The 71,096-nt window shown below is 32.2% G+C and overlaps 2 protein-coding genes and 2 long non-coding RNA genes across 5 annotated transcripts; 2 read left to right on the forward strand and 2 right to left on the reverse strand.

Moving 5' to 3' along the window:
* Positions 1-6,896: 6,896 nt before the first annotated feature.
* On the forward strand, positions 6,897-27,025 carry LOC126735000 (guanine nucleotide-binding protein G(f) subunit alpha). Its single transcript, XM_050438870.1, has 7 exons — positions 6,897-7,173; positions 12,417-12,591; positions 12,649-12,746; positions 12,904-13,079; positions 13,131-13,284; positions 13,907-14,099; positions 26,747-27,025. The coding sequence occupies exons 1-7, from the start codon at positions 6,989-6,991 to the stop codon at positions 26,939-26,941; spliced, it is 1,176 nt and encodes a 391-aa protein (XP_050294827.1). The 5' UTR covers positions 6,897-6,988; the 3' UTR covers positions 26,942-27,025.
* A 127-nt stretch (positions 27,026-27,152) lies between these two features.
* LOC126735002 (coatomer subunit zeta-1) lies at positions 27,153-43,344 on the reverse strand. Of its 2 annotated transcripts, none has more exons than XM_050438873.1 (5): positions 43,195-43,344; positions 42,884-43,129; positions 31,367-31,500; positions 27,334-27,488; positions 27,153-27,275 (listed from the first exon to the last, which is right to left on the reverse strand). In XM_050438873.1, the coding sequence occupies exons 1-4, from the start codon at positions 43,210-43,212 to the stop codon at positions 27,365-27,367; spliced, it is 522 nt and encodes a 173-aa protein (XP_050294830.1). In that variant the 5' UTR covers positions 43,213-43,344; the 3' UTR covers positions 27,153-27,275; positions 27,334-27,364. The 2 variants fall into 2 exon arrangements, with proteins under 2 accessions (XP_050294830.1, XP_050294829.1); XM_050438872.1 differs by having other exon boundaries at positions 27,398-27,488; positions 43,195-43,342.
* On the forward strand, positions 28,247-30,766 carry LOC126735004 (uncharacterized). The gene is made up of 3 exons (XR_007660249.1): positions 28,247-28,395; positions 28,775-29,104; positions 29,156-30,766. It is a non-coding gene; the product is annotated as an uncharacterized LOC126735004 (long non-coding RNA).
* Positions 43,345-43,921: 577 nt separating the features above from the next.
* Positions 43,922-47,038, reverse strand: LOC126735006 (uncharacterized). The gene is made up of 3 exons (XR_007660250.1): positions 46,921-47,038; positions 44,600-44,699; positions 43,922-44,541 (listed from the first exon to the last, which is right to left on the reverse strand). It is a non-coding gene; the product is annotated as an uncharacterized LOC126735006 (long non-coding RNA).
* Positions 47,039-71,096: the final 24,058 nt, after the last annotated feature.

A 71,096-nucleotide genomic window follows, 5' to 3' on the forward strand; every position in this document is an offset into this window, starting at 1 on the left:
TTCACGATTTTCAAAGCAGTTTCAATTTTTTCTGTAGCGTTGTATTTTCCGTGGACTAGTGTCACCAAGTCATCTGCATATCCGAAAGGTCTAAAGCTTTTTTCCCTTAGTTTTAATAGCAGCCCTTTCATCACCATATACCACAGGATAGGCGACAGAACACCCTTGAGTTATGTATAATATTATACATTAGTTATTATACAATGGCTTCCGGAGTTACTGTCCTGCTTTTGAGCATGCAGTCTATAAGTCAATACTTAAAAATGATCTGTAGTCGAATAATGACTACTTTGATTTTTTTTTATTAGACTGCCTTTTTACTTATTGTGACGCTATATTTTTCTGAAATCACAACATAGTTTTATAAAGCTATGTGATGTAATGAAGCTAACTTAGAACATTGAAAGGCCTTTCAATGTTCTAAGGAAGCTAACATATTCAAGAAAAGATTAAAACTGAACTAAAACTACTTACATGTGACTTTATAAGAAAAAATGTATCTAGCGAAATATGATAATAGAGCGAAAAATTTATTGAAACATGACTGAACAAAGTTAAACCTTTATTCCTATTAAAAATGGTTTGTTAATTTTACATTAAAATAGTTTTAATAAAGTTAGCGGCGTTTTAACAAATGTTGATAAATACCGCCATTAACCTCTAAATAAATTCTAAAAATCCTCGGTCCTTGTTGCTTTTTCAAGTGATTCATGTCTTTTTTTGACAAACACTGTCCCATTTCTAATGCATTGAATTAGAACGTCCCGAGTGTCGACTTCAGTTTGTGCACCTAATTTTTAAACCAGCGGCACAAATAATAATCCAGTGATGTGAGGTCTGGAGGGTCTTTGAGGCCAACTTATATAACCACCGCGACTAATCCATAATCCTGCAAACTGTTCGTTTAAATATTGCTTAATCTGACGAGCGAAATGTGCGGGAGATCGTGCTGATATTATCTTTGCACTCTGATGTTTAGAGAAATTCATGTAATAATGTTTTTAACTCATTACGCAAAAAAATTGTTTTGTGCTGTGATACGATTGTCTAAAATTTGTGGATCAATTAAATAAATAACTATCGACCACACCACACCATACGTTTACCGAAAATTTCTGGTGATAATTATTAGTTTCGCCTGAAGCTTGTGGAAAATCCACACGCTGACCGTAAATGAGAGTTGTGACTATTATTGATGCCATAACGGGTAAATGTTGCTTCATGGGTAAAAAGTATGCGCGATACAACAGGACAATTTTTATTTATTTATTCAACCACAAAATTACATATACCTAGCATCATAATCTTCCTAGTAGGTGCTGTAACGAGCTGTACATGGAATGAATATAGGCCTTGCTCGTGTAGCGTGTTGATTGATGATAATAGGTGCAATCAACATAGATCCAAATTTACTGCTGATCTGACAAAAGCATTCTGTTTCCTTAAGAGGCGTTTGGACCGATCCGCGTTTACACATTTCGTGATGTTCTGATGTACGACTGTTCTGGGGAGTGGGCACAGCACAGAACACAAATATAGAGAAATACGTGTTGCCTAATGAACAGACAGAAATTCTGTTGACAGCTTTATTGACATTGTTGACAAAGACGGGGGCAACCATCTTGGGTGGCGTATGGCGGGAAATTTAAGCCTGATATATTGCGCGATATTTAAATTTGAAGTAATTTGCAGAATTACAGAAGTTGATGCGTTAACTGACGAGTGATGAGAGATATATTTAAATAGAATTTTATTATTAGGACATTTAAGATATTTAGATATAGATACTTACCAAGAATTATAAATTGGCACGATAGGTATGGGAGAAAATTTGAAATAAAAAAAACAAAACGAGATTCTTTTATAAATATTTTATTTTAAGATGAATTAAAATAAATTTAACGAAGGGTTTTAAAACGCATAAAAATAGTTACAATATATTCTAAATTAACTACTGTAAACTGTAAGTATGGTATTAACAAGACCTCTTATGTAAAAAATAGAATTGTTGCAGGTATAAAGCATATTTTAACTGAAAATCCTAATAATTTCTTAAGCAAAAATTACCTGTTTACAATTTACAATTACCATGTATACAATTGTAACAAAATCTAAACTTTAATAACAACAAGAACTGAACCTATTTCTTGAAATAAATCTGGCTTCTCATTGTGAATAAATTAATTAATAATGACTATAATTTTTTATATAATTTTTTTTATAGATATAACACAAAGAATAAAATATAAATAATTAGGAAGATTATATATATTAGAAGATGATATACATTACATATATTATATAATTGTTAAACATTTATAAGTTTATAACATTGTTAACTTTGTATACTATTGCTAAAAAAATAAAAAATAAAATAAATAAATAAATACATATGTACAACTTAAAATGCTTATTTTGTCTTTTTTCTTTTAAATAAGAAAGAAGAAAAACAAAATAAAATAAATTAACTAAAATTAATTAAATAAATTAAATAAAAACAAAATACGAAAAATATGTCATTATTATTAGTAAGTATTGATTATCACAGTAGTTATGATCACAATTAAGGTTCTAAATAATACTTTAAAGGGGTTTATATTAGTCTATAATTTTACTTAGCAAATAACATGATTTTAGTTATGGGTAACTGTAACTAGTAAGTCACAGTAAATAAAATAGGACTGTAAAAAGCAACATAATTTAACTTAGGTATTTTACAAATATTTAAGCGATAATTAAAATAATTCAAATTCAGAGATTTTCAAAAAGGTAATCGACTTTTTAAAAATAAGATATTATCTAGCTCTATCTATCTAATATCTATCGGTATCTATTAGCTGAAAAAACAAAATGATTCTGATTGTGTATCATGAGTGTTAAATAAGGATATTCAAAATTTTTAATTTTTTGAAAACATTTTAGTTTGTCGAAACTTTTTCTGTTTTTTTAAATGGCCAATACTTGTACCAAAGATTGTTGTCGTGGTTTTGAAATTGGCTTTTGATTTCAATCCTTTAAATATTTATAAATTATTAAGCTAGTGTTATCTTGAACAATTTGTTTTACAATGTCATGCTAGCCACAAAAGAGTCTTAAAAAAAATTTGATAAACCAACCAAAACTTTTTCTCTAAATGACCATGGTTATTCAAAAATGTGTATAACTTAAGGTGGATTAACTCGATTAGGGAAATCAGTTTTTGAGAAGGATGTGTCAATCTGGTTGTCATCATTTTCTTTAAACTGAACAAATAGGTGTTTTGTTTCTACTCCATCTGAATATCATTTCTACTCCAGTATTCTATCTAAGTCACACAGGACTGTCAGGGTTGTTAAAATCAGAACCGGAAAAGTGTTTGGAGCAAATTCGATAATTGGTGACCTTTTTAGTCAGACTTACATGACAGATCTTCCTCCAATATTTTTGTAAGGATGGATTCAATGGAAATTTAAAAAAAAACTATGATTTCTGTGACTGTCTGGGCAATTCGTAATATACAAACTAGTGCATAAAGAATATTTGCACGAATATCTTAATCTAGATGAACACAAGGAAAAGAAAATACTAGAGATTTTCCCAGTGGAGGTCCAAGAATTAAAACTGAATTGTAAAAAAAATGTTAAATTGAGAACAGTGATATAGATATGTCCAAAATAGTATTGAATCTATAATTATACCCTGGAAAATGATAACACATCCAAGATACACCTCAACATTATTAGAAAACACTTAGGTATGTCATAATTGAAATTTACCTGTCTCCTACTCTATGTAGTTGCACGATGATTCTATGTTGGCACGTTTGTAAAATAATTTATCAACCCATGACTCAAAAAAACTACAAAAAGCTATAAAATTACTTAAAAACTTTAAATTGAAAGAAAATAATGAGGCTTGACTTGTTCTCCACCCAAAGAGAACCTTAAAAAGGCAATCGTCAAATACAGCAGTTAAAATGTCACTATTTGATGTACGTCAAAAATTAGTCAATCAATCAATCAATCGGCCATCTTGGGTGGTAGGCTATTCCGCCCCGCCCACGAACTTAATAAATATACGAGGACTGCCAATTGAATGAAAAGTAAATGACCACTACTAGGGGGCCGCCATTTTGTGTGATTGTATCCTTTCGATGTTGGTCACTCTGACAAATTTTAGTTGTGCCAATTGTAGGGAAACAGTTAAAGTTTTTGAGAGGTTATGTTTACAAAAATACAAAATAAAAAGTTACATTTAGTTAAGAATCTAAGATAATTGCGTTAGATCTGTGATTTTTCTTGTACTTCTTTAAGAATTTTGTTAAAATTTATGAAAAAAAGTCATCCTCACCTAAAATGAGACAAAGCTTCAATTAACATGGGATTGCATGCACTTTAAAATATTTGTTTTAATATTCTGATAATCTTGAATCTAATAAATCTACACTTAAACTTGAATCTTATAAATCCTAATACCATGAAAATCTATATTTCAATTTTTGCTTGTATTTACTTAACGAATTAGGTTTAAAATACTTTTATTTTTCTATTTTTACTATTACGCCTTTTACTTTCCTATGTAGAGTGTTTCCACATTAATAGGTACAGGCATCTATAAAAATCACAATATAGGTGAATTTATGAGGTTTTGTAACTAGCAATAAGGGTTTATATAGTAAAAATAAACAACTGTATATATTATTCTATCATAAACAACACTGACAGATAATAAGTTGGTTTTGAGAAATTGTGAACCAAATTCGTTTAAATAAGGATGGTGATACATTATCCACGTGTTAAATAAGGAGGAAGCTACATCGCCTGTTGCAGACGATATATCCAAGCTTCGTTTACAAATCTAGGTTTTAAAACTAGGTCTATATATATACAGGGTGCCTCCGATTAAGTCGGCACTATTGGTATCTTTGTTAATATTTAAGATACAGGGTCGGTTAAATTAGCTAACTAGTAGGATTTTTTCTGTTGATTAAAATGGTGAAAACAGAAAAAAAATTGAACATCGCGTTTTCGAGAAAATGTGAAAAATGTACTTTTGTTAAATGGAATCCCCTGTATATTTTTACATAAATCAAAAGATAATAATTTTCTTAATAAAAAAGTTTATTTACACTAATAGCCTAAACCTAAAAATAACAAAGTTATAGCGATATTAATAATTTTGTCAAATTTAGGCAAGTTGGCCTTGAAGTTTTTGAGAGCACCTGTTTTATAACACACCTTATCTCAAAACTCAACTGTTTCCGAAATATTTACATTTAAATAACAAGAAAACAAATAAGTACGTCTATTTACAAATTAAGGTAAAATCGAGGATAAAAATAATTATAGACATTGCCAATTGTTTCTATTTCCATGGTTCACTGTCAGTTCCAAAATTATTAGTTTTTATCAGAATAAATTATGGCTAATTTAACGGAAACCCAACGAATTGAAATGTTGGTGATGCTAGGGTACGGAGATCGAGTGCGCACGCAAAAAGAAGTAAGTGAACTGTTTAATGCCAAATACCCAAACCATCCTATTTCTCAGTTAACAGTTAGTAGAATAGAGCATAAATTCATAACTTCAGGTCATGTTAGGGATTTGCCAATATCAGGTCGTCCAAAAGTTTCTGAAGAAACAAAGTTAAACGCTGTGCTCTCCGTCGAAGAACGTCCTGATGATGATGAGGACGATCCTGATCGAAGAAACCAATTTTGCGAGCAAATGATGAATATTTGCAATAATAACCGTCAGTTTGTGTTACGAGTTTTGTTTTCGGATGAATCAACTTTTTGTTTAAACGGTGTTGTAAATCGGCAAAATTGTCGGTACTGGTCAGTTTCAAATCCACATCACGGGCAACGAGGCTCATACACAGTACCGTAAATCTATTAATGTTTGTGCTGGTATCGTGGAAAATAAAGTAATAGGGCCATACTTTTTCAAATTAAACTTAACAGGACAACGCTATTTCAATTTTCTACAAGAAGTCCTTATCCCTGCTTTGGATGCTCTATACCGAGACGAACAAGACCCTGCTGTCCGACAGATAATTTGTGGTTTCAGCAAGACGGATAGGACGAAGAGAGCCAATAGAGTGGCCGGTCAGGTCACCAGATCTAAATCCCTGCGACTATTTTCTATGGGGGTACCTGAAAAATAAAGTTTATATTGAGAAGCCAAACAGCGTAGAAGATTTGAAAAATAGAATTAGATATGAAATTAGACGTATATCACCCGAAATAATTGATAGTGTTTTACATGAGTTTGTAAACCGTCTTGCTTTCTACCAAGGAGTAAATGGGGATCAGTTTGAACACTTGATACATTAATAGGAGTTTTCACAATTTATAACATTTTATCCTCTATTTTATCTTAATTTGTTATCAGACGTACTTACTTGCTTTCTTGTTGATTAAATGTAAATATTTCTGAAACAGTTGAGTTTTGAGATTAGGTGTGTTATACGAAACTTGCTTGGAATTTCGCCTATATTTCATAAATGCAATAAAAAATATAGCATTCTATTTAAAAAATGACCGATGACGTCATATCTTTTTTTTTGTTCCACCCTGTATACAAAAATTTACGTGAAATAATGCGAAACTTAAAATAAAAATCGACGGGTCCGAGCGTTTTCTCAAAAAATCTCCAATTTTTATCGAATTTATGCGTAACTTTAGGCGGTCACTATATATATATATACACATATTACAACATTTTGGTAATCAGACCTATGTTGACAGTAAATATGTAGATCTAATATATTTATATAGTCACAATCGCTAAGGACACCCTGTATTGTATATTGGATAAATTATCTAAATCTAAAATACAATCCTTTTTAAAAAGAAAATTAAAAGAGATACGTGTCTAATCAAAGATAAGATTATGATAATATAGTGGCCCACATTTAATCTTATAATCCAGAAGTCGTTCAGTAATCAGAAATAGTAATTCAATAAATCATTGCTTAGTGCATTTTAATTAAAGTAAAATTTACTATCATGGCTGGTATATTGTGTTGTAAACGGGATCAAAATATTATATATGAAGATGAAGAGGATACCAGAAAATATACCCAAATATTCCAAGACACTAAAAAAATACTTTTATTAGGGACAGGAGAATCTGGAAAGACTACGATCATCAAGCAGATGAAAATACTGCATATTAACGGATTTTCTGAGGAGTAAGATATAAATATACTAATTATTCAAAACATTATTTAAATATTTTATATATTATATTAAATATACTAATAATTTAGAATATACTATATTATAGGATATATGTAAAGTTTTTTTCATTATATTGTTTTTGAAATCCACACATAAAGTTAATTAAAAAAACTTTCATTACAAAAATAGCTTTGCACGATTTTATTTCATAAAATATAAAAGAAAAATAGATAACAATTGAAAGATAAAGATTTTATTCTATATTTTGAAAATGAGTCAAGCCTAAGAACTTCCATCGGTACATTTACGTCTTTAAGTTTTAGATGAGTTAGCTAGGTTTACCATCAATAATCGATGGTTGATAGATCGATTCCATAAATTTTTAACGGCGTTTTGTTTCTTTTTGAGTAACTATAAGGAGATAGGAAAACTATTAATTAATGTGAAATTTGGCATTTATAAGAGAAATTTATTCAGAAGAGTTGCACTTCATATTTTTTTTTATTATTAAAATTTCGCATTAGTATATCGAATGAAATGATGTTGAACCTTTTCCTTTCCAGATGGTACATATGTTAATTCTTGATAGTACCAAAAGTGATGGCAAAGTTTACGGAATAAAATACTTTATTCATTCATTCTTTATTTATTTGTAATTTTTCACCGCCATTTGCAAACCATCGCAAATGGCGGTGCTCTCAATCCAAATGTTGATCTGTTGATGATTACGTACGTTGTATATCATTTCTCAAGTAAATAAATTTGGAAATGCATAACATACTATAGGTTTGAGATAACATTGAAAACTTGATTCGTTATTCCGATCTTTTTTCTTTTCTTTCAATGAACTTTTTTGCAGTTATAAGTCTATGTTCAGGCACAAGATATATGCTGAGAGAGGTTTTCCTGTTTTCAAATCCATCTCAAATAAATTGGACAGCTCCAACAAAATTTAATTATTTGCCGTAAATTCCTAATAACATGATTTGTTTCTTCGATTAAAACGCGCTTAGAATTGTCTCTTCTTCGTGGTCTTTTCCTGGTTAAATAGTAATCATTTATTCCGAAATCAGTTTACTCGCTTCTTCAAAAAATCTTTCAGCATATTTTTGACGAAAGGCTTCTAAAATCATCAGTTCAAGGCGTATCAATTAAGCGTTGGATGGAGCACTTTCTTCGATTTTTTAAATGACGTGTACAGAAACGAAATTTGTTCGAAACATTTTTTGAACGACTGGATATTTTTTACTGTGTTTATAATTACTATTCCCAATCGGTAATCAAAACAGTGCATATACGGGATTGTTTTATTGTTAAGAATCAACGGATATTTTTGCACCTATTATAAGTGGGAAATTACGTTGATATTTCAACTTTCATTTTTAGTAAATTGGAATCATTAGAATTCTTCAATTCGTTAGTTCCAATTACATTCAGTTCTTTTTGGCGTATTATCATCTTGTTTGAATATTTTGTAAACAAGTTAATTTAATTTTTAATATAAAATCAGTATAGTATCGACTACAGCCTTTACTGATACATCTTATTATTATCATCAAAATCTACCTTCGTCTGGTTCATTGATATTTAAACTTGTATTTACTGATGGTAATAGAGAAAAATTGTAATTACTACTTAAGTACGGAACTGCCTCTCCTTCTCACAGAAGAACCATTGTTTCATATTTTTTAACTCCAAAAAATTTCGCAAGTTTTTTAACATCTCGAAACAATAATTTTCCATTACCGAATTTTAAACGTTATGCGACACTTAGACTTTTTAAAAAGTAATTTATTTAAAAAGTACAACTGACAGAGTGACAGCTCATAAATCTTGTACCATACAATAATTTAATAGTTCACAATAATCTTATATGATCTTAAGTAAGGGGATAAAAGTAAGGATTTATATCTTAGAACATTGAAAGGCTAGAATTAGTAAACAACAACTTTGTTTGAGTTCAACATGTGCACAGGAGTAAGGGGGATGTTTTTTTGACAAACATATTCATCGATTCTCTGTTGTCAAGTTTACACGCATTTTCTAAAGACAAAATTTTCAGCTATATATCAACACATAATGTTAATTTAACTTCTTGATGTTAGATTTTGGATTAAAAATAAAAAGTAGAAATAGATGTATGTTATTCTAAGGACAAAGATAACATCTTCAAAGCAAAAAAAAATATTAACATTCTTATTCTTAAAACCGCTTTTAAAAAATTTAAAATGGCAACACTGCAGGCAAAAGCTGATGTCATCTTGACAACCGGATTTGTGTTTACATTCGGTATTTGTAAAGTTTTGTGTTTTTTTAGTTTTTGTTTGAAAAAGGAAAAAGGTAGAGACGTTTTGCCATTTGTGCTGCACCATGGGAAAAAGGCGATTTAAGCCAATTTTTTCACAAATAATTATCGATATTGTCATAACATCATATCAAGGGACAACCGTCGTCATAAACGTAGAATAATAAAAACTTCTTAAGAAATCTATATTAAATATAAAACATTTAGTTTCCATAAAAATGCTTTTTATTAGATATGTACCTTTCTCTACTCTAATGAAGTACGTTAAAAAAACGCCTAAAGACTTAATAAACGGTAATATTTTTATAATTTAAAGCACAATCTATAAATAATAGATATTGATCATGTAAATATTTTTTGACATCACTGGTAAAGATTACTTGTGTCGGTGGAATCAACAATGCGATCGAGCGGCGTTGCGGTGTTGTTGCCTTTTTCTCTAATATACGTTATCTACATCAATGTAATGTTAGCTGCTTTATAGAGTATCTTATCATATTTTGTGACAAAAAATGCTTCATATTTTATTGAAGAGGAATAATATTGTTTTGCGCCTGTCAAAATAACTGACAAATATTTTTTATGATATTATTAAGTGTGTTTTTTTTTGCCATTTCTACATAAGCATTTGGCATCATTGCATCAGAGATGTTGCAAGCAAACAAACTGCCCATAGTTCCATGGCAATGATAATTCTAGCCTTTCAATGTTCTAAGGTTTATATAGATAAAATATTCTAATGTAGCAAACCACGTTGTGGAGATTCAGCAGTTCTCACGATGATCATTTGGTTAACTACGCCATTGGAAAAGTCTATGGTGAAGAGTCAGCCCTTCTCATGGATATAACTCCTCCCTCCTTAAGAGGCAAACAATGGAATTTGTTTGCTCCATTTCTGGCTCTTCATGTCTTGACTCATGAAAAGGTATTGCAGTAGTTCCAGGTTTTAGCTTCTGGCATCTTGGGATCATCTTTTTCTTCTGGATAACCACTAATATTAATACAATGATAATAGCAATAATTAAAATATTGTTGATTATTGCTGATTAGGTGAGGTTTCTTCGATTGGATGTCATTGATTTGCAAGGCTCCTTAACTCGTATAAGTTTTGGTATTTGAAATTCATATTCCTGAATTTCTGGCAGAATCAAAGATTTTCCTCTAATTAATTGGACATTATTGGAATACGTCTTGTCATTTAGTTTGATTTGACAATTTGTAGGAATTTGGACTAGATTTGGTTCTTCCAGTTTTACGTATTGATCAGTATTTTTGGTCGGTAAAATCAAAAATCATTCATTAGCAATTTGTTCAATGATGAGTTGAACTAACTGAGTTTGTATCGGCATGCAGCTTGTCGGTGTTCGTTGGTTGAACAGCTTTGTAGTACAACTGTCTTGCGGATGGAAGTTCTCAAGGCAATAGAAAGTCTTTTCGATTTCAGGACATATGTTGTCTTCGAACTGTCATCTTATTTTTGTGCCAAATAAGGATATTTTCGGATAATGATGGAATGATTTTGTATAATAGGAAGTAAATGATGAAAGGTAGACTGTTTAAGTTTTCATGTAGGGACATGTATAGCAAACATTATTTTATGATCAAAAAAACTTACTTGTGTTCCAAGAAATTGATAGTATGACAGAATATTCTTAAAATTTGGTAATGCATTAGAGTCATAAATGAGTCTGAGACCTTTGATCATTTCTTTAATTTTATTTACAGATTTTATAGAATTATGGACAGGATGCAAAAGATAGTGACATTTGTAATCAAGTAATACTTTTAATAGACCAAATAACTTTACTTATTTTAAAGCAAAAACGTTATTGTCCATCAACTATAGTAATGTTTGATGACTTCCAGAGGTTCGGGAAACATTCTTGTTTTAGAGCCAGATTAAAGAGAACTGTTAACGGTTTAGCAAAAATACAAGCACAATCATATAAGAGAAAAGCTGGTATTTTATCAGAGCCAACTATTGATTTTGGCTTAATAGTCTTTAAGGCCAGTAAAACATCATTTTCAGTGAAATCAGACAAAATTATGGACTGTACATAAGGCTTTTGAGTTATATCAACATTATTTTGCGGCGATTCACCAGTAGTGTAAGAACTCTGGAAGTAATCGGCAAATGCATTGGCAATACCCTGAGGGCTACTTAACAGCTCTCTTCTCTGATCAAACATAGATTGTGGTAACGAGCTATTTTCTTTTGAGTTCTGAATTAACTTCCAAAAATTATGAGGTTTTAATTTTAACTCATCTTCAAGCCCTCTACAATATTGCTTATAAGACAGATCAATATCTCTTTTAATCTTAGAACGTAATTCTTTAATTAATTATAAGAGATAAATAACTCAATCAACGCACAATATTCAAATGAATTCACCCGTCGTATTGCACCGGCCTATTTACGCATAATGCATGAATGTGGAATTGCGAAAAGACAATAAAATAATAAAAATCAAATTAAAATACCTAGAATTACCTAAATAGGTCAGCCAAGACTCTTTTTTCAGCAAGTTCTTTTTTCATTACATAAAAAATAGTTAATTTTTTTGAAAAAGCGTTCAAATAAAATGTTCTTATAACTGTAGAATATTGAAAAGTTCGTATTTTTTTCATCTAACAAATAGGTAGGAGTTTTTTTCAAAAAATTTAAAAATTCAAACTTCTAAAAAATATTGACTTTTTAATATTTTTAAGATACTTTAAAAGAATTTTTATTACTGACATATAGACTTTTTTTCAATAATAAGCCTTTCAAATAAAAACGTGTTTAGTGGGTGTCCGCAGGCCTCTTAAGTTTAATATCTTACGTTAATCAATATTTTCATAAACTTATTACTTCATTAACTTGTAGAATTATTAAATGAAATATAGGAAATGTATAAAATAAATTATATTAATTTGATTAATTTTTTTATTTGTTCTATTAACTTCTAGAGAACGTAAAGCTAAAATACAAAACATAAAGCAAAATGTTCACGAATCCATCTATGACATCGTAGATAATATGGACAAGATAAGTCCTCCTGTGAAGCCGGCAAACGCAGAAACTAAATTTTCTATAGATTATATTTTAAGTTTGGGACGAGAGGAGCCACAAGAATACTCTGAAGTAAGTATCAAGTTTATATTAAGGAACGATCGAAGCATGAAAATTATTGGTTTTTAGGAATATTACAATCATTTAGTAAAACTCTGGACGGATGAAGGAGTTCAAGAAACTTTCAGACGTTCAAATGAGTATCAACTGATTGATAGCGCTGAATAGTAGGTCATAATAATTATGATATTATAAATTATAATATTATTATTATTAATATTATATATAATTATATTAAAATAATAATTATAAATTATTTATAGCTGTTCTTTTATTGCAATTAGTACTAGAATTAGCAAATTAGGATCAATCTCACATTTTCAGTTTCTTGAATCGAATAGATGAAATAAGAAAGCCAAACTACATTCCAGATACTCAAGACATTCTTTTTTGTCGAATCGAGACTCGTAGTATATCAAAAATCGAATTTGAAATTCCGCTTAGTAAATTTGAAGGTGGAAAGGCAAAGTTTTGGATGTACGACGTCGGGGGACAAAGAGGTATTCATTTACCTACAAAATTAGTGTACCAAATTATATTACAATTTCTAGGACACAGAAAAAGATGGATCCGGGTATTCGACGGCATTCAAGCCATTTTATTTTTAATAAGTGCTAGCGATTTTGATCAAACGCTAAGAGAAGAATCTAGCAAAAATCGATTGCTGGAAGCGTTTGATTTATTGAGAGATATTCATAAATGCAAGTAAATATCAAAATATTTTTTTTTCGAAATACTCCTAAATAAAATGATATAGGTTAAAAATATATGCATATTTCACATTGATATTGCGTCAAAAATAAGTTAGATATTTGTTTAAAGGATATACAGGGTGTCTTTAAAAAATCTAGATTACGAAATCCTCGCACATATTCTTTAGACCAAAATTAGCCTAGTTAAGCAAATTATCAAAGTTATAATAATATTATAATATTGTTAAAAGTGCTAAGTAGTAAAATGCAAATATCTCTACAATAAAATATAAAAATCCGTTACAAAGATCGAGTTTTATAAGAGACCTTTTTTGTAGCAAATGAAATGGTTGATCTAAATTTTTTGTTCCATTAACGTAGAAATCTGAAATAAGCAATTATTGAATAACAATCATATTTATGAGTTAACATTTTAAGTTTTTTTCGGTAGTATATTCTAAACTGATGGTATAAGTTGCACTATAAAATTACAGAAAAAAAAGACATCAGAAGCTGATTTAAAAATTTGTACCTTATATATTGCTACTTGATTCTAACTTGTGGTTCATCTGTCATTTTTCTCATCTGACTGATGAATTTTAAATAGTCATATTGTTTTTTTTTATCTGTTTTAGGTTTGTCAGAGATGCAGGGTTAATTGTATTTTTAAACAAGCAAGACCTTCTTAAAAGAAAAATAGTAGATCAAGGCAGGCGCATAGAAGAATATTTTCCAGAGTACAAAGAGTACATTCCCAACAAAAAAGATGGGTGGGACGGTATAGATCAATATACAAAGGCTAAATTGTTTATGAAACATAAAGTTATGGTAAGAGACTGGTATTAATATTTATAATGGACCCTCAATTTTATTTATTTTGTACATTTGACATAAATAGTCAGTAATTCGAATATTTAGATTTAAGAATAGAAACCTGCAGTTTTCTTTTTAAATAGCCGACGTTTCGCACCATTTGGTTACTTTTTCAGGTCACTGAAATATTAGGTAAAATTTAAGGTTAATTATATACACCTATTATTTGCGTATGCCATTGTTGAGGTTTGAGGTGATCCATTTGGTGATAATCCGTTTTCTTTTAAAATGATATAGAAAACGTTAAAATTTAAAAATGTATGTTGAACCAGCGTACTCGGATTTCTTGCACTAATTGTTTTTAATGCAAAGTTTTTTCATCATTTCTATATTCCCTAAATGACAAGGAATGCGATGAGATAAAATCAATAGCAACAAGTATGTTTTAAATTTGGAAAATAGACTTAAAATAAAACAAAGATAATATTGATATACCTTAAAAGCAGATAAGGGCAATACAAGCGTAATTTTGACTAGAAAATTACAATAAAGCTAACGACATCCTTGGTGACACGTGAACGTATGAGCTTTTACGTAAGAGCCCCACAATATACCCCATTAATTTTCTTTAAAAAGAAAAGATTTCTGAATCCATGCTAAAAAATTAAATATTTCCAATGAACTATGTGACCCAGAACAGATTTACAATTTTTTATTGTCGACTTTTCAAGCTCATAACTCTGTCAGATGACAAAATGTTTTTCTATTGTTCAAATGTCCATCCCAATGTTTATGTCGAATTAAATTTTACCCTTATAGACGAGAGTTCCCTGTTAAAGATTCTGAATAGTATGATATCATATCCACTGGGGCTATTAAAAAAGGCCGCCCCCCCTTAATAAAGAGAATAAATTTTTGTATTCTAGAAAGTTATGTTCCATGTTAGAATCCTGAACAAAAGGATCTAAGACGTATCAGTATTATTTCGGTAGTTTCTAAAATTCTTAATAAAACATTAATGAACGATTATACGGCTTTCTAAACACATCAAATTTTATCCCATCACGTCAGTCAGGATTCCGATAAGGTTAAAGAAGATTAACCAAGCACTTCGACGTACTTGGTTCATTTAAAATAATTTAAATGATGTTCGTCACAGTGAAGTTAAAAACTGATATCTTGCCTGGCATTACTTGACTTCAGCAAAGCATTCGATACGATTAGCCATAATATGCTGTTAGCCAAGCTTCATTACTATAGACTTTCTGATAATTCTGTAAAATTTTTCGAACAATATTAATTAGATAGATCTTTTTGTGTGGAAATTATGATAAATTTTCGGTCTGAATTTGTACCAACAGGTGTGCCTGAAGGCTCAATTTTGAACCCTTTGTTGTTTTCTATATATGTTGCAATTGTATTGATATAAGCAATTGTATTAACAACTCAAAACAAAAAACACTTCTTTTTCTTTATGGAATGTGTGCAAACGTTAAGAAATTTAACACAGATATAAATAATTTAAAAAGATTCTCCTATTATCATAATTTATCACTGAAGCCCTCCAAATCTTGTATGCTATTTTTTAATGCTAAAAATTAGATTGAGAGAATTAAACAATTATTTTTTTCACAAATAGATAATACGGCTTTAGCCTCAATTTCCTACTATATGCTTTTTGATCATTTCACATACATGATAAATTAAAAATTTCTTATAGTTAATATAGATTAAAATAGCTTAACTATTTAAAAAAATGGCTTTCATTCAAATAAAGTATTGTTTATGTGAAAGTTTAATATTATCCTTATTCGACTACGGTGATGTTATCTATGGTTCATCTTTGACAATGCCATTAGCACACCAAATACAAAAAATATATAATAGCTGTATGCGTTTTTCTTACAATATTTCATTTAGAGAATGTATTACACCTTATTTAAATAATAAAAATATCCTTAATATGACTTATCGATGAAAACTTTTTTTATATTTTTTTTTACATAAAGTCTTAAAAACCGGACAACCCTTTTACCGTGTAGCATTATTAAATCCATTTTTACATGAACATAAACCAAGATTTGTTAATGAATATAGGGTCCTCAACATCGCACTGCTCCTTTCAGAAATCTTTTACATACATAGGGATTAAATTGTGGAGTGATGTACCAGACGAAGTGAAAGAATTTACTTATAAGGGATATTCAAAATACGTTAAGCAATTAGAAAAAGCGGTCGAGTGATACATAATCTTGAAGCTCTTGAAAAATGCTTTCCAATCATACCATAAAAACCATATTTAAAAAAAATCTGTTTATCAAAGAAGATAATAAAGAAAAACAGAAAATGTTTATTATTATCTAAATAAATATTGAAAATGATTTTCGTTATTTTGAAGACATTAATAAAGCCTACTTTTAAATGCTTTACGTACCTTTACAAATGTTTCTCTGGATATAGCACACCATTCCTGAACTATTCTATGCAGGAGTTGCTCTAGGGACTCGTTTAAAACGACCTCGTTGCGTTTTAAAAAGTCAAGAGGTGTTCGGTCGAGGCAGCTAGGTGGCCATTCAATAGGACCTCTTCTTTTAGTCACGTGGTTAGGATAATGATCATCCAACCATTGCCTGACGGGATCTACATAATGAGGAGGTGCTCCAGCCTGTTGGAATTGTAGTGAGCGTTCTTCTAAAGATAAATTTCCGTGTATGTCCCTCTGATTTTTTAATTTCCGCACTATTAGTGGTTCGATAGATCTCTGTAGCATTTCAGCATACACGTCGCCATTTCAATATCCTGGTATAAATATTGGATCGATAAGACCATCTACCAATACACCAGCCCAAACATACATTTTCTGGAGGTGCTGGGTATGCCTTTCTCTAAATACGTGTGGATTATCGTCATTCTAGTAACGAGATTTTTGCTTATTAACATATCCATTTAAATAAAGGCACACTTATCACTAAAGCAAATATTTGTAACTAGTCGAGGTTCTGCCGTGATTCTATCTGTCATTATTTCATAAAACTAGATTTTTGAAAATCTTGCAGTATTTGCAGTTTACACAGATAAAACTTACGAACCTCAAATTGCTTTCTTGATTCACGAGATAAGCCAGTTGTTATAGCTACTTGACGAGCTGGTAAAGTTGAATTTATTGCAAACTGACCCAGAATTTCAATTTGCGCTGTTTCATCGACTAATCTCGGTTGATGTCGTGACAGAACCAGTTTCTCCAAGTTTTGCTACTAGATGGCAAATATATGTTCAGCTATTCTGTACACCACTGTTAAAGATAAGAAGTGCTGCTTTTCGTTTAAAATACACCGAAAGTCAACTGTTCTTAAAATAATAATAGTAGAACCAGTTACTTTTAAAAAAAATTCTGTGATTTGAATAAAATGCGAATATTATTAATATAATATATAAATAACAACTGAAGGAACAACGCTCATTCGTAATATAATAATAGCCGTGGCGTACTCAGGTAGTGGCGGGGGAGGAGCTGTCCTCCCCCCGCCAAAAGATAAAATAAACGTCAATTTTCCTGGCAAGTGGAAATTAAAAACGTGTTACCTACTCTGCGCAAAATGTGTTAGAAGTGTTAGAAACTGTTGAACCACTGTATTTTCTGGGGTCACAAGCGACAGCTCAAGACGTTTGAATTTATATCCAAAAAACATTTACACTTTCAAGGCACCCGACAACTTTTTTTTTAATGTCATATACTCTACGAACTTACTTTAAATAACCGGTTTTCGGTCGCTATCGTAATAATATCATTGTTTTATAACACCCCTCCTCAATGAAATTATTTCCTAAAAGTACACATAGAAAATATAGAGTACGCAGCTTTAAACCCAAAAAACTTCACTAAACAAATATGATTTATACTAAACTCATCATAGCACGAAACTTTGTAAACTTTACTTTAGACAAGGGTTTTGTCAAAACATCAGCTATCTGGTATTAATTTTATAAACTTTTATCAAACCCTTATCTATCTTCTCTTTAATAAAACTAAACTTAATGTCAATATGTTTCAATATACGATTATTTGCATTTCTTAAGGCAGACTAATTGTCTTCAAAAATTTTTATTGGCAGCTCTAAAGAGTCTTACTTTAAATCTGACAGTAACTTAAATAACCAACATGTTTTAACTACCGCCACAGATAATGCAAAATACTCGCTTCCGTTGAGAAAATAGCTACAGTTTGTTGTTTTTTGCTTGCCCAACTAATTGTACAACCATAAAATTAAAACAAAAACCACGTCCACGGATGTCACCACCCCAATCAGAATCTACGTAATCACAAAGAACATCTACTTTATTATTTTTTGTAAAGACTAACTTTAAACCTAATGTACCCTTTATATATCTTAGGATTCTTTTTAGAGCCTTTAATACATTCTGATTTGCTTTATCTTGAAATCTACTTAAAATAGTAACACTTTCACATAAATCCAGGCGTGTTCCTGAGACAGCATACATTAAACTACCTACTATCTGCCTACAAAGTCTAATTAATTTTTCATCGGAATTTCCTTCTTTTAATATTTTAAAGTCAAAATTCGGGTCCAAAGGAGTAGTAATATAATTACAATCAGACATTCCAAATCTATTTAAAACTCGCTTTAAATAATCCCCCTGACTTAATTCAACAGTTTCCTGATCCAAATTTTGCCTTACACTTATTCCCAATTACTCTGAAATTTGCCCTAAGTCTTTCATGCTAAAATTTTGCTTAAACAAAGATTTAACATTTTCAACATTTACTAAATCACAACCTATAATTAATACGTCATCCACGTAAAGCAAAACAAATAATATTTTGTTATTACAAATTCGTAAGTACAAACAAAAATCATGGTCTGATTTAACAAACTTTTACTTTATCATTAAATTATCAAATTTATTGTTCCAATACTTCTTTCGAGATTTTTTAAGACCATATATAGACTTATTTAATTTAAATACTTTTTGACCTCCTTGATGTCACCATAAAGGAAATCACTTTGCACATCCATTTGATGCACTATCATTTCATAATGATTGGCCATTGCCAAAAGAATTCGAAATGTGCACAACTTCGCAACAGGTGCATACAAGTCATACAACTCCTCCTAAGTTCTGCTGAAACCCTCTTGCCACTAAACGCGCTTTATACTGTCCATCACTTTTAATCTTAAAAACCCATTTACTCTCAATTAGTTTTTTGTCCTTGGGTCTTGGCACTTCATCCCACGTATTATTGTCTTTAAACACTTTTAGTTCCTTTTGTATTGCCTCCTTCCATTTCACACTGTTCTTTCCCGACAGAGCTTCTTTTAAGTTGAAAGGCTCCTCACGGTCTGTATAAAAGCACATATCACACTCTTCCATATCAAAGTTCATAACATAATCTTTCAACCACCCTGGTTCGACAACTTTCCTCTTTTCTGGTTCCCTTGAAATGCATATCTGTTGTTCATTGACCCCTGATTCAGCTTCCCTCACTGATTCAACGAGAGACTGATCGGAACCATTTACATCCTCAAGAATATCGATCTCCTCATTAGGTTCATCCAGCGCACGCTTTTCCTCCTTTAGAGTGTCCTTTAATCACGTTAGTAATAATATCATTGTTTTCCAACAGAAACAAAATATCTTTTCAGTCAGATATTTTGATTTAATATTTTTTGTATATATAATTAAATAGTATACTGATCGATATAGTATACTGTTAGCAACTTTCAATTCGGGGTTTAATACGAGCGAATATTTCATGCGCCATAGTGTCTTATAGTTTAGTTGCGGCGACACGAGATTTAATTTACGTTTAGTGCGCAACAATTGGAGACTGGAAATATTACGCTTTGAAAGAGGTGAGTCAAAACAAAACCTAATATAATATAATAATTATTTGAATTCTTTATTCAAACTATTTATCAGTAAAAATTTTTTTATTTTTACTGATAGGAAGTCCAAAGTAAATGATATTTGAATGTGATGTTATTATATGAATCTTGATCTTATCCGTATTTTCGTCCTATGCCTAAACACCGTAAGAGTCATTTTGTAGGGACAACACGCGAAAAAAGAAAAAAGGTCGAGAAAGTAGCAGTGGAAGCGATGAAAATAACAGCCATGATAAAACTACTCATGTTATGCCAAGACCATTGCATTACATTGCATGCAACATTGGACAAGCGTCACATTCTCCAGCAGAACCTGTAAATATATCTGTCGCCGACTATTCTTCTCCATCGACCTAACAAACTTATGACATTAACGACGACCCTGAAATTATAGTGGACGATGGCTATCATGAAAATGATCTGGGTCGTTATGTTGGGTTGGCTACCAAGCTATCGACGGAAAAGAAGAGGGAGTTGTTACAAAATCCTTGGATCTCCCCCAGAAATTACGATTTTGAAAGTGATGCAACTAATTTGAAAAGAAAATTTAATCATGCTTGGTTGGGTCAATATACACCATAGCCAGTATATTCCAAGCGACTAAAAGGTGTTCTTTGTAAGCATTGTGTTTTGTTCTCTCCGCCCATTAGCACTGTAAGAGAAATTTTGGGATAATTTATAGTCAGGCCATATATAAAGTTCAAAAATATGCATGTAAAAAATATGCCAAAACCATGTAACGACCAACCTTCACCTAAAAGCGACAAATGCTGCAAAAAAATTTCTTGAAAATGTTCCTGTAGACATCTAACTGCAAAGTGAACACCAAAAAGCAATCGATGAAAACAGATAAATATTGTCATAAATTATTTCTTGCATAGTATTTTGCGGTACACATGATATGCCTCTTAGGGGAAAACAAACAGATGAGGGTGTTTTATTAGATTGATTGAAGTTGAGAATCAATTCTGGGGCAAATTAAAGAGTCACCTGGAAAAGTGCCGTCGCAATGCAGTTTACACATCGCCAAAAATGCAAAATGAATTGATAAATTTATATGGCGAGGCTATTAAGGAGAATATAATAAGTAAGGTTTAGAAGACCATGGCTTACGCAGTCTTGGCCGGCTTGGCATGGCTTTCGCTGATGAAACGGAACAGCTGTCTTTCATCAGCTGTTTTTCAGAGAATCGACTACACGTCGAAACTAGGCTTCAAACCTATCACGATTGTGTGAGACGAGATGGTCCGAAAAATATAAATCAATCACAAAGTTTTCTTAAAATTTCCCAGGGCTTGTCAAATCTCTAGAAACGTTATCCGTAGAGGGAAATTATGCCACCACAAAATCTGCATATCAGTTGCATTCATTCAGTGTTTATTATTGCTCTACAAACAAAAGCCAATTAGTAGTTAAATTTATTAGTAGCCAAACCAGTAGTTAGCGCACTTCAAGCTAAATCGATCGACATGATCTCGGTGGGGAAACACATCAAAAATATCAAGGACATTCTCAGAAATGACCGCGAGTTTCTTGATAGAATAAGTGATGAAATGCTTCAAAAAGCGCGAGCTGTTGCAATGGATTTGAACGTAGAAATTTCGGTTCCATGTCTTGCTAGTGGATAAGTAATCCGCCATCAGACAGTGATAACAAATACTGGCGGCGTTCCCTGATAATACCATACATTGATTCACTCATTTCATAAATATTCGATTCTTCCAAGAAAATACTCCGGCGTTTGCTTTAAGTAAGCTACATCCCTTGTATATGACCAAGACCAAAACGAGCATTGCAGACTTACACAAGAACACAGAATCATTCCAAGAATTTTATAGCCTGGATATCGCCGCAGAACCGAACCTTTGGCATAGTTTATGGGTGAAAAACGGCTTTATCAGATGATCAATTAAGGGACATAGAAGTAGTTGATCTGTTCAACGAAGCCAACATTTTTTACCCTGCTGTCAGAAAGGCATTGATTATTTTAAGCACTATCCCATGCACCACGGCGACCGTAGAACGATCCTTCAGTACGATGCGAAGAGTTAAAACGTGGCTTAGAAGCACCATGGGTGAAGAAAAGCTTACAGGTTTATGTCTGACAAGCATACATCGCAATTATTTAAAAGAAAACAGTGAGTTTATTAAGAAGACTGTCATAGACAAATTTTCGGCAAATCCGAGAAGATTTCTGTTAAATTAACATACATATATATTATGATTATCTATATACAGAGAGATCTATATATCTATATCTATAAAAAGACTTGTCCTGACTGATAATCAACGTACAGCCCAAACGGTAAAACCTAGAAATATGAAATTTGGGAACAACATTCCTATGGTTATGTAGACGTCCACTAAAAAAGGATTTTTTGAAAATCCATCGGGAAGGGGTTGAAACCACCCCTTATGTATCATAGCTTCAAAACTAAGGACTTTTTAAAAAATGGTGAAACACGTCAATTTTATTTTATTTTTTTAACCAATTTCCATTTTTTTTTGTTTTTTTAAAGGGGTTAAATAATTTTAACATGTTTTTTTATCCTTAAATTAATTGCTTTTCTGAAAAATAAGGCCAGAACAGAAAACGTTTTAAAGTCTTATGTTATTTATCGCATTCCTGGTAATTATTAAAATAGTTTATAGAGTTTATACCACAGTGATAAAGTTGAAAGAAAAAAAAAATTACATTTTTCGATAAATTTAATATCGCTGTAGATATTTTTCTGAAAATTGGTACTAAATTTCTAACGATCTATATTTCCTAACAATTATTTTCAGTATCACGACACTTTCTACACGCAAACTTTTGGACTTGGAATGGGAAATTGTTTGTCACAAGAAGTGTAGATCTTGTTATGCAAGATTTCCAAGATTCTTTAATTAATAAATTACCATTTGATGAAATTTCTTTGCATTCAGACATGCCGACGATATTTTAACAGCTGTTCCAAAAAATCGATATTCAACCATTCTACCGGTATTATCACCCCAAACTTCAGTTTACTGCTAAAAAGGAAAATAATAATCAAACATCATCAAGAAAAATGGAATTTAAAAAACTAACTGGTATCATAAGTCTTTATGTTCAAAGAAATACAATTAGTTATTTGCCTTTACATCCTTTAAAGGATAAAATCAATATAATTAATAATTTAAAAAACAGATTTCTTTCACTAACATCTGAACTTTCATAATTCAAATTTAGAATACATAAAAAAGTGCTTTTGGCAAAACAATTATCCACTTTCACTTATAAAACGCTATAAACCTAACAAAAAATATAACCTAATAAAAAAATATTGTATAAATTACCGTACGTACAATGACTTCTGTTAGTCCTCAACGTCAACTAAAAACAACAAGAAGTTTTTTCTTCTTTTTATTAACTCTCTGACGCAAGTAGTAACTCATGCTACATGCTCGCTGTTTGCTGATGATCTCAAATTATATTATCAAATAAATAACATAGATGACTGTAGAATGCTACAAGACGATTTAAATAATGTTGTACAATGGTCAATAGAAAATAGATTATATTTTAATGTCAATAAGTGTGTAGTTATGTCTTATAATAGAAAACAAAGAGATATATTATTTCCTTATAAAATACAAGATAGTCTATTGACTAGAGTAGAAAAAATTAAAGATTTGGGTGTGTTATTTGATAAAAGATTGACTTTTAATCTACATGTAAACGAAGTGGCAAACCGGGCATGCAAAATGTATGGATTTATTGCCAGAAGTACTAAGGATTTCGTGAGTGTTTCCTGTCTCAAGCAGTTGTATGTCTCATTTGTACGTAGTTTGTTGGATTATGCATGTATAGTGTGGTCGCCATATTATAACTGTTACAAATATACGTTGGAGCGGGTGCAAAATAAAATGCTCCGCTATATCTATTTTAGAGAAAGGGGGGTATATGACCGTGAGGTGTCAACCACGACATTACGCGAAAGATATGCCCTCCAATCATTAGATAAGAGGAGGCAAAAATTTGCAGTTATTTATCTATATAAAACAATAAATGGGCAAATAAATGATCCTACATTTCTTTCAAGGTTGAGTGTGAATGCTCCAGCGTATCTTACTAGAAGATGTAAGACATTTTATATGTCGGATGTAGCTCTTAATAATAGACATTTGAGTTCACCATTATTTAATTTGTGTGAAACTTATAACAGAATTCAAGAAAGCATTGATATTTTTAATACAAGTTGTGCTGAACTCAAATGTCGGTTAGATATAATTTTATAGTTAGTGCTGGCCAGATTAAGTTAGTATTAAGTATTATTTTGAATTATTTTTAAAACATTTGTTATCTTTATTATTATTATTAGTGTGTTATTACTATTATTATTATTATTAGTATATTAGTATTATTATCTTTATTATTATTATTATCATTAGTATGTACTTTGTAATAGGACCGTTAACTTCTGTAAAGTACATAAAATCAATAAATAAATAAATAAATAAAACGGCTATAGAGAAATACCCAACTTTTCATAACAAATAGTATCTCAAAAATGTTGGCACACCATGAAAACTTATTATTTCTAAGTAACAACCAAAAATCATTTATATATCGTATTTCCTGTGACGAATGGGACAAATGCTACATAGGACAAACCTCACGATAGTAAAATCTGACTGCTTTAGTACAACACAGACAAGAAACATGATATAGTTTCGACTTTAAATGTGTATCGATTCTCGACAAATAAACTACAAAAAAAATAAATATTTCAGAATTGATTCATATGAAAAAAAAACAATTATTAAACAAGTCAATAAAAGAACCGATATAGACGGCCTTAATTCTGCATATCTTAATGTAATAGATAAAAGTACAATAAATATCGAAATTTCAAAAACTCCTTTATGCATTCGAATAATAACGTAATAATAAAAAAAAAAAAAAAAAAACAACAATTAACTGATAAGAAATGTGTTGGGATATAATTCACTTCCTACACATAAAAGAGCTTAATTATTTGCCTCACTGTGATAATGAATATTTTAATAGGTAATAATAATAATATGTCTTTATTAAAAAAAAGCAATATTAATCTTACAATATTACTTAATACTACATTGTCAAAAAAGGCGAGGATTAGCTTAAAGCACAGTATAAAGAACAATCTAGTTTATGTTCGGTGCTTAAAGCTAGTCTTTAACTCTTAACCTTCCTAACATTCACAGTTTAAATGGAGAAAACGAGAAAAAAAACAAAAAAAGAAACAAGTATATATAAAGTATTTATCTTCTAGAACACGACTAAATTTTGGATTGATTTAAAAACAAAAGTTTATAATATTTCCTATACACATTTAACGAAGTATTAAATATTGGTTTATAAGTATTAAAGAACTTAACGGCATTATAAGTAAAAGATCGCTCGAACAGAGCCTTGGAATGGTGCGGCATGGTCAAGATATTGTATCTAATATTTCGAGTGTGAACCTGGTTTCTTGGTATTAACTTTTCAAAAAGATATTCAGATCTTTGACTAACATATTATCGATAAAGAAAAGTAGAAGTGAAGAATTTGAATAGGTAAGGTAGCGTTAACCACCTCAACTGAAATATAGAGTCTGATACATGATCAAACTTTCCGAGGTTAAAAAGAAATCTACAGCAAGTATTCTGCACGCGTTGCAGGCGGTAACGATTTATTTGGTCTAAGCAAGGATAATACACTATAAGGCAGCAATTTAAAATAGATAAAACAAGAGCCACTACGAGTTTTTTCCTAGTTTTAAAATTTAAAATGTGTTTATTGGCATAAAGCATACGCATGCGAAGAAGAGTATTAACATGTTCCTTAAACCTTAAAGAATTGCCTATTTTAAGTCCCAGAACCTTCACAGTATCAGAGGACAAAATAGTTTCGTTATCCAATTGAATTTGAACAGTTTCAATTATATTTTTATGTGATCCTCGGTTTGAAAACAAAACCATTTTTGTTTTATTAGGATTAATGACAGGGTTATGCTCTTTTGAAAATTGATTTATTACGTTCAGATCAGCGTTAATAGTATCAGCCACGTTATCAAAATTAGCAGAGTCAAAATAATGTATGTATTGAGTGTCATCAGCAGAAAGATATATTTCAGAATCTTCAACTAGACCGGCTAAATCTGAAGTATATATAAGAAATAATAATGGGCCTAGGATCGACCCTTCTGGGACACCAGAAATAATATTTTTCGAAGCAGAATATTCATTATTCACCCTCACTTTCTGGGTTCTACGTATCCATGTATTGTCTGAGGTTCCCTACCTAAAGGTTTTCTGTTTACATATTCATTTTAAAATTGTTTGTCGACTTCTAAAATTTCAAATATTTGTTTCTCTTATTCTTGTAATATTTGTTTTTTCTTTATTTTGTGTGATAAGTGTGTGTCCAATATTGGTTTTACTACATATATAAAAAATCAGTTTAGTCTATTTTAATTTAAACTATAATTAAATTTTAATGTAGTTAAGGTTGTACAAAACACTTTCTTTTATTTCCTTAGTTATAATTGTACTTTAGCGTCTTGAAAATGTACAATAAATCGGAATTCATCAATTTAAATATCCATTTTGGGATACCATATGTGGTGATAGGTATCTACAGTGGGTTATTATTAAATATACGATTATTATAATAATTATTAATAATGAACGTAGGGTGTTAAGTAAGTCTATATAATCAGATTAAAATAAAAATACTTGGTTTATTGGAGTGTAATTATTTTTTAGGAAATTGCTTCTACCCCTGTGGCAATTGAATCGGTAGGATTTGTGCCTGGATACAATTTTCATGAAGAATTGCCGCCAAGAGAAGTTTATGTCCATTTTACGGTGGCAACAGATACCAATAATATTAGAACAGTCTTTGAGAGCGTTAGAGAAATTATACTCAGGGATATTACTAGTAAAGTTTTTTCTTTGTGATTGGGATTAACCTTAGGTTATATTGTAAGGATAAGATAATAATCTTTTAAAATACACAAATAAATAATGTATAAATTTAATCAATATATTCTTCTTTTATTATAGACCAGTAGTACCCAGAACTTTTGTTTTATATTCTGGCGAATGTGGAACCAACCAATAAGTTTTATTAAACCAGAAGCCTTATTAATAAATGTCCAAATAAACTATATAAATATTACATTTTTTATTGTAAATAATATATCATCACACTAAATACACTTTTCACATTCCTCTAATACTAACTTCACTTAAGTAAAGACCATTTCAACTGCTCTTTTGCTGTTTGAAAGACCTATAATAAATATAGCAACAATTAGTCAACCTTAATATAGGTATAAAAACTTGTTTACCATAACAAATACTGAATTGGTAAAAATAACATCACCAAAATAATGAGTTAAGAACGTTGGTTACCTGAGCAACTGTTTGCTCTCCTATGGGTATGTCGTCACTTCTAAGGGCGACTCTTGACACTACTGAGCTGGAATCAGCATCTATTACAATTCTGTAACAACAAAAAGTTCAAATACGAACACTTTTTTCATAAATGTTCTATATTCTACGTGTGGGGAGCCAAGACAGAAATTTGATGTTTAAGACTGGACAGATAAGTACATTTTTCACTTTATTATCTCAGTTCTTTCATCATTTATTTGTCGCATTTTAGTCAACAAACAAATAATATTAAATTGGGCCTAGCGGTGTCACCTTCATTGTGCGAAAATATTGATGTTCAGGCTGCTTAAATTTAACATCTTCTAGGACGTGACATTTTCAAGTTATATATGAGTGTTACAACAATAGAAGAAAGTCTTGGTTATCTTATTATTTGATGAAATTAAAAGAAATAGGAAAATAAAGGGACTGCTAGTCTATTTAAATATAGGAAATGTAAGGTTAATGGTTGTGACAATATATAATTATGTCAATGAGTGATAATTATAAAGACTAACATACACGATAATGCGAAACTGTCACATTTGCTGCAGAGCCAATGGACGAGCGCACATTCTGGAGCAGCATGTGGCTCCCTCGCTGAGTTTGGTTATACATGACACGTAGCGCAACGACAGTTAAAACTTCAGTTTTAATGTTTTTAGGTAGCTTGGTGGTAGTTATCAGTAAATAATACTAAATCAAATATATAAGAGGCTCGGAAATCTTACAATGAATGCTTGAAAAAGCTAAACAAAGAAAGTAACTATAGCAATAAAGTTTATAAATCACATAATAAGGGAAAACAAACAAGCGAGCTATGTGACGCTGTCAAAAATTACTGGCATTTATGAGATATTTTAATTTAAAATTCAATGTCATAAAATCATTAGTACGTATATAGAAAACAAACTGAGGATTGTAAGATGATTTTTTAAGTTATTTTTGTATTCATTTTGTGCTCAGTGTTCTTCAAGGTTTGTATGTTTAGTGTTATATAAAATTGCTCCGTAGAGACAGATTGGATTACTAGACAATAGGCTGCTTACTCTAGTCTTTTTATCAGTTCGACATTTATTTATACTTTCATCCAATTTTGCTAGAGATGCATCGTCATAAAATATTGGGTTTTCTTATTATTTAATGCACTTATTTTCAATAAATAGGAATACTTAAATTTCTTATATACATATTATGCCTATATAACTATGTGCCTTAATACTGAAAAACTTCGTTTAACTCTGTTACCTGAGCTCCCTGTCACTGAGATTATGTTCTAATTCTTTTTCTTTTAGGTTCTAATGCCATATTTTTAGTTTTATCCTAAATATTTTTAATTTGCCGTAATGTTTTTAGGTTTGCTTATTTCTAAATTCATGAATTTGCCTAATACAAAATACAATATCTATTGACTTTACGCGAAAGAAACGAGGGTGTTGGTAGATTCACGGCATAATCCGATCTGCGGAATGCGGCTGAACGAGTGCTGCTTTTCGACAAAATTCTTGTGTTTTACAACGTCGGCGATCTCGTGTGGCGTGGTGGCATCAATGACACCGATGTTTATAGGTGATAAGTGCAGCTATTTTAAAGGCGCTTCAATAACGATAAACTCGACTCAAGGTTTTACATTAAATTGACTTGTCATCTACGAACCGCAGAAAGCTGTCTGCTTATTTCATTACGGTGAGAAAAAAGTTAAATGAAAACTTGAAATAACTGTATTTAATTTTTTAGATATAATTTTTCAGGGTGGCTGACCAAAAAGATCGCACCCCTATTTGTGAATGTCCTGGTATGTATTAGGAAAAATGCTCAGAACCGTTAATTTTGATTTTTAGGGGGACGTCTTCTCATCTACAACCGTACAATCCAGAATGATCCAAAAATAAGTTATTGCGTTATAAATATAGTTACCATAGTAACAAGACTTTACTTTAAAATTAAACAACTTTCCGAATATTAACAAAACAAAAAATAACGCACACGTGAGAATCTGGATAAGTAAAAATTTATTTGTTATAAAGAGGTAGATCAATGAGGTGATTACTACTGAGAGTGGTGCCCATTTACCTCCATGCAATAATAAAAATTTTGTTCGAATCTATTTGGATGAGATTTTAGCTATCTTGAATGAAATCTGACTTCATATTAAAAACTTTACTTTTAAAATTTTCTCCAAAGAAAGTAATATAAAAGACTTGAGTCCGGAGATCTTGGCGGCCAGTTAATGGGGCCTCGTCTGTCGATCAACAGATCCAGGAAATGGGTGTCCAAAAACTGTCGTACTGGAGCCACATAGTGCAGTCATCTTGTTGGAAATAATTTTCGTTTTTTCTAGTATGTTCCAGTATGTCTCTCCCGTCAAGTTGCCGGGAATAAAGAAAAGTCCTACAATATGATTTTCGAAAATGCCGGCTCACACATTTATTTTTTCAGGATATAGCGAGAGTTTATCTAAAAACAAATGTGGATTCGAGTCAGTCTAATATCGACAGTTATGTTTAATTCCATCATCATGTATAGACAGACATATGCACACTAATCCAAGAAACAAATATTAAATAACACGATTTGCGTTGTTCATTATACGTTGAAACATTAGTTCGCAAGACTCCTATCTTCTACCAAAATGATCCTCATGAAGCCCATGGACAAATTTTATCTTCTACAGGTGGAATTTATTGTCTTTCAAACTTCTTTGTAGTATTAAGCGCGTAAATTCTAAAGAAATTAATGATGATCCTAAGAAATCCAACACCTACAACACCTTTGGATGTTGTGAAGTGCTACGTGTCCCAAAACTCCTATTCCTCCTGCTTCATTTCTAACTGGATTACTGCAAATATTAGACACAGATTAAGTTTCTTCCAATTTTTTTATTAACTTAGCCACAAACTTAATATTTTTGTGTGGATTTAAAGCATTAAACAACCAGGCAGTAGCTAGCTCTAGCGATGCTTCCATTTTGGTAATACAGTTTTGGTATTTTTATCTTTTCTTAAATTGAATAAATCATTGTTCAATATGAATCGCAACTAGGTAGGTAACTTAACAATTTGAAATCGAAGAAAATATTTTTCGATGACATACGATGACACTGACTGATACTTAATGCTAAGTTAGTCGAAAGTTATTAACTCAAAGTTATTGACCCAAATATTTTCATATTAATGATTGAAGATAGGTATACATTTTTTAAACCGCTCCTAAAAATTTAGAAAGAATCTATAATTTATAAACATTGAAATAAAAATGGGGGTTTTCATTTAAAAATCGAAACTGTAATCTTATTCTTGGATCAGCCTGTATTATATGGCTATAATTGAAAAGACGTTCTCCTAGAAATCAAAATTAACGTGTCTGGGCATTTTTCTGAAAAGATACCGGTCACAAATAGGGGTGCAATCTTTTCGTTTGGCTCCCCCGCACATAGTAAAAACAAAAAATAAATTTGAAAAAATTAAAAAAATTAAGGTTTTAAATTTTTTTTAATTTTAAAATATTAATTTGCTCAAGGCCAGTTTTTCAGAATACGCTTGCAGAATACAATTGATTCCCTCATATTTCTTAACCGCTCATTGAACTAATTAGGTTGTATAGTATTTTTAGATTCAATTAGGAGCTTTAAAGAAAAACAGCATTTAATAGCATCTGGTACAACTCAGACAGATATTGTATGGTACACATAGTGTTCTAACACAATAATTGTGCACGTGTACTTTTATTATTAAATTTCAATGTCTGTACTTAAAAATGTATTTCTGTTATTTCATTAACACAGGCATTTCATTTCATAGGCATAGTCTTGAATTAACATTATAAACAATATAAAATTTGCCATTATTAATTAGCAGTAGAATTATGAATATTCTTTTTTTTTATAACGTTTTTAATGTTTTGAGAGATTTCTTTGCGTCATTAGCTCCCCAGCACTTTCTTACTTACCCCCCATCACAAATCTCATCCATAGCAAGCATGACAATGTCCAAGGATTCTAATACTGCTCTTTTTTCTAAATTTTTCCTTAGAATTTGGCTGACTGAGTCATACAGGCAATTAAGGACGCTCATTAAGATAAGCTAAAAATAAATATTTTAAAATTCAACTTGTTTAATTACATTTTGATTTGAAGTGTGAATACCAGAGTTAAAAAATTGTTATTGGTAAAAATGGCAAACTAGAAAAAACAAAGACTATGTCTACAATACAATAGCAAACTATAATATTATAGTGGCTTTATTTTTCCCATATAAATGCAATAGCAAGTTTCGCATGAAGTACTGTGGTAAAAAGATCAAAAATTTTAGTTTAAAGATGATTGATCACAACGTCGAGTGTCGTATTTACGTAATTTTTATTGGATTTGTTTCTTTCTAGAATTCTCCGTGTTATTGGTATCTTTATTAAATTTTGTGTAGGCAGGGTGAGTCGGGAGAAACGCACCAAACTCCAGGTGAGTATAGTACACATGCAAATAAATTTAAAAAACTAACATATTCTTATTCGTTTCTCATTTACTTTTGAATGATAGCGTAATTAAAATGTTTAATAATTTGCCTGCCCCTTCTTATCACAAATGCTGTAGATACCGATTGTTTGGTCCGTTTTGTTCAAGAATACAGTCGACCATTTCCACACTGGAGAAATCTCTACAAAATGTATACGTCAGAGCTTTCAACAAATACTGCGAGACCGGAACTGTGCCCCTTAATAACATAACATCTGAACAAGCCACTGGACAAGGTTTAGAAGAAGTAGAAAATATTCTGAATTTGGTAGAAGATGCATGGAATGACCAGCTCATGAAGAATTGCTACTAAATTAATATAATTAACACTCATATATCATTAATTGGCTCAAACATTTTAGAAAATCTCCCGCACAATTCGCTGGTCAGGTCAAGCAATATTTGGACGAAGAGTTTCCAGGACTATCGGTTGGTCGAGGACTACTGGTTGGCCTCCAAGATCTCTAGACCTCACAGCACTGGGCTATTGTTTGTGGGCTGGTTTAAAAACGAGGTGTACAAAGTTAAAGTCGGGCGGCCCTAATTCGTAATATTGTAATTATGCTGTATTTTGAAAACGAATAAGAATCACAAGAATATATGGGTGTTTTAAAATTATTTTCACGAGTACAATAATGACGTAAAGTTTGTTGCATTCATTCCGACTCGCGCTGTGTAAGCATTTGTGTAAATGCAAGTTAAAAAGAACATTCAAACTAATTTTCTTGTAAAATTTAAAAATTTACAAGATAAATAAATTTCTTAATAGCAATGTTTATACAAACTAGTGTGCCTCTGGATGAGATGCTAATCAGCTGATCTGCAAAAGGATTTAATTATTTAAAAAAGTTAGAAATCATAAAAATGTTAACTCTTTTTTGTTTTGAACCTTACATAATTATGTATGTCGTAATGTTTTCTAGTTCTTATGGATTATACAATAAGAATTAGAAATGTGACTTGACTTCTATATCTATAAAAATGACATCTTAAAGTTGAACACAATGGGTAGCTTAGTTCTTTTTCATGGAATCTTGTTAAAATGAAAGAAATTTTTCAAGATAATCCAAGATAAATTTTATTTTAAAAATTCGTGCAGGTATAAAATTTAACAGATGCAGATAAATTTTTCAAGACATAAAGAATAGAAATCTTATATTTGTCAGAAAGGAATGAGTAAAATGTGGGGTAATTTTTTTTTTAATTTTTATTCAATAAGGTACATATACATACATATACAGGGTGTTCTGTATACAGTATTGTGCATAAATATAGCAACAAGCGATGTTTTCAAAAATATTATTTGCTCCTTTACTTATTCCATATTATTTCTTTACTTTTAAGTACACGCCTCTGTATTATCTATAAATATACCGAGATATCATAAGAATGCCAATGCAGAGTAAGGAACTTCATGTTTGTTTATTTAGACAATGTGCATAAATATAGCAACATTCTTGTTTCGCATTTATTTTATCAGTTAAATATCGATTTACCTGCTGTAAAGTTGTTATTTTTGAATCTCAGAATTAACTTAAAATGGGTCGCTCAAAAACCGTCTCTGGTGATGTAAGAAAAATTATTGTGGAGCATTACGAAAATGGTGTTAGGCAGAGTGACATCGCAAGAAGCTTACGGCTTCACAGGTCAAATGTATCCAGAGTTTGCACTGAATTTCACCTTACTGGAACAGCTGCACCGGCGCCCATTCCTGGTAGACCCAAAAAAACAAATTTGAGGATGGATAGGCAGCTGCTACGAATTTCCAAAGAAAATACTTTTCTGTCTTCTTCCCAAATTTTGGCAAAATTAAAAGAGGGTGGAGGAGTAAACCTCAGTTCCAGTACCGTAAGGAGAAGATTACTTGATGCCAACTGACCTGCTCGTCGCCCCGACAAAAAACTGTTACTCTCAAAGAAGAACGTCAAGGCTCAATTTCACTTTGCCAAATCTCATGTCCACTGGTCTGTAGCTCATTGGAAGAAAGTCGTATTTAGTGATGAATCTAAATATAATTTATTCAGGACTGATGAAGTGATGTACGTCAGACAAACAGTGAACAAAGATTAAACAAAAAGTACATTTGCCCCACAGTTAAACATGGAGGGGGAAATATTCTTGTATAGGGATGTTTCTCGGCCCGTGGCATGGGACCCATAGTAAGAATAGTGGGCAAAATTGATCGTTTCATGTACAAAGACATTCTGCAAACACATTTAGTGCCATATATGGATGAAGTCATGCCAGTAACAGCCATATTTCAGCAGGACAACGATCCAAAACATGCTTCTCAATTTGTTAAGAGATGGCTATCCGATGAAAAAATAAATGTAATGGTCTGGCCATCTCAATCGCCAAACCTAAACCCTATAGAGAATTTATGGCATTACATTGACACCAAAATCAGGCACCTAACATGCTCTAATACAAATATTCTCTTTGAAATAGTGGAAAAGGCTTGGAAAGAAGTGAACAATAACTATATTATGAAATTAATTGAGTCCATGCCAAGACGATGTGCAGATGTTATAAAGGAGAAGGAGTACTACATGAAATATTGAATTGATTTTAATTTAGTTGGGTTATATTTTTTTTAGAATCAAGACTATTTTTTGTTGCTATATTTTTGAATAATAAATTTGCATAAAACAATTTGGTGATTTATTTATTATGATACAAAAAATATGATAATATGAAAATATAAACAGGCTCTAACTATTCTTGTAAATAATATATAAACCTTACTTATAAAATAGATACTAAAAAATATATAACAGGAAAGTTCAATGTTGCTATCTTTTTGCACAATACTGTATGTATGAAGTTTGAATGAGGCAAGGGACAAAATTCAGCTATGTAATTTTTAGGTAAATTAACAAGCCGAAAATGTCACATTAACCTGGATCCTCAAATGTATTGAGATAATATTTTTTTAAATTACTTTTCTTTTCACTATTATCATTTTTCTTTCTTTAATATAGTTAATGACACAAAAACTACAATTCTGTTAGAAAATCATATTAAACAAAAATTTATATGTGCTAGTTTATATCTAGTAGTAGTATATCTAGTGTATAAATGCTGCTTGTTTTACAGAAGCGTGCTGTACGTTACATCTGTGGGGCTATACCAAGAGATTCCTGTCGCCCATTATTTGTTAGGCTGGGCATACACACTGTCTTCTCCCTCTACATTCAGGCAGTGGCCTGCTTACTTTTTGCAAATCGCTTTAAATTTATAACCCCAAATCCAAGATACTTAAACGAAACGACGTCATGTTTTGCATACGTATATTGTACCTCGACTGGCTATCACTAGGCAGCCTAGATACCCCCAATTGGTGTTACAAAAGAATATTGCTTACAATGCAGTATTAATAATTGACACAGATTAATCAGTTACCTAATAGTAATTTATAGAATATATAGAGTGATTCAGATTTAGATAACTAACTTGCACTACATCTTCCCCTTTTTAAAAGAATGGACTTCATTTTTGGCCATAAATGGAGGACATTCTTTACCAAAAGCGTCTGACCGAAGTTATTGTATAATTTGTTAAACAAATTACTATTTAAATTTATATTTTAAAATATGGATAAAAAATGTTTGTTCAATTATTTTTGTTTGCTTACTTGTATGGTTAATTTTTTTTTTTTTTACGAATGCAATTTTGTTATCTTTTTGCTGATTAATTAATCTTTGCCACTAACCTAGGATAAGAATTAAAAGGTCTTTTACACCTTATAATTATATTATTATGTTTACTCGTGCATACCGGTATCACTATAGTCACTGTTGGATCGAGTTACACCATATTAAAAATATGCACTACACTCGCGTTTTTACTTATTTTAGTACCTATAAATACATTTACTTAAGATTATACAAAAAAAAAAACAAAATTTTATCGAATAAATGGTTGCAACCGATTTTTGTGTACACTAATTTCTTTACCATTTTCGATTTTTACAATGCAATTTACCCCATCTGACCTTATCACTGAAAAGGGACTCTTGTACCAAGGATTAAATTTTGTTCTATTTTCATTAGTCAGCATAACTAAGTCTCCGGGTTTTAAATGCAAACTTTGTGTTTTATTTTTATCATATTGAATTTTACGCATTTCTTTGGATCTTGAAATAAATTCATTAGCGCGCTTACTCGCACATTGTAGCCTGTATCTTACTTCTTGATAGTACGCATCCATATTATAAACTGGATCAATTCTGGTACTCAAAAGAGCCTCATCGGTAACCGCCTTGCGTGCAAAGACTAGCTCAAACGGTCTATAATTATGATATATACTGGGTGTTGTATTGTAGCAAAAACTGTAATATCTTATCCAATCATCCCAATCCGTCTGTGCATCATTTATATCCATTCTTACATATTCATTTAGGACTCTGTGGTTTCTTTCGCATCCCCCAATAGTTTGGCTGTGATATGCGGTGGAAAACTTATGATTGATTTTCAACATTTTTGTTAACTGATCTAACACCTCATTCTTATATTCCGTTCCCAAATCTGTTCTTATTTCCTTCATTGGGCCATATATAAATATGCATTCGTACATTATTGCTCTTGCAACTGTGGCCGCTTCTTTATTTGGTATTGGTACTACGATAATATATTTGGTAAGTTCACACTGTATGATGACTGCATAAATGTTATTGTTCGCAGTTTTAATAAAAGGTCCAATAGTATCAATACACGTAATATTGAAAGCTTTCTGAGGTGTGGGAATGCAAATCATAGGTTCTATAAGTGTAGATCTCTTTTTGTTTAGTTGGCATTTTAGACAGCTCTTTACATACAAGGAAACATCTCGTGACATTCATTTCCATCGGTACTTAGTTCTTAGCTTTTTAAGCAATTTTTTCTGACCATTGTGTCCTCCAAAGAGTGGATTATCGTGATACTTCTCTATCAATCTTGATTTTTCTTCTCTATTCTTAATAATTTGAGGATCCTTATATAAAGTAATACTTATATTTTTCAGTATAGATTGACCAACTTCTTTTAATTGATTTATCGTACACTTTTTAAAAATTTGGTCATTTATATTTAATTTTAAATACTTTAGTTTATAGTCACTAGCCATTTTTTCAAGCTGAGATAGTATTTTCTCTAAAGAAATGCTATCATTAGTGATCTGTATTTTTGTTTCAGCGCTGAAACCTTTGTTACCCAGAAGTATCCTAAGATATTTGGGTCTAAAGTCAAACTTAATTATTGGAAATTTATAAATACTGAAATTGTCTAAGGCCTCATATATTTTTGGATCTCGTTGCTTTAGCGTGATGTTTTCTTCTCTTACTCTCTCAGATAAATTATTATCATGTTTTTGATTTCTTGTCATCGATCTTGTGACTGCCAAAATTTGTAAAGACTGAATTTGTCGATTTTTTAGATCATTTATACTTATTCTTGATAGTGCGTCTGCGCCAACGTTGTCTTTACCCTTAATGCACTGAACCTCAAAATCGCATTCTTCAAGGTCCAATCGCATTCGTGTTAATTTTGATGAGGGGTTTTTCATTGAGAATAAGTATACAAGCGGCTTATGGTCTGATTTTACCAAAAATTTATTGCCATATAAATAAGGTCTAAAATGATTATTGCAAAATGAATAGCCGTTAACTCTTGCTCAATTGTAGCTTTATTAGCTTCGCCTTTAGTAAATGATTTTGATGCATATGCATATGCAGTTTCTGCAAAATTACGAATAAACCTCCTGTAATAGTTACAAAATGCGCCAAAATTTTTAGCTGAGTCGGCATTAGTTGGGATAGGATAGTTTTTAATCACATCGTATTTTGATTCATCTGGTAATACTCCTGAATCAGTTATCTTATGCCCAAGAAATGTTACTTCTTGCTGAAAAAATTCACATTTTGAAGGATTTAGTTTAAGATTGTATTTTCGACAAGTTTGAAAAACATCTCTCAAATTTTGCAAATGATGATTTCTAGAACATCCTATAACAATAAGATCATCCATATAAGGAAATGATTTTTCAGGTGTCAAACCTGCAAAAGCCATTGTCATCATTCTCTGGATGCTGTTTGGACTTATTTTTAAACCAAATGGTAATCTTGTACAAGGTCTTGTAATCTTGTATAAGATCCTGAGCTTGTACTAAAGCTGGTAATATCTCTTGAATTTTCTTGCAAGGGTATTTGATGAAACCCTGCTTTAAGATCTAAAGTAGTAAAATATTTAGCACTCCCTAGCTGATCCAATATGTCATCAATTCTTGGCAATGGAAACTTGTCTGATAATAATTTTTTATTTAATGCTCTAAAATCTGTAACTAATCTCCACGATTTTTCTCCATTTGCTGACTTTTTAGGAACCAATAAAATTGGACTGTTGTATTCTGATGTAGAAGGTTCAATTATACCATTTTGTAATAATTTTGAAACTTGTGAATTTATTTCTGGAATCTGTGAATGTGGTGTGCAATAATTTTTTATGTAAACTGGTGTTGGATCTGCAAGTCTCAATTCTTGTTTATAAAAATTATCGGTTGTTAATTTGTCTGTGTTTAACCCAAAAATATCTGAAAATTCATGACATAGCTGAACAACTTCTCTTTTTAAAAAAATAGGCATATTCTGATTTAATTCCGCGTTCAAAGCTTTGTTTCTATTTTCTGTGTCACAATCGTAATTATAAATATGATAGTCGGCTAATTTTGCAGTTTCGATATTGGCATTTTTTATTACAACACTTTCTAATGTAGTATTTACTATTCGTATAACAGGGCCTGTCCTTGACACTATTGATCCAGCAACAAAAATTCCTGGAGAAATTTCCTTATTTAGTACAACAGCATCCTCTGTAAGATTTTCTAATTTTTTAATTTTTTGTAAAATCTCGCATCTAGGTGGTATTATCAAGATGTTATCTTCTGGACTATTATAAATCGGTATAGTGATGCTCCTATTAGAATTTAGCAATTTCATAGTCCAATTAGCATAATCTAAATAACACTGGTATTTACAAATAAAATCACGACCTAAAATACCATCAGATGGGATCGGAACATCTTTGCTTACTATATGAAATGAATGTTCCACTGAATAAGCATTTTTAAAGTAAATTTGCGTTGTTGTCATACCTAATGAATTTGTTATACCGTCTGTCATACCTTTGATTTGACTAGCGTTTGATTTATTTACTATTTGCTGTGGATTTATTTTTGTTCTCTTAATTAGTGAAATATCTGCTCCAGTATCAATCAATAATGTTATGTTGTCATTCCCCGTCATTTCCAAATTAACCACTACAAAATTAGAGAGTGAGAGGTCCAAATTAAAAATATTTAGATTTCCCCCACTGGACCCAAATGGGGTTCCCGTTGGTTTTGCGATTGCTGTGTTTCATACGTCCTGACAAAGGCATTACCTCTGCCTCTTTGTGCGAATCCTCTATTAAATCTACCTCTTCTATTTCCACTATAACCTCTAAAACTTTGAGGAGGAGGGGTCAGGTACCTGGTATTATCCTACATTTCAAACCTACATTTTCAACTTAATACTGTCAACAGAACAAATCCCTGAAATTTGGAAGACTGCTAAAATAATACCTATTTTAAAAGCTGGGGACTCTGATTTAATCATGAACTACAGGCCAATCTCATTACTCTGTAACTTCTCAAAACTTTTCGAAATTATCCTGAATCGGTCGCTATTTAGTCACGCAAAAGAACTCATCTCTGTAGACCAGCATGGATTTTTTAGCGGGCGATCTTGTGTTACTAACTTATCCTGTCTGTCTAGCCACATCTGTGAATCACTTGATGTTAATACTCAAGTCGATGTTATTTATACCGACTTCCAAAAAGCCTTTGATCGGATAGATCACTATATTTTGCTGCATAAATTAACTCAGTATGGTTTTTCAGGGAGATTATTTAATTTATTTCATTCCTACTTGATTGGTAGATCTCAATATGTTGAATATGAGGGCTTTAAATCGAAACTTTTTAACGTAACGTCGGGTGTGCTACAGGGCTCGAACCTGGGTCCGCTCCTGTTTAGTTTTTTTATAAATGACTTGATTGAGTCACTCACTTGTCATAGGCTGGCTTTTGCCGATGATTTGAAGCTATATTTAAATGTATATGGTTTGGAGGATTGTGTTTTTCTTCAGAACTGTCTAAATACTATATTAATATATATTATATAATAATTGGAGGTATGGTGTGCTGTTAACAGGTTAGGCTTGAATGCGGCTAAGTGTAGTGTGGTCAGTTACTCTAGATCAAAAACACCCTTAAATTTTAATTACTTTATTAATGATACTATTTTGAGTAGATTAGAGCAAATTACTGATCTTGGTATAACCTTTGACTCTGAATTTACATTCGTTCCACACTTCAATAACATAGTCAAGTCAGCCCTGAGAAGGCTTGGGTTCATAATTAGAAGTTCTCAGAGTTTTACTTTGGAGTCTACATTAAAACTGCTTTTCTGTTGCTTTGTGAGATCAAAACTGGAGTTTGGCTGCATTATATGGAACCCGCTCTATCAGAATCATGTTGGTCTCCTTGAATCTGTTCAGCGTAGATTTGCTAAGTTTTTGGCCTTCAGGCAGGATGGCATATATCCGGTAAGAGGGTTTGATCATCGGCAACTATTGGAACGCTTCAATCTACATCCATTACAACTCAGAAGAATGATCTTCTCTGTAAAATTCCTGCATGGGTTACTGAATGGATTCATTGATAGTCCTGTACTTCTTTCCGGTGTACGTTTCATGGTGCCTAGGCTTAATGCTAGACATCCCCTAACATTCTTTCTGCCAAGGCCTCATACTAACATCCTGTTGAAATCGCCACTATATACAATATGCACTATATTTAATCGGATCTGTCACATGTGCGATATAAATTTCTCTCCGGTTCATGTGATTGTCGATATCTTGGTGGATCATTACTCTTGGGATTAAGACCCATGTGTTTAAGTTATAGTTAGTAGGTATATTGCAGTTAATTTAATTTAATTTAATTTTGTTGAATATGTGATTATCTTGTTAAACTTTTATAATTGGGTTTTTATATCATATTAATAGTTATTTGTTCTAATTCTTTGGATAACTTTTGAGAATGGGACTTTACTCTTTTTCTTTTCTTTTCATTCTTTTAGGTTTGTTTGTGTGTGTTTTTTTTAACTATATTTTTCATTGTTTTGCAACTGTTTCCTGTTATTGGGCAAGTTGCCTGTTGGAAATAAAGGCTTATTATTATTATTATCAGTTTGACGCTGGTATTGCATATTGCTTCATAACAATAATTGTTTCTACCCCGATAGTAATTTCCTCGCCTTGGCTTGTGCTGACTTGATGTGAACAGCTGAATAAAATGGTGGTATCATCAGCAAACTGAACCACTTTGCCCTGCAGTTTTAATAAACCCAAATCATTTACATAGGGCAAAAATAATAGTGCTCCTAATACTGAACCCTGAGGTACTCAAGTTTTAAGGGATCTGGAATCGGATAAACCTCCAGATACTGTAACTCTTTGGCTACGATTAGACAGATAGGATTCCAGCCATTGCAATGCCACACCTCTAAAGCAATAATTATTGAGCTTAGACAGCAGTATTCCATGATCTACACAATCAAATGCCTCGGATAAATTGCAAAACACTGCCGCCACTGACTCTCCAGAATTTAAGGACACATAAACACTCTCCAAAAAACCGAAAACAGCGTCATGAGTCCCTTTTCCCGTTTGAAAGCCAAACTGATTTGCATATAAAATGCAATTATGTGGCAAAAAAGACAAAATTCTGATTTTTGCAAGTTTTTCAACTATCTTGGAGAGGGTAGATAATATAGAAATTGGACGGAAATTACAAGGCTCACTGAAATCTCCACCCTTATAAAGAGGGATAACCACTGCCTCTTTCAAACATGCTAGAAAGATGCCATTATGAAAGGAATTGTTTATGGCAGAAGCTAAGGCCTTCAATGCTGAGTCAGGCAAAAGGAGTAGTAATTTTGATGATATCCCATCAGCTCCAGCTGATTTATGGTTTTTTAAGCTTTTAATTGCATCTCTAACGTCAGTAAGGCTAACAGGATAAAAGAAAAAAAAATTGAATTGACACTTGTTGAATATAATGCAAAGGATCAATATTAGTATTCACATCCTTGAGCAATAAATGAGGAATATTACAGAGATTTATGAGTTAATATGATTCCTAAACTGTTTAGAGTCAGATTGAATGGCCTGATTTATGGTTGAAATATATGATTTATTTAACCCTAAAAAATCAGCATTGTGGAAATCAAAATAAATAGTGCTATAATCTAATTGCCCAATCCTTTTATTATAAGAAATATCACAAGTAATTGCTACATGATGGTAATTGTCTGGGAGTAAAGTGTCTGATGCTTGTTGAACTGACATTTGATGGTATTCTACATTAATATTAAAAATTAGATCTTCTATGATTAGATAAGATATTCTATGATTATTAGGTATTATGTTTGATTGCCTTAAATTTAAACAAGAAAATGATTCCTACAGTACTCTGGCTGAGTAGTTTTGCACACATAGAACTAAGAGGGCTTCGACCACTGAATAGTAGTAGAAATATAGGAATCTCAGGATTATTATTTACAATGGACATCAACTAACAACAAATTCAAAAATTTGCTGTTAGTTGAGGTTATGTTTTATGATACCTTTCCTTAAAATTTAGTTTTACTTATATGCAATTTTTATAAACTTCAAACCGCATGACCTCCTTAGCTTGTGCAGAACTGGGTGCACGCAGGGCAAGAAGTGCCACCTTGGTGCCTCAATGGATAAAACAAACCTGCACTAATTAACCAATGGTTTGTAAATTTTGCCCTGGTTTTGCACTTGTGCTAAATTTTTTCTTTATATTAAAATAGATTTTGCTATAAGTGTTATATTAAAAACTATTTGGTTTACCTCATTTTCATTTGAGCTTCCCATGACATAAAAGAATAAATCAACAGTGCTTTTATACACACAAGTAAGACCATCTAGCATAATAATTTCTGCGTTGGCTCGATGGGTTTTATTAAACAAGTTCTTCTCAAAAGTCTTTTGCTCTTTAGGTGTCGGGAAAATACTTTTATCATAATATTTGGTCAATATTCTATTCCCGTCACTGTCCAGAATTGCAATACCTTTCACAGTATACAGCATAGGCTCCTGCATAAAATAAAGGTGTTAATGTTACTTAATTTCTATAATATTTGATAACAGTATAAACTTACCAATAAAGAACATTCCATTTTAACTATAATAAAATTACTTGAAGAAAATTTATTTTGCTATTTGGAGCCAAAACATCCAAAAACACGTACACAAGATCACAAATGTCAATGTCCAATTGAGCTAATCAGCTGTAGTCTTATGTCGAATTCACATGTAGTAGCTTCAAGAGTATATGGCCAGTATAGATTCTCCTATACTAAGTACATAGATAATAAAGTACTAATATATAAATGACTAAAGCTTCGGTTTCCTACGAAGCGGTACCGCAAAAGAGCGGCCGTAATTTGGCAGCCGTTTTTGTCAACGAGTAGTACGGCCGCTTTGGACGGTGAATATTACTGCAAAGTAATACGGTGTGATAAAATACGGTGGCAAGAGCCAGTTGACAGTTCAAATCAAAGATTGTGTGTGGTATTTGCAAGATAGACGACCTAAGTTTGGCTATTCTAATAGTTCTTGAGGATGAAGAATCGTCAGAAGAGGAGGGCAGAAGGCAAGAATCTGATATTTATAAAAAACGGGGGACGGATGGTGCCTATGAAATTCTGATATGCCGTCATCTTATATCAAATGACACAAAATTTAAAGAATATCTTCGATTATCTCCGGAATTGTTTCGTTACGTATTGGATAAAATTCACGATGATATTGTGAGACCAAGCAATCGAATTAAAAAGCCGATATCAGCAGAACAAAAGCTATGTATTTTTTTAAGGTAAGTAAATGTAACTAATAACAATGGTAATGGCAATGTAATGTAAGATTATTGTAATGTCTGAAGTGTATTTAAAAAATTAAAATCATTGCTTTCTGCAGTGGAGTTGGAGGTGGATGATCCTGGAGAGACAAAGCAGATGCTCTTATTAGTCTGGACAATCCTGCTTTTATTGTATAGTGCTAATTCTGCATTTTCAATCATAGTAGCTATCTGCAGCCTAAGCCTTACCTGTTCTGGTGTAGGTAGTTTTTTAACAATTTTAGCCATAGATGCAAAAAATAAGTCATTCTCGTCTTGAGCTTCCTGCACATGTCCTGTTCTATGAGGAATATCTTGTAGCAGTTGAAGTTGGGCGTCGGAATTAGCACTTGATTTACGTTTTTTTACTGAATATAATGTCGATTTAGAAGTCGTACTACTGGTACTGGCAATGCTAGGAGTATTGTATATCTCCGACTTTTCCGATTCTGTCCGGCAGACATTCCAGGACCTAGTGTCTTGTGTCTGTATAGGCAAGCTTTGTTCTTTGCTACTATCTATTTCGGACATGTTTTGTATATTGATCTGATTCATGTCTTCCTGAGAGCTTTGACTTGTCTTTTCAGTATTTTCAATGTTACTTACTGTTCTAAAAATAAAATAAGAATAATACAGGAGCTTGATCTCAAAAACTCAGTAACTCCGACCTTTTTTTTGCAGCTTCTCCTACTGATCCGGTACTGGGTTTTCCCCTTTTCCTAATGTAGTAGTCTCTAATATAAGCCCAACGTTTACTGCAGTCAATATCTGAAATGTCAAAAAATAATTAAACATCACACTATCATTATATGTAATTGTTTATTTTTAACTAGGTCTATAATAATATGTAAGTTTGACATTACTGTATTTTTAACAGTTTGGAAGAGTCACGTTTGTATTTTACGCGAGGAAAGGAGAGTACAGCCAAGTCAAGTCTAAATTTTCAAGATTTTTTTTTATTAAATGCCTTTAATAAAAGAAATTTTCTGTAAAATTTAGACTTGACTTATCTGTATTCTCCTTCCCTCGCAGAAACAGTTCCAGAATCCCCAATTTGTTGCATTTTACTTCCAGTACAGCTTTCCCGTTACCATATACCATACCATGTCACTTCTCCACAACAGATACTAAATTAAATATTTTGTCAGTATTTGCTACATTGACCGTCTGATAGAAATAATCATGCTTGAAAATAGGATTGTAAACAGCACTTCTTGGAAAATTTTATAATTTTTAAGATTATCAATCTCTCGACAATAATCAAACATTTTCTCATCTCGTAGATTAATATACTAAACTGCTCGTCATAAAAATCGACGCACCTACTTTTTTGGCCAATATTTGACAGCTCGCTATTTAAAAATAAGTTAACGGATTTTGACAAACTTGGTAAATTCTGACTGCTTGATTCTTTGGCTCTTATGTCTAATTTTATTATTGGAATATTCTGCACACAAGATATATTACAGGGTGTTAAAGAAAGGGAAGGCGATACCTTCCATTTTTCTTTCGATGGATCTAGCAAAGTACATAAAATAAAAGAACATAACCTATAATTAAACTCTACATTGAAAATCAATCGATACCTTCCATAGTTTTCTCTGGAATTTTGGGATTACACTGGAATAAAGTGGAAATTTTAGAAAAATTACTATAAAATCGTAGTAGGCTAAGATATTGAAAAAATCTTAAAAACGTCCCGAGGGATCATCTAACAGATACTATTGTTGCCTACTAGAACCATCAAACTTAACTACTCCACAAGTGTACAATACTTGAAATTAAAAAAAAAAACATCCCTGTCTTTAACACCCTGTAATATATCCTGTGTGCAGAATATTACAATAATAAAATTAGACATAGGAGCCAAAGAATCAAGCAGTCAAAATTTACCAAGTTTTTCAAAATCCGTTCATGGCGAGCTATCAAATATTGGCCAAAAAAGTGGGTGGGTCGATTTTTATGATGAGCAGTTTATTATAACAGTATTGCCTTTTATTACACAGCTCATTCTTTTTAGATTTCTGGCTACCGGCGAGTCCTACAGATCTTTGACATTTCAATTTCGAATAAGTCATTCATGGGTTGGTGTAATACGACAGGTAGCAACTAGTATGGTCAAAAGGATGCTCAATGATATCATACCACCACCATCAATGGAAGATTTTCGCAAAATTTCTAGACAATATTTATCCAAATGGAACTTTCCGAATTGTGTTGGAGCAATAGATGGAAAACACATTCGAATAAAATCACCCAAAAAAAACGGATCCCTGTATTTTAATTGCAAAGAATTTTATTCTATTGTCATGCTTGCCATTGTCGATGCGGATTTAAAATTTGTCGCTATTGACGTTGGATCATACGGTCGGGAAGGAGATGCAGGAATATATCTTAAAAGCAATTTTGGAAGGAAGATTTTAAATCACGAATTTAACATCCCTCCTCCTCAACAGCTTCCGAGAACAGACACTGTTCTTCCAAACGTTATTCTTGGGGACGAGGCATTTGCTTTACACGAAAATCTAATGAAACCTTTTCCAAGAAGGCAATCAGCTAATGATCATGATGAAGCAATGTATAATTATCGCCTATCTCGTGCGAGGCGTACAACTGAAAATGCTTTCGGAATACTATGTGCATATTTTCGCATTTTCTTTCAACCCATAGCTGTACCTCCCGAAACAACAGATATGTTAATTGTGTGTGCGTGTATATTGCACAATATATTGCGTGAAGCAAAAATACCTGCTCCTAATCACGCTACAGTTGATGATGTTATGCCTCTACCAACACAAAATCTGATTAATCTAGCGGAAAATAATGCACGTGCCCGACAGACATCACTTGAAATTCGTGATAAATTCAAGAATTATTTCAATGGACTTGGCGCCATTGAATGACAAGATCGTTACTTTAGAGAACATTGAAACCTTGGATATGTATGTATATGTATATAATAATTATATTATTAATAAATAATATTCACCTGTTTTACGAAGTATTATCCCAATTTCCTGCCATAAGCTTTGTTTTAGTTGTCTTTCGGTATTCTGATAATTTTACATTAAAAAGTGATTCATGAGTTCGAACAAAATCAATTAAAATTTCATCTTGTTCGCTAGACCAACTATTTTCTTCAGCCATTTCTAATTATTAGATATTATTTAAATGAACAATCACTACACTGACTACACAAGACCGCAGTTCACCCGAAAACGGTTATATATACTACCGTCAAAAATCGTGCTTGCACTATCCCAACGTACAGAGCGGCCGCTTCCGAAATTACGGTGGCGTTTTTTTTTGTGCCGAACGCTCTGGAGGAACACAGTTCGATTTGCAAGTACATACACGCTTTTTCGCTGCGAAGCGTGCCGTCAAATTACGGCCGCTCTTTTGCGGTACCGCTTCGTAGGAAACCGAAGCTTAAGCAGTACTCATCTTTTACAGTTTCACTTACTTCGAAGCGATAATGTTCACAAAGCACATAAATATAGAGAAATGGATGTGTGTGAAGCTAGCGTCCGATCGATATCCAGCGACCAAATCTAGAACGCAGCATATGTCGGATGCCAGCAACCAATTTATAGTCCGCGCTCCCTGTTATTTAACTAATAAATGCCCGTATCTTCTGAAATTCCCAAGGGATTTTAATAATTTTTTATCCAGATATTAACAATGAATACCTAAATCGACTTACTGAAAATTAATTAAAAAGTCAAATATTAAAGAAATGAAAAAGGCTCTAACTCCCAATAGTTAGAAATTTGCAATGAGAACAAACCTTTGGCTAATTTGATTCTTAAAAGAAAGGTGTGCTCCAAAGAAGGCGGTAAAATTAATTTTTTTTTACTAAGACTTCAAATCATCTAACTCAATTTCGCCAACCAAATTTTAATTACTATATTATTTAATTGAAATATCTAACGAAAACACCAAAATAAAATGTGTTCTTAGAAAAATATATTAATTTTTAGCAGAAACTTTTTTCATTGTGATATTATCACTAAATAATACAATTATAGGAAATAAAACAAAATTTTATTGGAGATTAAAATCAGTATCCATCAATATTTAAATTAGTTTTAGTGTATTTCACTGCAATAATAATAATGAAAGATAAATTATATAAATATCACCAACCTCAAAATCGAAATAAAACAATATTTTTTTTTAACAAATTTAATATATTATTGAATTTTTCTGAAAAATATCCTTTTGTCAGCAATGACAAAATGCATTTACAAGAGTATAAAACTTTACTGTACAGGTTGGAAAATAAATATCCATAGGGAGGTGCTTAAAGAAGTCTTCAGTACGACGTTAGAAAGCGTCTGACTTGATCGGGGTAGCTGTATTATTTGCAATAAAAGATCGAAAAATAGCCGAAAGTTCAGGCATTCTAAGCAATTTTTCTGACGCAGGTTTTAAATACATCAGTGTATCAACCCAACCCAATCCACATAGAGTCGTAATTTCAAAATATTTATTATGTTGTGTATTGCATAATGAAATTTAAAGAGTTATGTTAATAAAAATAAAATATAAACTGTGATTAAAGTAGAAAAATATAAACACTTAATTAAAAACACTTTACAAAAATAACATTAAAACTTAAAAACTAAATTTAACACCACTTAACTATAAAAAAAAGGTGAAACAGACTTTCTTCTTTGGCTAAACAATTAACCTATCATAGAAGCCATTTCGTACTTGACCTACTTAATTTGTGGGTTTGTAAATGGTCTCCTTAAGTAAACTTCAAAATATAAGTCATTTCTGGACAAATCTGGAGATCTGGGAGGTGATTTATTATCTCCAGTCTTACTAATATGTATTAAAAAATATTTTGACGTAGTCACATTATGAGCAGGGCAACCGTCTTGTTGAAAATAGAGCGATCCCAGGTCTAAATCACGGAAGATTTGAATGCCAGACAAACTTGGTTTTGCGGCAACTCTAGGTATTTTTGGGCGATTAAATTACTCTCAATAAAAAATGGCCCTATAATTTAGTCGCACAAGTAATTTAGTTTAACATTTTTGAGGATCCTGAGTACCGAATTAAAAACTTTTGTGCCTATTTTCGCAAGACCAATATTGAACAATAGAAGAATTGTATTTTTCATGCAATGAAAAAAAAAATTAATCTGAAATTAAAATATTTCGTACAAAATTTAAATTTTTATTTGTTTCTTTTCTCATGGTTTCACAAAATTTCAATCTTCACCACTGATCTTTGGGAATATATTTCCTGAGTTTTGGAATATTTGAAAAATTTGTACCTCTATTTTTCTTTAAATACTAGTAGCAGTTTTATGGCTCATACCCAGTTTCTTATTAAAACTTCTATTTGATCGTGATAATTCTACTTCTAATGTCCTCTAAAAAAGTTCTTGCACTTTAGTGTTATATTTATGACAATCTTGAAGGCAAAATTATGTGTTAAAATTCGACACTATTGAAAATTGTTTTTTTTTGCAAGGAATTGGTCTATTTTCAAATGTAATAGAAAATAAATCCCTAGATTGTAATACCTCTAAATAGTCATTTGATAATTTTAACTGTTTCAGAAAAAGTTTAAACTACCATCATAAGTTGAGAAAGAAATAATAACGCTTTAAAATTCAACAGTGCAGCGTGTAGTCACACAAAATAAGACGTGCCAATATTATTATTGTTATTCTCTAAAAAATAAAAACAGCAAACACCTATCAGGCGACGGGAGGCGGTTGCTAATCGACGAGAGGAAGCGGTGTTGCCATTAACTTGGACAATGCCTATTCTTCAATTCCCCAACCTGCATATTCAAATGAGGATAAATGATTTTTGATTAATTTCTATTTACTTCTATTTCATAAAGAAAAAAACATATATCTATTAAGAAAATAAAATATAGATCCTAGAAAAAAAAGAAAAATATAAAATTTGATAAAATAAAAATAAAAAAAGGTGATATACAATGAGAACTTATTAAATCTTGAAAAAAACTACTAGCTTAAGGATAGTTACTTTACGAAACCCCAATAATATACATAATTTGTTGGTGTTTTATAATAATAACATCTATTCTAAGCGTAGTGTTCGCCTCTATTAGTATCCTAGTCGATTATGTCTTATACAGATCGTGTTATCGTGAGCTACGTATTACCCAAAATAATGGCAACACCGGTTTGCGACTTGCAGGCGGCGGAATTTTTCGTTTTTATTTTTTGAACCGGGAGTCAGCAGACCTCACTTTGCTGTGTTACTGCACGTTGCATTAATAATTTTTGAGCATTATTTTCGTGTTTTTTTCACTATGGCTGTTTATACCCCTTCCGAAAGAGTTTAACTAATTAAATGATTTTATGGAGGCAATTCGGCAGTACAATGTAGAGATTTCTTTTCAGTGACATTTGAGAATACACCGATTCCTTGTGCAAAAACGGTTTTAAATGTGGTTACAAATTTTGAGACATCTTTTTGTCTTCAAGATTGTAAAAAATGCCACACAAACGTCAAGAACCTGTTGAAGTGGTCCAGAATATAGAACGGCGGGAAGAAATGGTTTGCAGTACCCTAGAACTTGATTTGACACGGTCCACTAGAAGTGTTGGAGAGGAACTGGGAATGAGCAATGAAACTGTTGCTCGTATCTGGAAAAAATATGGGTACAAATGTTTCAAGTATTCAAAAACTCAAGAAATATTTCCTGAAGACCAGTGGCGAAGAATGGAATTTTGTGAAACCATGATAGAAAAGGCAAATGAAAACGAATATTTTTCAAAAAATATTTTGTTTTCTGATGAATCTTCTTTTCCATTACATGGCAAACACAATCCTTCCATTGTTCGTTATTGGTCTCAGGAAAACGAACACAGACGTTTTCAGTTTTGTACTCAGTATCCTCAGAAATTGAATGTTTGGGCAGGTATTTTGGGCGCAACCGCAACTTTAAACGCCCAAAAGTACCTTGAGTTGCTGCAAAACCAAGTTCTTCCTGCCATTCAAATCCTACCTGATGTAGACCTGGGATCGCTTATTTTCAGCAAGATGGCTGTCCAGCTCATAACGCGACTAGGGTAAAAGAATTTTTAACAAATATTTTTCCTAACCGCCTTATTAGTGGGACCGGCGATATTAAATGGCCTCCTAGATCTCCAGATTTGTCTCCAAATGACTTTTATCTGTGGGGTTACCTTAAGCAGACCATTTACAAGCATGAATTTAGTAGGCCAACAAATTTAGAGGAGTTGCGAAATAAAATTGTCGAAGGTGCCAATTCCATTTTACCTGAAACTCTTTTGGAGGTGCGAAATAGCTTTTACAATAGGATAAGTTTTTGTTTAGCGAAAGAAGGCGGTTTATTTGAGCCTTTTATTTAAAAAATGAAATGTTGTTAAGTTTGTTTATTAGAGTTTTATTTCTGATTTTTTATTATATTTTTATCAGAGTTAATATTTTATATTTTATTAGAATAACGCTTTAATTTTCATTATGCAAAACACAGCATATTAAACATTTTAAGATTACAATTCTATGTGGGTTTTACACATTGTCATGCCTGTAAAACCCGCATTAGAATAAATATTTTAAAAATGCCTGGATTTTCGCGTAATATTTTGGGACATTTTGTCGCCAAACGACGCAGCTCTCATGAAAGTCAGATGTTTACTAATCCCGTCCTCGGGCCGGCCGGGTAACTAAGTAACGAATGAAAACACGATCTGTATATAGTCGTAGTTGCCCCGTCAACGATAATCTCTTTTCTTTGACTTGGGCAAAATAGTCCGATTGAGGTGTTGCTTGATCATAATTTTTGACTTCATTATTTCAGCCAGAAAACCACTAGAAGTTATTTCATTCAGACTTATTCTAAAGTTTACCATTTCGACTATTAGTAATACGATAAAAACTTAAAGAACACATCTTCACTACACTGCTTCTTTTACTGCATTTTCTACTTCATTATTAGCTTCTTCAATATCGGATGTCTTGTTTTTTTCCTTCTACGGTTTCCAAATAGCGGGACTAGTATTTTTGCATGACGGGTCCATCAGGAGACCTCAATGCACAACTGCCTTGGCAGCCCACTGTTTCGACAGCATTTTTGCACTGGATGAAACATTTTAGGGTTTAGGTGAATTATACTGAAAAGTCAATACACTCTACCCCTACACCAAATCATTTCACTAACAAACTAAATTCACTTAACCTCAAAGCGTAAATAAAGCAAGACAAAACTGAAATCATGTAAGTAGCTATTTTCTGATAAGGTCATAAAAATTTGCGTGCGCGAGTAAGATAAAGGATACTTTTAGGTAGGAGATGGGAATTGTCATACGTGGATTTTTTTATCTGCAGCTTATAAGTCCGCTAAAAAAATGCAAAACAAACTGAGATCTGTTACTAACAAAGTCATCACCAGCAAATCACCATTTGCTTAGTATTTAGTCTGGAGGCTTTACGTTGATTTCAACGGGACGATTATATGATATTATTATGAAAATGTAAATACGTTAATTATTTTCCTAGTTTTTGTACTATTTTTATTAGTATTCTATAGTTAAAGTTGATTCGTAGAGTTTCTTTAAGGTTCTACTTACTTTTGGTTTATTATTTTTATCTATAGTGTTTAGAGCCCCATTTTGGCTCCAATTTAGGTTATTTAGGTTATATTATTGTAAATCCCTGTAGTTCTAATTTTCTAGAATTTGTATACTTGCTTGGTTTGACTGTCAGTATTCTCCTAAAATGATTGGTCTCTTTCGGCAAAAGCAATGAAGATAATTCTAAATATTTCGAAACTGTTCCATCGGGTTTTAAAAAGGACGCGCTTCGTGACAATTGATTCAGTTTTAATTGTTTAGTCAGTTTTTACCTTGGAAACAATTAAACGACAGTCAAGGCGACTCAGGTTAGTATTTTTGACGTTGACAATAAAAGTGTGTTCCCGAATTTCGTTACAATATTTATTGACATTTCTTTAAAAGACGAAACAATATGCAAAAACAAAAAAGTAAGTAAAGTAAGGTTAGATTAGTTTTTTTTTTAAAGATTTTACCGTAGGTTTTCTCTATTTTAGGTACAAACTGAATCTAAAAAAGAAAGTACAACATAAAAACGAATAAAATATTAAAGTATTTGCTTCACATAATCTATGAGGAAACAATGCCGAGCCCTAGATAGAGCCATCCGGAGAAGTAGTAACCTAAGAAATCAGATTTCAGATACTTCCTTCGGCCGTCGGTTAGTATAGGAGCTTACCCTTGCCTATCCAGCAAAGTAAGCTGCCCTTTCAATTGGCGAAAAATCGCGATGGATGTAGTAATGCCAGGTGGCACCTATGGTAGTTGCAGCTACCGGATGTTCTTAACAAAAAAGTCTTATACATGTCAACTCGTGGGGAAGCAGGCCGCCGGTGCAATTCTTCTTTAACTCCTCAGATACATCACCACAACACAACACTTACACAAATAAGCACACGCACTATGTGCAAAGCCTGACAACACATATTCGCCCAAAATTATGACAAATGATGAATTCCAAACAGAAAAGGACATTGGTTAATAAGAGCCCACAGATAAGACAGGACCTGCCTCCAAACCTCCGAATCCAGGATGTATTTTTCATATATCGAGGAGGAGGAAGATTATTAAGGACACGAGCCATCAGCAACTCAGAAGCTGAAGTAAGGGAAAACCATTCGACCCGGGCAGAACAAAAAAGTTATGACCAGGCGGGAGTTAGTCCTACGAAAGCCACAAAGTTGCAAGGGCTTAAGGATAAAAAGAAGCAGGCAAGTAATCGCAACCGGACAAAGAGGTAAAAGGAGGAAAAATAGAGAAGGGGGAGGAGTGTGAAGCCAAAAGAGACCAACAGTTCCGCCAGGACTAACCTAAGTTCTCACAAATCCTTTTATAGACGGCAGCTCCCAGGGCAACACCAAAGCATCCACCAGGCAATACCCGAGAAGTCGCCAGCTACCAAAGGGGCGAGAGGCGGAAAAGCTGAAGCCAATCATCCAACCTACGACTCCTACCATTGTTAGAAATCAGACTAAAGTGTGTGAAAATGCCGAAGCTGGTAGACTTAAAAGATGCTGAGATGAAAAGGGAGGTAAAGGAAAAGAACTGCGATACGACAGGAAATAAAGCGGACTTGCGGGAGCGGCTTCGTAAAATATTACTTGTGGAAGGCGATGACCCCGACAACTTGTTTTTGCTAGTATACCTTCGGCAGTGAACCAGAAGAACGAAGTTTGTGCAAAACAAAATCTGCTAGACTAATGCACCTCATTTCAATTCAATTAACCAACCATTTCAATTAACTGATACTACATCCTGGAATATTTATCAGCGTCAATTTGAAGTGGATACAAAAGCAAATGGTTGTTCATCCTGGAAGAAGGCCACTGTTCTAACATTAGCCTTGAGAGGAGATGCTGCTGCTATCCTGCAAAGAATGTCCCCAGAAGAACAAGATGTGTCCGACCACCTAGTGAGACATTTAAAGATCCTTTATGATCAGTTACATCTGCAACATGTCTACCATAGGCAGCTGAAAAATCGGTGCCAAAATCAGGAAAGTCCTTGCAAGAATGTGAAGCAGATACATTTTTGTTTTATATGTTTGGTTCGACTGGCTAATCCAGATGTCCAGGAAAGGATCATGGAACGTTAAGTAATCCAAGCATTCCTGAATGGACTCGCGATGGTGAAATAAAGCAGGTCTTACTCCTAGCAAATCCACCTAAGGTAGTAAATGCACTAACATAAGCCCTTGAAATCAAAGATGCAAAGAATATAAACAGGAAAGAACTAGGCTCGTATCCAGCAAATGATTTAAGAAGAGGATGACTTGATAAATCGGTTAAGCGGATTATTAGGGATAGTAAAAGCGATGTAGCCACCTGGCCCGGGAATTGGAGTGTTGGAAATGTAACAAACCAAATCACCTAAGAAGACACTATCCAGTAGGCCTTAGTTCCACATCCGCTAATCCGGAAAACTAAAGCAGGTCGATGCAAAGGGGCGATCATCGACTTGTATTCAGCTGTACTCAGTGAAAGTAAATAGCGCCCAGGTCTTCTTGCTGCAGCACTATAGCAATAGTGTTTTTGTCGACGCGTGTGTAGATGGAACCCTCCGCACTGTGCTGCTGGTCCAAAATAATTAAGGTTCGGCAATCAAAATGGCATCTACGAACAGCGACGTGAGATCAAGCAAATGTCCATGGTAAAATAAACGTAACGTTCACCATAGAAAAAGCCACATTTGAATATCCTGTGGTAGTGGCTCAGATTCAGAAAGAGGTGTGGGAATGGATATAATAGACACCGAGGACCTCGAGTTAAGCTTTAAATGGGAAGCTCTGAAAATAGACGATGAGGAAGTTGTTTTGCAACGTGAGAGAACTTACAGTGTTCGAGTCTTCTGGAGAAAATTCTGATTCCAGAGCGAAGCGAGATCGTTTTCATGAACCGCATTCATAGCAAGACCGCGGATGGCGAAATAGTCATGTTCGAAACTGCAAGGCATGACGAGGCTGCTGGTCGAAGAATAGCAGTCAAAAAGATCCTTGTACGCGCTTTAAGTAGTATTCCTGAGAGGGTAATGAATGTTAATCATAATCTGGTGTTATTAAAAAAGAGCACGGAGTTAAGACACAGTTTTGCAGTATCAGCAATTTTTTGATAAGTTGCGGCTCTGGACATCAACCGGAAAGCCATTCTAAAAGAATTAGAAGAGCTGGAGCCGTTGGGCACCGGTCTAAGGCCAGACTAAAGAAGGAGGTTGAGGCATTTAGTTCATAGATATCGAGACGTTTTTGATACTGGGAAAAAAGGAAAGACCAACATAGTTCAGTACAAAATAAAAAAAAGGTCGTCTCATCCGGCAGACAGCTTGAAGACTACCAATGGCTAAGAGAGAAGAAGCTGATAAGATTATTAAGAGTATGATCAAGGAAGGCGTCTTAGAACTATTTAGCAGTCCGTGGTCTTCACCGGTGGAAGTGGTAAAGAAGAAAGATGGCTCGACCAGATTCTGCGTAGATTACCGATAGCTTAATAGCGTGACCAAAAAGGACAGCTATCCTCTTCCTCATATTGATGATACTTTGAACACTCTGACTGTGCATGTCCTGCTACTTTTAAATCGTTGATGAAAACGATTCTAGCAAGACTTGCCTATTTTACCTTGATGACAATATTGTGGTAGGAAAATCATTTGAGGACTATATGAAAAATCTAGAAGAAGTATTCCTGAGGCTACGAGGTTCTGAATTAAATTTCAGCCCAAATAAATATAATCTATTTTAAAGAGCCGTGCTCTATCTGGGTTACGCCGTTTTCAATCGAAGAGTTGCTGCTGATAAAGCAGAGATCCAGACCATCAAAGATAGTAGTAGGCAGCTTCTTGGTATCATGCACTTACAACCGGAGCTATGTGGAGAGAATTGCTAACATTGCAAAACCATTGACAAGGCTGACAGAAGGAGAACGAAAATTCTAATAGTTCCAAGACTGTCAGAAAAGTCTTGATCACCTAAAAAAGACTGACCAGCGCACCTTTCCTGAGCTATCTCGATAGATATTATTGTCGTTCCTGCTAAAAAATTAAACGTTTCGGTTGGTACTTATGATGATCACATATTGACTTTCATTGGGCCACTCCTCTTACCTGAAAATTTAAATCGAGAATACCCTCAACCCAACGCTGATTGAAATTGTGAAATATGACCAAAAGTTACCGTGAATAATTTTCAATATTTCAGCCACAGAACACAAATATAGAACACAGAACATAAATATAGAGAAATGCGTGTTGCCTAATGAACAGACAGAAATTCTATTGACAGCTTTATTGACGTTGTTTACAAAGACGGAGGCAACCATCTTGCGTGGCGTGTGGCGGGAAATTTAAGCCTGATCTATTGCCTGATATTTAAATTTGAAGTAATTTGCAGAATTACAAAAGTTAATGCGTTAACTGACGAGTGATGAGATATATTTAAATAGAATTTTATTTTATTTTAAAATTACCAATACGCTTATCAGTTTAAAAATACCAACGTTTATATAAAATTAATATACGTTAATTTTAAATGTTGAGAAAAAATAAAAATATTGCATCTGACATCCCTTAACACTTTTTCATAAGAATTAATACATCAACTATTATAATATTATTTCATTTAAATTTGGTTCTCAAGATATTGCTTATTTAGGACATTTAAGATATTTAGCTATAAATACTTACCAAGAATTATAAATTGGCACGATAATATTTAAAATATGGGAGCAAATTTTAAATAAAACAAAACAAAACTAAAAGTTTAAATATTTTATTTTAAGATAAATTAAAATAAATTTAACAAAGGGTTTTAAAATGCATAAAAATAGTTACAATATATTCTAAATTAAATACTGTAAACTGTAAGTATGGTATTAATAAGACCTTTTATGAAAAAAATAGAATTGTTGCAGGTATATATCCACTTATTATGGAAAACAAAATTTAAACTCTTATTTCAACAGAAACTGAACCTATCTCTTGAAATAAATCTAGCTTCTCATTGTAAATAAGTTAATTAATAATGACTAGATATAACACAAATACACCTGTAAAAGTTCATATGAATGTTTTTTTCTTTTTATTTTATTAGTATAAGCAAAAAAAAAACAAAATATGACTTTTGATTTTTGGGCACAAGGCAGTAGGGTTGTCTCCAGTAAGTATGGAATATGACACATAAAAAAACAGATTAAGACAGTATATTGGGTATATAATATTATATTCTAATCGGGTTAAAATTAAATATCCTAATAAGTATTTCATCCTAATGATCCAAAATACATAAGTCTTTATTATTAGCACAGATTTGCAGATTTGCAGTATTCTGCAAATCTGTGTTATTAGTAAGTATTGATTATCACAGTAGTTATGATTACAATTAAGGTTCTAAATAATACTTAAAAGGATTTTATATTAGTCTATAATTTTACTTTAGGCAAATAACATGATTTTAATGATGGGTCAGTAAATAAAATAGAACTGTAAAAATCATAGCATTTACTATCAAAATGTCTCAGGTGACTAAGCTTAGGTATTTTAAAAAATAAGATGTTACATATTAAAATCTTATCATCGTATCATTAGCTAAAAAGTTAAAAAACAAAATTATTCTGATTGTGTATCATGAGTATTAAATGAGGATATTCAAGATTTTTGTTTTTTTGAATGCATTTAAGATTAACTTTTACTGATAGAAACTTTTTCTGTTTTCTAGAATGAACAACACTTAAAGATTGTCGTTGCGGTTTTGAAGTTGGCTTTTGATTTTATCCTTTAAATATTTATAAACCAACCAAAACTTTTTCTAAATTGACCAAATGACCACGGCTATCCATAAATGTGCATAACTTAAGGTGAATTAAGTCGATTAGAGAAATCAGTTTTTGAGAAGGATATGTCAATCTGGATGTGTTGTCATTTTCTTTAAATTGAACGAATAGGTGTTGTGTTTCTACTCCATGTGAATATCATTTCTACTGAAGAACCAGAAAAGTGTTTGGAGCAAACTCAAGACAAGATTTTTGTAAGGATGGATTCAATTGAAATTAAAAAAAAACTATGATTTCTGTGACTGTCTGGGCAATTCCTAATATACAACTAGTGCATAAAGGATATTTGCATAAATATCTTAGTCTAGATGAAGACAAGGAAAAGGAAATACTTGATATTTTCCCAAAAAGGTTCAAGAATTAAAGCTGAATTGTAAAAAAAAAGTTATATTGAGAACAGTGACATAGATAATAATATGTCCAAAATAGGATTAAATCTATAATTATATCTCGGAAAATGATAATACATCCAAGATGCGCCTAAACATTTTTAGAAAATACTTAGGTATATCATAATTGAAATTTACCTGTCTCCTGCTCTATGTAGTTGCACGATGATTCGATGTTGGCATGTTTGTAAAATAATTTATCTACCCAGGACTTAAAAAAACTACAAAAAGCTATAAAATTACTTAAAAACTTTTACTTTTCCACCCAAAAAAAAACTTAAAAAAGACAATCGTCAAATACGACAGTTAAAATGTCATTAACGTCACTATTGTCATATTTAATGTACGTCAAAAATTAGTCAATCAGAATCAATCGGCCATCTTGGGTGGCAGACTATTCCGCTCCGCCACATTCAACCTTCATACGATTTCAGCCATCTCCCCGTTATGCATTTATTTGCTTGGCGGTATCTGAATGAAACGTTTTCTTGTAGATGAATTGAGAAAAGGAGTGTTTCAAATAGCCCGCTAGATCACCCGATTTGTCTCCCCTTGATTTCTTTTTATGGAAACAGTTCGAATAGAAACTAATATGTTATCCATCTTTGAGAAAAGCTTTACTGATTTTATTTCATACTATATTTTAAAATAAATCGTAGAGTTTTTCTTACAATGGCATTATTTTTCAATTTCCTGTTTTCATTTAATGCTAGTTACCGAGAGAACAAAATACATAAACTTTTTTTACAAGATATTCCTAAGTACTTACAAATAATTGAACCATCCCAACTTGTAATAGGAGATATGTAGCATGATAGATATTTTGAAAAGAGAAAGACGCAGCAAAGTTGAGGAGTATCTAAATACGTTTCATGAGCATTAATTCATTTCAAGTATAAACGAGTATAAGCGGAGAGAAATAATGAAAAAAGTTGTCATAGATCATATATTTGCAAGCCACGTCCAATAGTTACAAAGTTTTAAGACATACATATTGAAAACAGAAATAACAGACCTGTTGGACTCTCATTCTCTATAAATTTTTCTCCCAAGCAAAGCTCCCATGACACAAGTTTTCTTAATATAAATTACGAACGCTTACAGAGATTGTTAAGGATCCAAATATATGGATAACTCGTTGGATTACTACCGGCATCACACTTTCCCTAAACATAAGAAAATTTATTTTATAAAATTATATTCTGAAGACAATAGTTTTACCTAAACTATTAACATAATATGATTTCAATATATTATATACAAAAATACACAACTCTAAAAATTAGTACTATAAATCTTAATTTGAAAGAAACAAAAAAAACCCTAAAAAAATTGAAATAGACTAAAAGAAGTAATAAAAGCCGAGAGTTCAGATAGTCAAATAGGAGACATTCACGATGATTCGGGAAATAATCTAAGTGATGATAGAGAAAAATCTGAGCAGTTTAGCAATTTTTTTTGTGGTGTTATAAAGAACCTAGGTAGACAGATTGAAAGACCGAATCAAGATTTTTAAAATTTGATAAACAGTATAGAACACAAATAACAGAAAAAAATATGTTGCACCCCATTAGTGAGTATGAATTATTAAAAATAATGACAGAATTATATAAATATAGGGCACCTGGGCTATTACACCACTTATTTATTGTTTGCCTCGTGCTATTTTTATTAAATAATTCATAATTTGAAAACGGAACCTGTCCAGAACACTTGAAAAATAGTAACGTTAAAGCACGTTTTAAGAGTTCAGATAAACAATTGCAAACAAATTATCATCCTATTTCCTTGCTATCTGCGCAGGAAGTATTTAATGTGATCCACTACACGTGTGCCACAACCTTGGTTCCTTAATTGTTGCTTCGAGATATATGGCAAAAGAAACTAAACTGGCATGAGTCAGTTGATGTAAACACCGAACGACTTTTTCGGGACAGGTTAAGGAGTTACCGCATTTGAATGAAATTGAAATTCCTCGTTGGATGGTTACTGGTACTAAAGAGGTAGAACACTTTAGTTTAGATGTCTGCAGTAAAATAGCTTTTTCAGCAGTTATATTTCTCCGCGTGGTCAGCGATGATGTAGTGCTATTCATATTGTAGCAGCCAAAGCAAGAGTGGGTCCAGTCCGTAAATTAACGATACCAAGGTTGGAATTATTGGCCACCGTAATCGGCGCCAGACTATATGACGATGTGAGGAATAATCTACAGAGTCGTATTTTTGCACTAATTCATCTGTTGTCCTATCCTGAATTACACGTCAAGAAGAATGGGGAACATTTGTGTGAAATAGAAATTCGTTCATTAACACCCTTCAATTCTTGGTGACACTTACCTGGTGAACTGAATCCAGCGAACCTTCTAGAGGTTGCTTTCCTAGACAACTTATTGATTCAAAATGGTGGGAGGGGCCGAGATACGATGAACCAGATTTGTGGTCTAGACGAAAAGTGGAAAGTGATGAGACACTTGTTACACAAGAACGCAGAAAGAAAATAATCGAACTTCTCAATAATAATATCGATTTTTGGCATTTCTACTATTTTTCTAGTTATAACAAAATCGTTAGGATGATGAGCTGGATTATGCTATTTATATTCAACTCTAGGAAGTTAACTCCTAGAGTAACAGGGGACTTAACGGTTAAAGAAGTTGAGAGCGATGAAAGACATATTTTTTAAGGATCTTGGATCTTTCCTTGACAAAAATAGAATAATAGGATTAAAAACAAGAATTTCCATTACAGATCTGTATATATACTTGTGCCAGATATCGAACGGTTCATCTCGAACTAGTGACATCTATATCTACGCATTATTTCATTCAGGCTCTACGTAGATTTGTGTCGTAGGTTCCGTATTGAATATTTAGGACAGTAACGCACGTTTAATGAGGGAAAACCACGCAGTTCGTTAAAACTAGGCGATATTATGTTAATCGGAAATGACCTAGAAAAACGTTTGGACTGGCCGCTTGCGCGAGTTACGGGTACCAACCCGCCACCTTATGCCGACCCTGCATACTTTATTTAGAAATAGCTTAGTTTGTATTGTCATTATTTTTAGAACCTATTAATATAATGTACAATATAGACAAGAGCAATAATAATTAATATAGTAATCGCTGTAGTCATTATCTATCAATCAAGTTAGTTGTAAGTTAGTTAGTCCCTGTTCTCAATAAATTTGTTTTTTAAAAAAGCAAATGCTGGTTGTTGTTCTATAACTGGCGTAGTCGGTAGTTCGGTCTTTCCAATATTGGACAAAAATCGCCATATTTGGGTCCGTTTCTACGGTTTGAAGACCGCTGCAATCCCTGGAAGCTGAAAGAAGACCTGCAGAAACCTTCAAAGAACAAGAATCGTCGGAAGTACCTGCAGCGATCCAATTGAAGCAACCACCCGTTCAGCACCGGATTGAGAACAGCTATAGTTTAGATCCTGGGAATACAAAAATCGATTTCTTTAGGAAATTAGGCTAAGGGATAAATAAAAATTTTGGCGTGAAGTGAACATTTTTCCTTACCAATATTTTTAAATCCTTTTGGTGATATATTTTTGCATTTATTTTCGAGTATTTTGGTACATTTTAATATTTACCAAGGTGTATTTTATTTTATTTGAGTGCAATTTTAATTGAAGATTTTACCATTTATTTTTATTTCTTCATAAAAAGACGCTTTACCGTTTTATATCCTTTATTTTTACAATTTTTACAGGTAATAATTGTAAATTTTACTAGATTTTTGAATTTCTTTTATGTCTGAGCATGAAATAAGACAACTCAACGAATTCATAAATTTTTTGCAAACCGTTTCTTACGAAGAACTAAGACCTTTACCTTCAATTACTATCCAAAAAAAGAAAATGAGTCAAATAGATATTGGTATGTTAAGATATCAAGCTGACAATATCCCTACTTTTGATGGCAATCCAAGACAACTCAATAGATTTATCAGTGCTTGTAAGCATGTACATTAAAACTTTCAAGATGCCACTAATCTAAATAATCCGATAAATTTAGCTTTAATTGATACAATTTTAATGAAACTGAGAGGTCGTGCAGCCGATCTCATATGCTCTAACTCAGATTTAAATTCATGGTTATTAATTAAAGACGCACTTTTAATAGCTTTTTCAGATCAGCGTAGTATTGAATGTTTGATACAAGATTTAATTTTATTAAAAATACGTAGAAATGAAAATCCTGCTCGATTTGGTATGACAGTGCAAGATGCTCGTTCACTCTTATTTGCAAAACTCAATACTTCCGTTGCAGATGAAAATGAACGTAGAATTAAGTTAGCACACTACGAAGATTTTGCCCTTAAAACATTTTTAAATGGATTACCTTACCAAATCCAACTTGTTGTTAGGCTAAGAAAGCCCTGACGCTTTGGAAAAGCAATTTCTTTAGTCGTAGAAGAAGAGAACTTTCTTTACTTTTCTCAAGGCAAGAATTTTCAACAAAACTATTCAACACCGCTTACTTTACCACCCTTACCACCTCGAAATTTCCTACATTCTTCCAGGCATCAACCCCAACAACGACCATATACGAATATTTCAACCTCTAATTTTCCATATAGAAATGCTCCTCAACCGACCCCATTACCTCAAAATATTTTCAGATCTAATGTACCACAATAGATCTCGTACTGATTCTATTTCACAGCCCCACCTTTTTAGAAGTAGTAACAGCTCTATTTTTAGACAACCCTTTTTACCCCCAAGTAGACCAAATAAATTTAATCCCGGAGCAAGCTCTATTATTCGAAGAAATCAACCTGAGCCTATGGATACAAGTTCTGGCAACACTATTATCCATAATAATTTGGAATCCGCTTACCCCGAATATTCAGAAAATATTTACTACGATCCTGATAATTATTCCAATGACCCCTATATTAATTTATATTACAATTATTGTGATTATGACAGTGAAATTTTGTCGCCACATGCACAATTAACTGGTGCATTCCCAGAAATTCAATACGATGAACCTCATGATAGTTCATCACACTATCAAAGTCATCTACCTCATAGTTCCGATGAACCCTATAATATATCTGAACAGCAAAATCTTCATGAAACCACAAACAACGAAGCCATAACATAATATACCTTAACAATATCAGATCAGATTTACCGTACGTTTACATCCCAGAAATACAAGCATATTTTTTAATCGACACTGGAAGCTCGAGAAGTTTGATGAGTCCGCAACTAGCATACAAATGTTTCAGGAATCACATTTCAAATGAGATATTTAATATACAGATGGCACACGCCAATTCCTTTCACAATGAAGTTATTAAACTACCTATGACTATTGAATCTGGTTTAGGAATTTTTGATTACATAAATTTCGAAAATGGAGTAGAAATTCCAAAAGCATTAGTAAACATTTCCAACTTTTACGCTTATACTATGGTCACTAATTCTAACGAGACCCCCGTCGAAATCAACATAAATAAATCATTTAACGTTGAACCAATAAATTCTTTAGATGTAAATTTTTGTCAAAAAATGGAAATTGAACAAAATCTTACTATCGAACATGACAATTTATTAAAAGAAAATCTGAAAAATGTACGCTTATAACACTGTAATAAAGAAGAAAAAGAAAATCTCAGAAAATTATGCTTTAATTTTAGAGACATCTTTTATTGTGAGAAAATCCCATTAACTTTTACAAACCAAATTCAACACAAAATAAACTTAACATACGAAAGCCCCGTTTTTACTAAAGCTTACCGCTACTCCGAGATTCACAAAAAAGAAGTCAAGGAACAAGTTTTTAAAATGCTAGATCAAGGAATTATTCGAAATTCAGTTTCTCCCTGGTCCAGTCCAATATGGATCGTTCCAAAAAAGCTTGATTCTTCTGGCAAACGCAAATGGAGAGTCGTTATAGATTTCAGGCGATTAAATGAGCGCACTGTAGAAGATAAATACCCCCTTCCCAATATTGCCGATATTCTGGACAAACTTGGTCGAAGTCAGTATTTTTCCACTTTAGATCTCGCCAATGGTTTCCACCAAATCGAGATGGATCCACATGATATTTCTAAAACCGCTTTTTCTACTGAGTCTGGACATTTTGAGTTTTGTCGAATGCCATCCGGTCTTAAAAACGCACCCTCCACCTTTCAGAGAGTGATGGATAACATCCTTCGTGGCCTCCAAAACGAAATCTGCGTAGTTTATCTTGATGACATAATAATATTTAGCACATCCCTTGAAGAACATCTTTCTCGTCTAAAACAAGTTTTTTCACGACTTCGTGAATCGAATTTTAAAGTTCAACTGGACAAATGCGAGTTTTTCAGGAAAGAAATCCAATATCTCGGATATGTCGTTACATCCAATGGAGTCAAACGAAATCCAGATAAAATATCTGCTATCCAGAAATTTCCAATTCCCAAAAGTCCAAAAGTAATTAAAGCCTTTTTGGGTCTTCTAGGCTATTACAGACGTTTTATCAAAGACTTTGCAAAAATAACTAAGCCCATGACAGCTTGCTTAAAAAAAGATTCAAAAGTAGTTCATTCGCCTGAATTTATCCGATCTTTAAAGCATTGTAAACAACTGCTAATTAATGCCCCTATCCTTCAGTATCCCGATTTCGAAAAAGCATTCATCCTTACCACCGATGCAAGTAATTTTGCAATAGGAGCCATTCTTTCACAAGGCAACGTGTCAGTCATTCATCTTATGCCAGCCGCACACTTAATGATAGTGAATCCAGATATTCTACTATTGAGAAAGAACTTTTAGCAATAGTTTGGGCGTGTAAATACGTCCGCCCTTATCTCTATGAAAAGAAATTTAAAATTTATAGCGATTATCGTCCTCTTGTTTGGCTTTTTAGTTTAAAAGAACCAAATAGTAAACTTATCAGATGGCGCCTCAAGCTTGAAGAGTTTGGTTACGAAATAATCTATAAAAAAGGTACTCAAAACACCAATGCCGATGCCCTTTCCAGAATTCAAATAAACGCTTTAGAAAACGAAAGCATCATTAATAATCCAGGCGACGTCAACAACGACATTTTAGATTTTTTGCGTAATATAGCTGAGAATCCCCTCGAAAATCAAGATACAATTTATTCCCGCCCTTATCTGCCTGAATCGCAATACTTTAACCCGCAACCATCGACAAGCCCCAACTATAACCCCAACCCAACCATAAACCTTAATGAAAACGAACAACGAAAGTCCCCAAAAATTAAAATATTGCAAGATATTTTAAGACCAGCTAACAATAACACGAATTTAGAAGTCATAGACAATACCCCAACTTTGGCAACACCGCATTCATGCAGTGACCCTGATAATCTTAGTGAAGGAATTAAAATACTAGATGACATAATAAATAACAAACCACACCAAATGATCATCTCTAGACATTCCATAAACAAACTTGATGTTATACACGATAAGTTCGAACATCTAAAACTTCTTTTAGTAAAAATCCCTAAATTAAACGACCAACTAATATTTGATTTACTAAAAACCTACACCACCGGAAATAAAACCTTTTACCTATATTTTTATGACGATTCACTTTATTGAGATTTTAACAGAGTGTATCTAAAAAATTTCTATAGCTCTGGACTAAAACTAATTAAGTGTACAAAAAAAGTCACTAACATACGAGAATACGACCATAAAATATTATTAATAAAACACAAACATGAAGGCAAATGTAATCATAGAGGAATTAACGAAACTCTAAAACACCTTAAAAGAAATTACTATTGGCCCTCCATGAAAACAGATGTTACAAACTATATTAATGATTGCGAAAGATGTCAACTCACTAAATATTCCAGAACAAAACCTTATGTTCCCCTGGTTCTAACCGAAACAGTCAGCAAACCTTTTGAGTTAATTCACATTGACGTATTTAAATTCGACAATCAAGACTTCCTAACATTAATTGACCCCTTTACAAAATTAGGACAAGCAATTCCAATTTTTTGAAAAACTGCTATCGAAATTTCTAATGCCCTAATAAAATACTTTTCATTTTATGGCATCCCTCAAAAGATTATAATGGACAATGGTTCCGAATTTAAGAATGAAACTGTACAAGAATCACTAAAAGCGCACAAAATCAAAATATATTTTACTACACCACTTCATCATGAATCTAATTCACCTGTTGAAAGATTCCACTTAACTCTAATTGAACACCTGCGAATTCTTAGACACAAACATAAATCAGATAATATATCTTCTTTAATGAATTACGCAATAATTGCTTATAATAATTCTATACACTTAACAACAAAGTTTACTCCCTTCGAACTAACCCTTGGACATACTAATTGTAGAGATCCCTGCGATATTATAGAACCCACATTCTATAATGATTACGTTTACGTTAACAATCACAAGGAAAAAGTCAAACACATTTTTACCAAAAAGTGACAGAAAAAATCGATCAAACAAAAAGAAAAATCGTAGAAAAGCATAACACTGCCGGACCAGAACAAACACAATTTAAAATAGGTCAAACTGTTTATATAGTTAACAACGCTAGAAACAAAAAAGACAATAAGTTTAAAGGCCCCTACGAAATACTACAACTACTACAACATAATAAAGTTAAAATAAACAATCTAAAAAGGTAACAACAATTCACGTTAAAGAATTAAGAAAACCCCCTGTTGTTACAGAATCCTCACCCTCGTTGGAAGAGAACTAGCCCTTCCCCAATTTCATAATCTCAACCAGAACCCTGGACTACTACCATCTAAACTCGGCAATGCCCAAAACAGAGCAGACTATTGGTCTTTTGTACAAATTTTTGACGTAAGTGACATAATCCAAGAAACCAAATACCTAGAACAGACTTTTATAAAAGTAAAAGAATCAATTAATAAATTCTTTGACAATAACACCTTTTTAAACTCCTATAATGTGGTCAATTCGTTAAGTACTAAAGTAAACTTACAAATTGAACAACTAAATCTCTTATTTAACAACCGAAACAAACGTGGACTTATTAACGGTTTAGGATCCATTATAAAATCCATAACTGGTAACCTCGCACAAGAAGATGCTGAAAAATATGACAAAGCTATTTTGGAAATCTCTAATAACCAAAACTCACAAAAAACGTTTATAAAAGAGCAAATAACCGTATCTAAAAAATCTGTCGAACATTTCGAAAGGATAAGCAAAAATTTGTCATATAATCAACGTATTTTAGAAAGTCGTATAAAAAAACTAGAATTGGTGGTTAAACAAATGAATTTAAATAATACAAATAGATACTCTTTCTTTTTAAGTGAAATACTTGTCTCTCAAGTGATAAATGCGTATCAAAATATATACGATATCTTAGATAACATCGAAATAGCGATTACATTCTCAAAATTAAATATATTTCACAGCTCAATAGTCGACTCAAAAGAACTTCTAAATGAAATAAAATTAATTGGCCCTAACTTAAGTAAAACTAAGTTACCATTTGCGGCAACTTTAGAGAACATTTTACTATTCGAAAAAATTGTCGAAATTAAGGGTTATACAAAGGAAAACAAAATATTCTTTATAATAGAGGTACCTATAGTTGAACTTGAAAATTATGTACTATATCACCTCTACCCTTTGCCCGTACCCTTAAATTCTATTTACCAAATAATTATCCCTCAAAGTCAATACCTTATCCTAAATGAACACTCATATATACTGTTCAATGCCTAATGTCAAGAGGTAGCTACAGAAATCTACCTTTGCAAAGAAAACAGTCCTCTGAGCGTATACGAGGATCCGCCATGTGAAGTACAAATGATGTTGTATTCAACACATCCCTCAAATTGTCGAGCCATTCAAACAGAGGTCAAGTCTCAAGTCAAGCGTTAATGTTTGTATTTTTTCAGTTTATGTTATCTTTGTTCGGTAATTCGTTACATTTGGATGATTTTTCTTAGAATTATATAGTTTTTGAGTCATGCTAATTTGAGGATTATCATTCCTCAGGTGGGACAAGGTTGGGAGTGCACTTAAATAGAGGAACGTTAATAAGTCGAATCACAGCATTATTTTGTCGGGCGTTTTTTCTAAAGTTTAATAAAATTACCGTCGTGTAAATAATAAACTGTGTTTTATTATTCAAACCGAATTACGAAAGGAAAATCAGGTAGGTTTTTTACATCGTGACGCAAAAGTTATAGTAGCTTTTAAAAAAATTAAACGTGTTACGCATAGATCCTTACACAATTTTATATTCAATCTTTAAAATATTGGCTATAAGGCCTGTTACAATAACAGTAATTATTATTCCAAGAAGACCCTCTTTCAGATTAAGGGATTTTCTAAAAAATAAGTCCTTTATTCTAAGACACTCTACCAAGAGCTTTAGCTCGTTTCGAGTTATTATTTTCGATAAGCTTCTTTCGTTGCAACTTTTTCCAAAGTTTTTCAGCAGGGGTAAAGGTTATTCGGAAATAAATCCCTTAATCTTTTTATGATTTCCTTAAGCATAGTGGCGTTTCGTGGGGTAAAGTAAATATGATTGCTGTTTGCATAGATATTATAAGAACCATGTCGTAGATTTATTTAAAAATATGTATTTTTTTATGAATTACTATTACAGCTATTCCTTAATGAAATACAATATTTATTTGCTAGTATTTTTGTACCAACACATTAAAAGTTTTTATTTGCTATTGGGTAGTGATAAGCAAAAGTAAAATTAATATTAAGAAATAATGATACGTAATTAAAATATTAAATATATAAAAATAATTATCATTTAAATTCAATCAAGTGACATGTTAAAATATAATATTTATAAAAGATAAGTTTTTCATAATACTTTAATATAAGACGGGACTCAGAAGATACAGGCAAGTACCACCTTTGTTATTTTACTCTCCGTTCGCTCACTTTCTTTATTTAAAACTTAATATTTATTTTAAAGAATAACTCAAATAGTATAAGTAAAGAGTATATTTAAGCTTTAACTTTAATATGGAAAATCAAGTTTCAAGTTCTTATGTTATAAAATATAATGTATATTATAAACCTCTCGTTTTTCAACACATCGTACCTTAGTAGACCATGGGCAGATTAAAAATGTTGAAGAAGAGGAATTTACTTTAAAAAGACACAAATAATTTACCTTGATCTTGTAAATATTAAGGTGGTTTAAAATAACCATTAAAAAAGCTTATTTGTTAAAAGTGTAATAACAAAAATAGGACATATTTCAGTTTCATTCAATACAGAATTGTTGTTAATGCAAAATCTCTAAGTTGATTTTAAAATAGCAAGTAATAACATCCCTATGCACTAATTCACAAAATTATTTAAAAAGCTTAGGAAACAGAAGTACTTTCAGTGGCTCGATAAGTTAGTCTCTTATTGGAGAACCTTAGCCTAGTGTGAAGCTCTTGCTCAGGACTATTTTGCCGATGTAGTAACTGAAACCCACTACAAGAGAAGTGGAAACTGTTTAGTTACATAAACTACATACTATAGTTAAACCCTGACATCAGCTAACTACATAGTTTTTAGTCAATAAATAGTCTGTTGATTTACTCTTTTGACCTATTTGTAATTTTTTTTTAATTTGATATTGATGAATAAATTTATATGTCCGTTAGTTTATTCAGAACTCCCACATTTTAGAGTTTTTGCTTTATTAAGTGTTCTTAAATTAGGAAAGTTGTTGGTACGAGTTGTAAAGCATGGATTAAAATAATTCTTACCACCTAAGGTGTAAAACAAATTAAAATTGACTAATTTTATAATTTTCATATTTTTTGTAGGATTATTTGTGATTATATTATGCACAGGAGCTTCTTTAGTGGTCAAAGGTTATATTAAATGACTGGCCTGTAAAGCATTTGATTATTGACTTGTTGTACTCTTTAGTATATATAATGCATAACGCTTTAGGCATTTTTGACTAAAAATTCGGAAGCGCATTAACATATTTCAGATTCCCTCTTTAATGATGATTAACTTAATTTGAAAAAAACTTAAAAACTTAACTAAAATTTGGTCGTAACAAACTCACCCCTAAGAAGAGTTAAGTATTGACTAATTAAATTTCTGATTTAAATTTTAGTTGAGCACAATAATGACCTTCCTGGTCTTAAGATTAAATCACAACCCTATTTAGATATATCAATATTTTGAATTGTGACCTTTAATTTTGGACTTTGTCTACTATTGCCCATCAATGAGAAAATAAAATTGCATCTGAAGACATTTAAGAAACTTTACTTGTGATAATTTTAACGAAATTATGATAATAATGACTCTCATTAAGTGGTTTTAGTTAAATTTTAGGTTACATTTTAGGTACAAATTTGCTATAATTATATTGCTACAATAAATACTATCTAGGTAATTCTGCACAGC

Source organism: Anthonomus grandis, chromosome 4 (assembly GCF_022605725.1).
Source record: "Anthonomus grandis grandis chromosome 4, icAntGran1.3, whole genome shotgun sequence".
NCBI classification, from domain to species: Eukaryota; Metazoa; Arthropoda; class Insecta; order Coleoptera; family Curculionidae; genus Anthonomus; species Anthonomus grandis.

What these genes read in the sequence shown, in the direction of transcription:
- LOC126735000 (XM_050438870.1), top strand. Translation starts at nt 6,989, where the DNA reads ATGGCTGGTATATTGTGTTGTAAACGGGATCAAAATATTATATATGAA. An exon ending in AGCCACAAGAATACTCTGAA is followed by an intron (nt 12,592 to 12,648) that starts GTAAGTATCAAG and finishes ATTGGTTTTTAG; the next exon opens with GAATATTACAATCATTTAGT. An exon ending in AGAGATATTCATAAATGCAA is followed by an intron (nt 13,285 to 13,906) that starts GTAAATATCAAA and finishes TATCTGTTTTAG; the next exon opens with GTTTGTCAGAGATGCAGGGT.
- LOC126735002 (XM_050438872.1), bottom strand. An exon ending in GAAGCTCAAATGAAAATGAG is followed by an intron (nt 31,501 to 42,883) that starts GTAAACCAAATA and finishes ATTTATTTTTAG; the next exon opens with CTTATCTTAATGAGCGTCCT. An exon ending in GAGAGCAAACAGTTGCTCAG is followed by an intron (nt 27,276 to 27,397) that starts GTAACCAACGTT and finishes TATTTATTATAG; the next exon opens with GTCTTTCAAACAGCAAAAGA.